Below are 61,102 nucleotides of genomic sequence, written 5' to 3' on the forward strand. Positions count from 1 at the left end.
AAGGGTTGAGACCATTGAAGGCTTGGGACATCTTCATTCAACTGCAATGTGAACAAATAGAGAGGTCCAGGCCAAACCTGGGCCACAGGGCCTTCTATGTATCTCCAGCTTTGGGTCTATGCAGCTGGATACAAGAGCATTCCTGACACCGCCCCCATATATGTGGTTAGCTGCACTGCGTTGGCAGGCAGTGACAGAAAACAGCACCCAGAATAGCCTCTAAGGCTGCCTGCAGTGTGGTCCCTCACCCTGACAAGTCACCTGGCTGCTTTGGTTTCCCCTTTCGACAAGTATGACAAAAATCCTTCACCAATATCAATGTAATGTGTGAAGACATCAATGTTTGCAGCTATCTGCTTTGCTCCACAGCCAGAATTTTATTACTCAGCTGCAAGAATGACAGACCCAGACAGGCACCTGCGTCTCATCTGTTCTTGTGCAAAATGATATATTACCTCCTTGGTGGAAAAGAGAGCACAGCAGTGTGATCTGAATGAACAGCTGAGGCACAGTTACAGATGGATGAAAAACAAGGAGAGTAACATCTCAAATCATGTCAGTATGCTCCAGTGAATGATGTTTATTAATTGGCGGAATTATCACTTCACTATATATATGAATCCATATTTATCTGGGATAAATATGAAATATAAAATTACAATTTTAACATTACATCAGCATGTCCTTAACACATCCATCCTCCAAAGGAACTTTTATGATTTTTTTTCCCAACATTTAAAACACCATTATTGCACAGTTTTCAATAACTAATGAAAACTGCATATGACATCATGGCCACTGTCCTTCATTCTATGTGATGTCTACACAACTAGTTACAGGAATACTAAGACTGGAAATGAGTTTCACACCCACATTGCCATCTGCAAAGCTGAAAAGATATGTTCATTCATTCATGATAGTAATAAATTATATATAAAACAGTCTAAAATTAAGTTCAGTTATAATAATTCAAGAACATACCAGGTCCAGGGGTATAGAGAAATCCAGCTAATCTAGAGCAAGCAATCTTCGTTGAATCAGAAGGTGTACAAAAAGTCGTGATGAAGAACAGGCAGCTTCTTCATTTATGGTACATCTTTAGCAGGTGATACGCTCCTGTCTTTCAGTCACCACAATAAGCCTTCCTTCCACCCACACAGGTAGGAAGACTAGGAAAGACACTGACCCACATTCTGGAAGTGAGAGACTAGTTACTTAGGGAACCACCCCTTGGCAAGATCTTGGTTCTTTTTTTTCTTTCTTTTTTTTTTTTTTTCCCCCTACACTTCAATATTTTTTTAAGCTCTTAGAAATCTGAGTTCTAAAGAAACAGTTCTTCTTTTATTTTACACTGCTAAATTTTGGTAGGGAACAAACTAATCTGAGAGAACATTTACTAGCAAAAAGAGTAAGACTGGTTCCCTTTACTCAAAGATTATTAAGATATTTTGGCATAATTATTTTGAGCCAACTGAAAGTGTTTTGTTTCTCACTATCCCACTATTTCAAAAGGCAATAAATTAATTTTCCAAGTCTGTTTTTGCCCATGACAGTGACTAGTTAAGTGACTTCTGTGTCTTCATCTTGACCCATTATCTTTTCCATCCTGTTTTCCCCCCTGGCCTACTAAGGACAAGCAGTAAGAAAGCAGCTGGGTTGGCTTCTGACATTTGGCCACAGTCTACTCACCCCAAGATACAGTAGAAACAACAGTGGGCAGGAGAAAAACTTCCTGCCCTCTTGACTAAGGGCATATTATCTGCTTCCCTTGGGCAATACAAGGAGATTGTCACTGTACTTGCTCCTACAATCATCACCACCTGCTGAGACATTCTACCAGCAGTGACCAATATCCAATACTCAAACTTCCTCTTGTATCTTAGGTTATTTTCTCTGTTGTTTTTTTTTCCCTATAGCTTATGTTGAAAGTATTATGAAGCTCTCTAATTTCCAGACGCTCCCCAATTCAGCTGATACATGTTTGCAAATTAATTATCTACCAGGCTCCCAGAAGAAAGAGAGGAATGAATTAATTAATCGAGTCTTCCCTTCGCAGATGGAATGACTTAATTTCCTCTGTGGTCTACATACAAATACTACTCTTAGAGTGTTTCCATTATATTCTGTTTCACTGCAAATCATTTATGGGTTTCCACATAGTTTGTGAAAGAAGCCATTTTACAAGTAGAGAAACCAGTACAGCAAGGCAGTACCCATAGCATGAACAGGAGTCAGAACTGTTCTGACTCAGACTGTAGTTCCATCTCTGCTTTCCCCTCCAACAAGAGATCATTGCTGAGTTTTGACATGAAATGCTTTAAATATCTTATGGCTTCAATACTTTTATGTCTCAGCTCGGTTTTTCTCTTGTTTTAACCTTCTTGACTTCTCATAGATAAATCATTTTTTTTCTCAAGTTGTGCTATAGGTTTTGGGTGTTTTTGTTTTGTTTTGTTTTTGAGGAAAAAAAAATCAGAAACTGTCAATAAAGTTTCATTTATTTATGTTTTTGTTGGTTTTTTTTTTTCAGCTGTGCTCTTTGCCACCCTCCCCTCTTCATTATTTTGTACTCTGTAGAGAATGAGCTGGCACTCACAGAAGTCTTTGCAAACACTTCTGATAACTTCAATGAGCTCCAGGGTAAGTCACGAAGGCTCACACCTTCCAGACACAGTTAATGTTCTTGCTGGAACTGTTCCTGAAGCAGGCGTGTTTTAACAAGTGTACCTGTGATTAAGCTCAACTGCGAAAACAGAAGAACACAGAACTGAGAGGCCCTTGGCAGCTTTCTAACTTTATTTGGCAAAGTAGGCAAACACAGGCAGGTGCAAAATCCTGCTAGAAGTTCTTGAGGCCTAGCCCTGCTGAAATCAGGGTCTTGTTCCCCTCCATGGCTGCTGGGCAGCATAAAATACAGCTGCAAGGGTTTCCCCTGCCCCCTGTGGCCTTGTACAGCTGTCCTTCAGTTCTCATATATCATCACCAGTGAACAACATCTATTTTAAACTTTGGTGAATCTAGAGAAGAGTCATAGGAAAGCTGTCTTCTCCAAACCAAGTCCCTTGTAATGTCCTTTGTTCTAGCTATCAGTTTCATGACTATTACATCAGTTTTCAAGGAAGACTCATTCTTCAAAGAGGGGATTAATTAAGTCCAGTTATCTCTTCTGCCAACTTATTTTTGCACAGTGCCTGTCTAACGCATTTTTGTGCAGATCAAATGCCAGCATTCCTCAAGGTTTTGAAAAACATCTGGGGAAAATACTACAGCAGAGGAGTCACTTTTCCTAGTACCACACCAGTCTCCTTTTTGTCTTCCAAGTCAGGACTGAATGATTAAGAAGGAATAGCTTCAGAGAGCATTTAACTTACTTCACTGGCTTCAAAGCAAAAATGTAGCATCCAGAAATGATGAATATAAACTATTACTGGTTTAGTTAAATAGCTGATTTTAACCATCTTTCCTCTTAATCTCTGTCCTATGAGATGGACAAAGATTAAAAAAAAAAAAAATAGAATTTTTCTCGTGTGGCAAATATAACTTTGCTAAATTGTATCTTTTTGTTCTTTATCTAGTAACAGAACATGTACAGTCTTAAAAACACATTTCTAACAAAAGAATAAAAATACTATTTTACCTTTTTTCACCATTTTACCATTTTCTGTCCCATAATATTTAGCAATTCCCACCACATTCAGATGGATCAGTGAGAGGTTGTAGTCTCTTTATTAATTAATTGCAAAAGAATTAATCACACTGAGCTCTATCAGGCTTCTGGAAGCAGTGAGATGACCATGAACACGTTCAGACTTATACTGTACAGTACCACTATCTTTTTTCCCATTTTTTGCACAACCTTCAAAACTACTCCAAAGATACCTGGCAAAGGAGGAAGTCTAAGAAAATTACATTATTTCCATCTGCACTGGCACATTTAATCATACTTAGTATGATAATATTTCAGTTTCTTATTGAATTAGTTATTTATAAATCCTTCTCATTTCTCTCTGTTTTGATAGTCTTTCTTTGCCAAAAATATTTAATCTGAAGGCAGCTTGTTCTGGTCTTTGTAATAGCTAGAGTAATAATCTTGACAACGTCACCTCAGACCTTAATAATGAACATTATTAAAAAAATGAAAGTTAATAACAAGTAGAATTATTATTATTATTGCTAACCATAAGTATCCTTTTAATATGTCGTTTGATTATCCTTTTCTGCGATGACTTTTTAGGTTACACATGTCATACAGTAGGAGGCTTATAAAAATCATAAATATCAACCCAGGAAAAGCTGAAGCAGCATTAAATAAATCCATAGCTATTCTGTCTGAGGAACTGACAGAGCTGGACCTTTGGGATCATCAAATCTGCTGTTTGTTGTGAGCTGCATGATCATATGGATTCCATAGGTCAGGATCCACAGTAAAATTATAGATGTTACCAAGCCCATCCAGATCGCAGGACTGAAGAAACCTGTACAGTCGCTGGCATAGGAAAACTGGCCATTTTCCACATTGAATCCTTGAATCTGAGAATGAAGAAAGACAGCTGAGTGAAATTAAATGTAAAATACAGACGTTACTTTCAGAATGTATGCCACTCTCGCTCAGCCCATTAAAAAAGAGTGAGAACAAATTATTTTGCATAACAATTTTCCAGGTCTTCTTTCCACTTAAAAATGTAAGATGCAGAAGTTATATGTTTGGCAAGAGAGAGTTGTGTTTCCACTTCACAAATCTGTATTAGTTTTGAAAGTAAAACCCCATGTGTGATCAGCCTAGCTCAATGACCACTTCTGAATCAGGAAATTCAAGGGCATGTGAGGCAAGGCTCCCCAAATGATATGATTTGTCAAAATATCTGGAGATTTTTAGATAATATCTCCTTGATGAGTAGAACTTCTAGAGCCTACTTTAAAATGCATTTAATGATACGTAATATTTTACCTGAGTTTTAGTAAAAGTTTAAGAAAATAGTTGGTAAGGTTTTTTATCCTCCATTGAGGTGTGGACTCCATGCTGTGTATTCACATACAAAAGCCCATATATGGAACTGGACTTCATGAAGGGTGTGAAAAAATAACAAGAAGGGATTCTACAGGTGCACTGGGCAGAAGAGACAGGCAAAGGACAGTGTACCTCCTCTGACTATTGAGAACTGAAAGTTACCTTCAACAGGCATGAGAGGTAGTCAAAGACTATCTATTCTGATCCATCTCCAAATTTTGCAAAAAGTATGAACAAACTGAATGCCTTTGAGACTGATACTATACTTAAACTTTTGTTAAAACCAGTTAAGATTTTGAAAGACATAAAGGGAAGACAATTTGCTGTGTAGAAACAGGCACATAATGACATAAGCACCCGCTCCTTCAGAAGGAAGGGAAACCAGTGGAAGAAAATGGGAAAAGAAGATCATGGATTTTTAATTTCTGTGTTCCCATTCTATGATTACTCTGTGCTTTAAGATAAATTAACATAAAAATGTTGTGTTAATAATTGATTTTGCACTTCCTATGAAAGATGCTGCACAAACTAAAGCAATTTGTCTGCAGCTTGTAGACAATGCTACTTCAGTAAGCACTCGGAGTTTGAGTTAACTTATGGTTCAGGCAACTGAAGTTAATGTGCATATAATATGTGTTAAAGGCAATGCCTGAACCTTGTGGAATGCTGATTAATAAAGCTACTGTCACATGCAGGAGTAAGGTACCATGGTTGTAAAGATAATTTTAACATCATGAGATTTTTTGGACCTTGCAGAAGAACCTTTCCGAGTGAGATCTCTGCCGCTACTTGCAAATCCTAAATGCTTTCGCTATGGGCAGTCAGAGTTCTGATTAAAGCAGGATTACTGGCAATAAGCTTTTGGGTTGGGTAACTGTGCAGTTTCAAAGAATACAGGTGCCTACCAAAGCTGTTTCTTATTAAGCCACTGCTTTGACAACAGATGAAAATGTAAAATAGTCATGAAATATAATCTGAAAAATTTATTTACAATAAAAAGCAGTTGATGATTTATGTTATTTCAGTAGAAAAAAAGGCTGAAATTCTGAAAAACAACGCAATCTCATTACCACATTTACAGGAAATCTGAAGCACTTAGCACCTATATTTTTTTTAGCAAGATATTACCACTTCTTTAGAGCCAGAAATACTGTATTTTATTTTGTCGATCCTATTGGTGGTGGTTTTTTGTGTATTTTCTTTAGTGCTTTTTTTTTTTTAAATGATTATGCTTATTGAACCTCTGAGATGAAAGCTTTAATTGTACATTCTTAAAATGTGATATCTACTTTCAAGAAGAATTATATGCAGGATTCTTTTTTAGCTTTTCTGAAGCTTTATCGTTCCTGTGGGGGTGTCACAACGCAGCTAAGCGATAAAAATGTCATTTCTAGCAGCATTTCTACCAAGAGGAAATTAAAAATACTTCAAAATTTCTCTAATTTTTATGAATGCAAAATACAGCATACAGGAGCCAAAGCTCACTTTCTGTGGAAGTTTTGGTTTTACTGTTTGGACTAGCATTATTTGTCTTGTCCATACTAGCAAGCATTTGCTGAACATGTTTTAAATTATTTGTCGTGAATTGAGTCTCCTCACCGACTGGCTTCTGACAAAGCCTTCAAGTAAGATCTCTTGTTTTCACTGATCTTAAACATACACTGGACTTCTAATTTTTGAACATAGTAATATTTCAGCCATAAAGAATCTTGCCACAAAAAGCCATAACAGAGTGATATTAGTACAGTTACATCTGTGAGTGGTGACACTGTAGGCAAAGGCTTTGTCTAAACAATATCGTACTGAGGCTCTTTATAGCTCCAGAATAAAGCAATACCTGCATCATTTCAGCCTGGTTCTGGAACATACTATGGAAGCCTTCACTGTGCAGATGCTACAACCTCTTTAGCATGGTGATACTATTTTGACCATCCAAAGTAGTAAACTGCAATTGTACCAGCTAGACTGACACTGGGTCCTGATTTCTGATTCACTGCATAACACTGACAATGAAAATGATGTTCACCAGTGTCAGCAAGCAGATTCTATGCCGTCTGCAATCACTAAGCACATCCCATGTGCTTTCGTCATCTTGCAACACAGCTTGGGAGTTAGCAAATCTCATTCTTGGACAAAGACCAACAGTGATACCATTCAGATTTCTTCACGTATCAGTAGACGAAAACTGGGAAGGTATGATCTAGCTTAGAGAGAACTTAGAAAGTGGTAAAAAATGGTGACATTCTGGCTTGACACAGAATCATATAACAAAAATGTTCAGAATAAGACTTTCCAGGCTGTTTTTAACACCAAAGACTTGATTAGAGAAGAAGGCCTTGTTCCAAAGGAAAGTTCTGTTATCTGAACAGTGGAAGTGGAAGCAGCTGTTGCTCCCCAGGAATAAAGAAGAAGGTAGGTAAACCTACTTCCTCTCCTCTTATTAAAACTAGACTGAAAGGATTCCTGCTAAAGGAGGAAGAAGACCTCTCGTTACACTTTGAGAAGGTGGAAGTTCTAGGAAAAGACAGGTTGTTGTAAGTGGACCCTTTGTATTTTCACAACCCATGAATTTTCAAAGATCACAGACTAATGATGTCAAAATCTGTGCTCTGCATTTCAAAGATTTGACTAAACAAGGTCCAGTTGCATGGACTCAGACATTTTCAAGCCCTTCCTTAAAACACCACCATCAGGAGGAACCTTCACAACAATGGTATGTACTGCTGTACTGCTTCTCAAAAACTGTGGGACTTAACCTTAGCGCCTGCAAAGAGGAAGATAAAAACAGTGATTCAAAAGGAAGGCTGCCAGAGATACTTAGGTCTAGTGTTTTTGTGTGGCTGAATAATGACTAAACATATTAAACTTGCATTTCATCTTCTTTTAGAATCCAAATCTGCAACAGACCTAAGCAGCTCTGGGTAGTAGGAGGAAAGTAAATCTTACTACCAATGCTATTCTTTTGAGATTTCAGTGTTTAAACTGAAATGTCAAACATGAATTCAGATCACTGAGATTTTTTGATAAATTATTAAGGACTATATGACTATACCAGCACTTGTATTTAGTTATGAGATCAGCTCATCTTTGACAAGGTGAGTCCGGTTTGCTAATGTGCCTCTCCCTAAGTGAAAATCAGTGCCCACCTGCATCTACACAAAAGATAGGGAAGATCTGTATTTCATTAAAAAAAAACAAAACAGCAAAACATTTTCCTTCTGGGCCATGTGGTACCTAGTATTTCTCCTGATTGAAATCCATGGCAAACCTTCCAACCTTCCATTACATTTAATTCTACTGGGCATTGTTTCTGTCTGTAGGAGTTTAGACTATCTATGTCATTGAAGGCTGTAACCACACTAAGCTGTACTTTTCTAGGTAAACAAAGAGCAAAGAAATCAAATAAAAACAAAGTAAGCAGCATAAAGCTACCCACCTAAGAGGTCCACATTTCCAGCAGCAGCCCAATTCATTAAACAGGCGTGGAGACTTAGTCATTCTTTGCCTGATTAAGCGCATTTGGTTTTATTGGTTTTTCTTTTCTGAGGGCAACTTTGGAGGTTTTGTTTTTCACAGCTGCACTTCCATGTTCTTACTGTTCAGCAACTGCCATCTCTTTTACCCCTTTTTTGAATAGCTCACCTAGGGGGAACAGATTTTCTTTTACATTTTTCCTCAGGTCAAATTGAAAGTAAGGGCATTATGAATTTGTGTCGTTCAGCACCTACAATGGCAAGTAATAATTCTTGGAATTATCTCTGAAATAGCAATGTGTACTCACTTGGAACCTGGAAATGAAAACATCCCAGTTGATTGCTTCCATGTTGGATGGAATCAGCCTTGCCGGATAGAGACTACTTGTTCCCACCAGCTGACAATGAAATGAGTACTCTGCAGGAGCAGAGATGACAGATACATTATACTTAGCAAGTTTTTCTTCATCTTGTACAATCTCAACTGAATCCAAAGTGAACCAATTTCTAGCTGAGCCTCCATAGAACATATTTGTCATTAAAAACCTAGAAAGACAACAGAATAAATAATAAGTCCAAATGCCAGAAGGAAAAAATTAACATTCATTTGATAAAGCACTGGTGGCAAATAATAAAGGTACATCACAGCTGGCGTCTCACATCATCAGGACTGTTCATAAATGAATAGCCTTTGTGAACATTTCTACTGCTTCTTGGGGTTTCATCTCACATCTCATCTTTGGCAGGCAAGGAGCAAGAAAATGTGATTTCATTCTTCAAAGGCCTATACCAATGCAGTATCTCATCACTTACCAGCACTTTATCATGAGTGGACCAGAACTTAAGACACTGTCAATAGGCCTGTAGTGGCTCTCAATAAACAATTTATGGGGTTTTTTGAAAAAAATTGCTTTTATGATAGTTACAGTCCTGATAACCATTTTGATTTGTTATAATTCTTCCTTGATTCAGATGCTTAACTTGCAATCTGTCTTTGCAAATGTCTGAATTTACAGTAAAAGACAGTTTTCTCTCACTAGATGGGAGGAAGGGTTGTCAGCCACACGCTCCTATGTGTAGCTGTTTAGCCACAAATGAATATTTTCTCATTTTGCAAAAAGTGGTTTCCAGTAGTTTACAACTGTGGCATTTAAATAAGTGTTACTACCACTGCAGTATGAACAAATGTTCTGAAAGAAAAATAACTGAGAACATACAGAAGTAAATTCTTATCTATAGATACCAGGACCAAATCTTTACCATTTTTACCCAGTAGCTTTTAGGTAATCAAATTATTTCTTCAGGAAATGATAAACTTTTCTCATTATTTTTTGCTTCTTACTTAGTCCCCACTTGTTTTGCATATTGATATCTCTCCTGGATATGTGGAGTCATATAACCACAAGGAGTTTATAAGAGTAATCTGTTTATCAATAAGTCAGACTTGATTCAAAATGAAATATTCTAATGTTTATCCACACCACTATGGGCACCACTATGTGTGGATTTTAAAATCTAGGGTAATAATTAGATGCAATTATGACAGGTTTGAAAAATACGCAGTCACCTATAAATGAGGCACAATACACAGTAATAGTGTTCTCCATTGATTGTTTAAATCAGTTGCTTTCAGTAGCATATCATCCATTCAATTGAAAGTCTACACTCAATACTATCAATGTTCCTTAGGGGTAAAATAAAAAATTACTACATTGAGCTATTTTCTTGGTTGTTCTTTTTTTTCTTTTTTTTTTAAATGATCAGTGGGTTTTGATTCATATAATTTCATAAAATCATAGAACTCAAAGTGTCATTCAGGTGAAAAAAGGATGTTCTGTCTTTTGTCATTTCTGTCTTGAACTTAAACCGCTCCTTCCACACTATATTCAGCCATAAACATCAGTGAAAAAAGAACACACCCTTTGAACTGCATCTAGTATACAAGTACATATGGAAAATTACCCCATTGTTGTAATGATAACAACTTATAAATGTATTAGCAGAGATACTAGTTGTGAGAATCTTTTCCTGATATATAGCACAATTTGAACTGAATTTTCATCTGCAGGCACTAAAAGAACTTCTTCAACTTAAAGACATGGCCTTTTATAAATATACATAAATATACAATATATACATAAACATACTTAAATCTTGTGCCAGCCACAAATGATGAGTGTGCTCTGTGCTTTTGCTTAGAAGGCAAGGAAGTGAAAATAAGGAAGTTCTTTGGAAACACACTCCATGAACAAACAAGTTTTACAAGGCTATGTATCTTGCCCTTTACAAGAAATGCTGTGCTCACATTGAACATTACAGCCAATGCAGGAAGCAAACTTTCACAAAGCCATTATACTCTTTAAGTATTGTGGCACAAACAGTTCTTGGCTGCGTGCTAGACTCCCTTTGTGGCAGATAACCCTGTGAACTCTAACTGTCACTACTTGTTACTGATCACCATCTCACGTGGCTATTCATTGCAAGGAGAAATGTTTCTGAAAAGGAAGTTATATGGAATTACTGTTGTTCCAAAGATTGCAACAGAAGCACAATTGATATGTACCAGACTTTACACCACAGCTTCTGAAGCAATTCTATTTAATACATGCTGTACAACAACAGTCACATTCTTAGAAATTTAAGTAGAGAAAAGAGAAACGAAGCTCTATCCAGCTAATGCCAGACAGAGCATTAGCACTTCTGTCCAATTTGGTACCTTTCTCCAGAGAAGTAGCACAGCCAGAAAACAGTTCATCCTTCTACGGCAAATGCAGGGGGCTGACTACTGCTCTTGCTAGAGGGAAGAATGAGGCATGTTTCCATAAGAAGAGACAGCTATTGCAGCTGCTTATAGGAGGTGGAATATGCCTAGCTGCTCAGCATAACGTGGTAGGCTTGGGGTGGTAAGGACACGCTCGGATTGAGTTTACACTGCTGAGGTTAGAGTTTATTGAGCTTAGAGAGAAACAAATTAAGCTATTTAACCATGGTCCTGTCAGGTATCATTTTATTTTATTAAATGACCTTTATAGAGAAAAAATAATGCAGTTATGGCTCTGTCTTCTGTTCCTTCTCACCTCTTTGCCCTGCTCATGTCCTGTCTACTGAGGCAGAATGTAATCTTCCCAAGAAGTCATCTTCAACAGCAAATGTAATTGAAATGAACCAGAAGGGGAAAACAGAAGTTATAATGTATCTCTGTGGGCTTTAGTTCTTGAGAACAGACATGCTGGGATGAACAAAGTAAATAAAGTCTTCCCGAATCATGAAAAGATCAATGGACTGTTCTGGTTCTGTTAAGTTCATATTATATACCATGCAATACTGTATTACGGGAGCTAGTAGAGGCCTAAAATGACATGACTGTCTCTTTAAGCAGGAGATAAAGTGAAATGAAAAGAGCAGGCCACATTGCCTCTGACAGAAAACATTTAACTGCTGTTCCTGCTGCTGAGGAAAGAACTGAGGTTAGTGGACCAGTAGCTGTATGGCAATTCTCACAGCAGTACAGATGCTATCCTGGAGTCCCCCAGCAAAAGTAAAAGCAGCATGTTTTCTCTTTGAGTTTTCATCCCAAGTCTTCCTGTTTCCTTATTTTCTCTTCCCTATTATACATTCTCTTCCCTTCTTACAGTGGAAGAAGCTTCCTCTTGCCATCATCCACAGAGCAGAAAAATTATCAGTTTTTGCAGCCCTCATTAGCCACAGGCTAACTCTGACAGAGTACACTGGTAATCCATATCAGGTTGAAACACAAGCCTGGCAAGGGAAGCAGACTTCAGCTCCTAGAACTATTTCTAAATTAAAGTTTGATTTCCCTAAGAAGGGAAATCCTGTTCTGACCCTACCATCAAAATACGATGTTTCGTGTGCCGCTGTCTTACAGAATGATTGATTGTTTACACTATTTTTCAGAACTTTACCTGAGCATGCTTAGATACTCCTTAGTATATGATAACTCCTCAGCAATAAAAAACAAAACCGTGATTTTAATAACCTTTTCACCACTTTTTTTCTTTGTCTTAACTTAGAAATGGGCTTCGTACATCACAAAGATTTATTTAAAATAAATCATAAGTTACCTTATCTCTAGGCTGTTGATTCCATTCACTGGCTTTGTGTATTTTAATGACAGTCTAAGAGTAAGAAAACGATTTTTAATGTTAGAGTAGTCAGCCTTAATTAAATCACTGTGACATTTCAATCAGAAGGAATATTCTAAATCAATAGGCAATTACAAAAGTCATGTAGAAAAGGTTCACAGTACAGAAAGCACACAGAAAAATATGACAAAATATTTCTATAGCCTTTTTTTTTTTTTTTTTTAACCAAGAGCAGGTGCTTCAAAACAAATGAAAGCAGAGATCATGTTTCATTAATGTATTTCCAACTGAAGTACCACCTACCAAATGGCAATACTGCACTTCAAGGGAATTTTACAATGAAACAATAATCTCGTTAATGCTAGTGGAGATCTCTGTGATGGCAAGATTGGGCACAGAGAAACCCATTTGGACGAAACATAAACAAGCAAGCAACTAAATAATGCAGAAGGAAAAAAGAGCAAATGTAGAGGAGGCATCTGAAAAATTGTTGTGGTCTTGACTCAATCTTCTTTGTACAAGAATATTAAATTTAATATTTGTTTATTTTGTATGCTTTAGTAGAAGAAAATTAAGTTTTTATTCTTTCCATTGCTCTATTAACTTCCAGAACAATATGTATATGAAATTTAAAATCTCTTGTTCTACTCACGTTGTGTTGGCGTCTGAGCACGTAGAGGAAGAAATATCCACACTCCGGGTAACAAACGTCGCTTTTGTCAATTCTATTAAAACTGAACCATTGACAACAAGGCTAAAATTACTAGCATAGAAAAGGATGCATGTATTATTTCCAGTGGTCACATTCAGAGGTGGATATGAGGAATCGTCTTCTTCTTCAGTAGCCATTAACTGTCGTCTTAATTTCCACATCACATCAGGTTTTCTAGAAATCTGGAATAACAGCACATTAACACTTCATAACCTTTGAGAGAGAACTCACAGAATCACACAGAATCACAGAATGGCCAGGGTTAGAAGGAACCTCGAGGATTATGAATCTCCAACCCCCCTGCCACATGCAGGGCCACCAACCTCCCCATTTAATGCTAGACCAGGCTGCCCAGGGCCCCATCCAATCTGAACTGAACACAGTGAACCTCTATCCTTCTTAAATTTGCATTTAAACTTAATATTTACAATTGTCTGCCTTTTTAATGGGCAGCATGGTGGCTAACTGGGTGGTATTGGCTTTGGTTCCCATGTCAGGTGAGTAAAATGAGTACCCCTTATATGAGACAAATGAATATAAAACTATGCTAGTGCTGCCTTAAGACGGTAGCATCCATTTCTGTTAACATATAAATAACTAGATTACAAACAATATAGTGAAATAATTTCATCTCTTCTGTGATCACAAGAAAATTTTAACTTAACAGTTCAGTGACCATGCTCCTTGATAACAGGAACAGTTTTACACTGTTCATTCTAATAAGCAAGCCAGTAAACCACTGCAGTTCTGTATTTAGGCTCTTCTGATGGCTTCTGGAAGAAAATGTATACTCAGTTGGATGAGAAGGCGAACTTTTATAAGAGACTTCACTACAGATACATTTGCTTTAAGGAAGCTTCAAGGAATTCCTTTAATTGGTGCCTTCTTGCAAATGTGCCTAGGGCATCTTCGCTAAAAAGAGCCCCTCTGATACCAACAGTAAAAGCTATCTGGTTGTACTGGATAAAAACTTTATCTTTTTGTCCGTGTCTTCACTTTTTACTCATACCTGTACTATGCCATTTATTTTTAACACGTGCATCAACTTGATATCCTACTAGTGGCCTTTGCCCCCGGATAACTTTAGAATATAAGAAATGAGAAGTGTCACAGGAGTTAGCAGAAGTGTAAGTGTGTTGATCTACTGTCTCAAACCATATCTAACAAGTTCAAAGATAGGTAAGGACTTTTTTTCCAGTTTGAAAGAGAAGCTATCATATGACTTTATAATCCCACTGTAGAGAGAAGCCCCCCCCAAAATTTGTTACATTAACTGCTGCCCTCTAAACACTGTGGGACATCTGTTATTTACAATGTGTCTTTGCAGATAGCTATCTCATTCTAGGAACAAAGCAGAATGGGTTGAGTAGAAATCCTTTAACTAAACACTCAAATGAAGATTGCAATCTTCCTCTCCCATACATGCATACTTTATGAATTTCTTTTTAATGCAGAGCAGTGCCTTTTCAAATACATCAGAACACGCATTATTTTAAATGAATACCATTTCCTTTAAAAGAAGAGTGCACAACAAAAGAAAATATTCAACTTTTGATATAAAACTTTTAATCTTCCCTTAGGCTCTCCTGAAATGTAATCATTTTATTTCAAACTGAGAGGAAGAGCTGAAGTCTAAATTATATCCTGTCTAACAATTGACTTCACTATGTGGGCCCTGCATATCATCTAAGGAGGGCTTTAAAAACCACCTGGTAATAGCTGAAAACAATGCTGCATTGGAGACTGTGATTGGGCTGAGTTTGGGGATTAGTCTAAAGTATCTTAAAATAAAAAGAAAGCCATTAGGATATCATCATGAGACTGCAGCTTTATTTCTATTGCTCTGCTGCCAGTACTTTGACATGAAGCTTTCACATGAAGATTCCCTTTGGTCTCAGAAAAAGCATATAAACCAGAAGAGCATTTACCTGTAAAGTAGGGGTGTCAGGGACTAAGAAATCCATTTGTTTTCCCCGACTACACCTGTTTTAACCAATTTGCTCATGCTGAAGAAGGGAGGCAACACAGCTTGCCAGGCACATTTCTAAAAGTGGGCTTTGTGTCAGTCATATTTGTGACTGAAAACAGAGAAAGTTTCAGACGAACAGCAGTCCTTATGTACACTGCTATTGGTAGGAAGCACAACACCACCAAACGGGAGCCTGAAAGTGTCCCCTCTCTGGAGGAACGTCCCCCAGGTATATTCATCCTGTCAGCCTGCAGGTGTACGAGGTACCCATGGCTGAGGCAATTTAGCACGTTCAAAATCAGAAAGTAGCAATTCAAGAAAAGCTCAGTCCTGAGGCTGGAAGGAGAGGGTCTGAGATAGATACACAGCCTAGGAGCTGCTGGAAGGCTGAGGACAGCAATGGCTCCTTGCAGCATCCTGCAGCTTGGGGCGGGCAGCTCTCCCCAAACGTCCCCATCTCTCTGTTTAAGAGTAAGTTTCCTTTTGTGGCTGCACAAGCACGAGTTTACTGAATTAAAACTGTTCTCCCCATAACGTATATCCCATGCTGAACTATAAATGAACAGATACTTCCTTGAGACATTGATTATATTTACACTGAATTTTTGTAAATCAGTCAGATTTTTTAGAAACAATTCATAGTAGCAGTGCTCTCAACCATTACACTGTATTTTGTTTGGTGCCCCCTTCAGCTTCACCTAATCTGAACTGTACGTACTGCAAGTCACTGTCGTGTGCCTGGATTTATCAATGGCATTTCTGACCTCAGATTTACAATGAACAATCACAAGACAAGATCAAACAAGATATGGGGGAAAGAAAGGGTGCAACTGACACTGTCTTAGATCTCAATTGAACACTATAGTTCCTAATTGAACCTACAGTAGAAGCTTGGACAAGATTTTTCCCTTTGATCTATTTTGTAATCATTTCTCTTGGAAAGGAGAAAGGTAGCCGAACTGGCTACATTTTGATGCACAGACATGCTGATTTTTTTTCAAAGCAAACAGATCCAAAATTATTCATTTGTTTTGTTGGCTGGCTTACTGTTGGCTGTTCTGAAACAGAATGGCTAGGGACAAGAAAAAAGATTTGGGGCCATGTTATATATCTGAAAATACAAACATATAGAAATTGAATGCTTGCAAATACACACACAAAAAAAAAACAAACATAAAATACTGGGAAATAAAATTTAATTGGCTGAAATTATGAATGATAATGAACTGCAGAATACAGGCTACATTTTGCATTAGTTCAGAAGTAAGATTTTTGGATAACAGTTCAACAGATGGTTATGCTTTTTTTCAGTCTTGCACTTCTTGACTTGTACATGGCTATATTTAAGTGTGAACTTAACTATCACTTAATTGTGTAACTATCAGTAAGAATACAAAGTGTCCTGACGGTGTCCATTGCTCCTTTTCATCTCTAACATTAGAGTTCTGTAACCACAGCTCTGTGCAGTTGTTGCTCTTGTTGGAACAGCAACAGGAAACAAAAGGTCATTCCATACTTTCAGAGAAGGGGGGGAATGAGGAAGAAGGTTACGCTTCCTTCCACTTTTTGGGTTGTATCCCAGTCCTTGACTCCATACTGGTACTATGATCTGTGATGTAGGAATCACAAAACTACATAAAATCTCAGCTTCCATTAAAAGCAAAACAAAATAAAATACAGAATATACAGTATAAGAACCAGATAATAACTTCTTATCTTATTAATAGCTTATTCTGATACACAAAGAAAAGAGCCCAAAAATATTTAGGGGCTGTATTTCAAAGACAAAACTCAAAGTGAGAGGGGATACAAAAAACACTTCTGGGTCCCTTACAAATTTAAGCCTGAATCATGAGCCCAGTGTAACATCAGAGGAGGGGAAGGCACTGTAGCCATGTGATCGGAGCACTCCAAAGACAAATACTTGGTATCTGGAATAGAATTTGCCTCAACAGCTTGAACTGCATCTACATTTAATGTACCATCAGCAGAGCTCTTGACAGGACCCCAAGCTGAATGCACAATTGCAATTTTTTAATATGAGAGACCATTACAATGTTTTCTCACAAGGCATCTTTCTAAAAATGATGCTAGAAAGCTGCTGTATGCTGAGTGCTGTGGTGCTGGTCCCAGGACAACAGCAGATAATGCTGCTTGCTGGGGTTTTGTTGTAGCATATCAGAGATCACTCAGTATTCACGTCTCAGCCAAGAATAAGCACATTTCCATTCCTTTTACTGAAATTTCCATTTTCCTTTTGTTCCTGTGAAAAAGGTCAGTTTCTTATGTTTTTTAAAATTGATATAACATCACAGCTTCAACACAGACAGCAACATCACCACTAGTCCAGCCCCAGCCCTGACAGCCCCTGCCAGTACATCAGTTCAGCTAAAACATACTGCATCAAAAATCTGAGCTGCAGGCTCATGGTAATGATAAGTATCAGAATTCAAGATCGGTGAACAAATATGTTATTTCCAGAATCAGGCTTAGAAAAATCACGAACAAGCAGAAGGAATGTCTTTGCTCAAACTTATTTTGAGCAAACTATAAACCATTGGCACAAATCTATAGCCTATCAATATTTTGACCTCTAAAAAAGTAGAATGTCAAGCAGTTACCAGTTATCTCTGGTTCTGAGTTTGAACTTTTCAAGGTTTTTAGGATTTCCATTTTGTTATTGTCTTTGTTGCTTTTTTTGCCCCTCTCTGTACTATTTTAAAATATTATCTCGCTTTTGGTGTTGCATTTGGCTAACTCTGTGTTCCATTTAAATCTCAAGCTATCTCTCCTTTTTTTGCTGAGCAGACTGGATGTACCTTGGATTAATTCCCTGGTACACCAGTGGATTGTGCTGCCCTCCAGAGGAAATTTGACAGGCTGGAGAAATAGTCTAAACCTGACTAAAGTCTGACTAAAACCTCAGCAAGTTCATCACAGTGAAGTACAAATTCTGCACCAGACAAAGAACAGCCCCAGATGCCAGGTCACACTGGGAGTTGCCCATCTGGAAGGCAAAAAAGAAGCTGAGAGTCAAGGTGGATACCAAGCTGAACACTGACAGCAATGGACCCTTGCCACAAAGAAGGCCAATCCTGGGCTGCATTATGCAAAGTATCCCCAGAAGGTCAAGAGAGGGGATCTTTCCCTTCTTCTCAGCACTACTAAGGCCATGCCTGGAGTGCTACATCCAGTTCTGCCCCCTCCCTAGTAGATGTAAGACATGGAGTTACTGGAAAGAGATGCTGAAGGGTCTGGAACTCCTGTAAAGAAAGACTGAGAGCACTGGGCCTGTCCATAAAAATCTTGTGGTAATCTCATCAATGTGTATACATACCTTTAGGGGGCACGCAAAGAGGACATTCTCTTTTCTGTGGTGTGCAGTGCCAGGACAAGAGGCAATGGGCACAAACAAAGACTGGAGGTTCTAACTGCATTTCTGTACCATGTGAGTGATGGAGCACTGGCGCAGGCTGCCCAAAGGCTGTGCAGTCTCCCCACTGGAGATCTTCAAAAGCCACCTGGGCAATCTGGTCTGTGTGTCCCTGATGGAGCAGTGGTTGGTGCAGATGGACCCAGACATCCCTACCAGCCACAACCATTCTGTGCTTCTGTATGATTCTGTCCTAAGTCATCTAAAGATGTAGACATCATAAATACTAGACCAGGAGGCATGATGTGAAAGGCTTCCTCCAAAATGTTCAAAGCCTGGGTTCCTGTACTTCAAAAGATAGAGGCCCCACATTGTTAGCACATAATTTCCTACCTACTAAACAAACTGCATATTTTTTTTAACTGCTTTTTGTTATTCCTACCGTTTGAATTGGCCAAGAAGGCCAATGGCATCCTGGGGTGCATTAAAAAGGAGTGTGGCTAGCAGGAAGTGATCCTCCCCTTATACTCTGTCCTGGTGAGGCATCCAGAGTACTGCATCCAGTTCTGGGCTATTAGGTTCAAGAAAGACAGGGAAATGATAACAAGAGCCTAGCAGAGGGCAACAAAGATGACAAAAGGATTTGAAGCATCTCCGGTATGAGAGGAGGTTGAGAGACGTGGGGCTGTTCAGCCTGGAGAACAGAATACCAAGAGTGGATCTGATAAATGTTTATAAATATCTAAAGTGCAAGAGGCAATTGGATGAGGCAAGAACAAGGAGCAATGGCCAAAAACTGCAACATGGAAAGTTCCAACAAATATACGGAAGAACTTCTTTGCAATGACAGTGACAGAGCACTGTAACGGGCTACCCAGAGAAGTTGTGGAGTCTCCATTTATGGAGATATTTTGGACACTTTCCTGTGCAATCCACTGCAGGGAACCTGCTTTAGCAGAGCAGGGAGGTAGGACTCAACCATCTCTAGACATCCCTTCCAATCCCTGAAATTCTGTGACTCAGTATGAATTAACCTACCAATACAATGCGCGAACTCTCAGATCCATGTTTGTCCATCACCTATACAGACATTAAATCAGAAATAGTACCAAACAAAAAAAGAACTTGGTTCAAAGTAGCAAAAGATTTTGAGTAAGTTCAAATTCAAATGCAAACTTTGATGGAGTAACTACACTCTTTCATACTCAGTTGCAAATTATCTCACCTACCTGCAACTAATTTTGACATTCATTCCTTATTACTAAAAGTGACAGAGATAACATTTCTGTGCTGCTGCAGCTGAACTGATGTTTAAACTGCATTTTTACCAGGAATGTTTGTTGGGTGACATGTCTGTTTTCAGAATCTTCTGAACATTTCCAGTAGAGATGTCTAGCTTATCAGGAATTACCAGAAGCTCATTTGAATGAACCTTTCTTGCTCCTTTAACTATCTCTTTTGAAGGCAGCAGGGTATCACAACTTCAAGGTGGTTTTTCTAATTTGAAGTTTCTATCCATACTTAGATCACCTGATATTTTACAACTTGCATATTAATTCAGTAAAGCTTACATATCTTAAAACTGCAGAAATCCCAAGTAATTGCATGTGCTGGTGTTATCAGAAACAAAACTAAATTTTCAAATTGTTCTTTCCTTCCACATTACATCTTTTCAGTGCCAACAGCATGAGGTAAAGACAAAATAGTTACCAACAGAATAAAACAGGTAAAAATGTGCACTGCGTAGATTTGTAAACATTTAGAAACTTGGTTCAGAAAAATCCATTTCCATCCATCCATATATAAACTAGAGTAAGCACTTTGGATTGAGAGATCCAAGTCCTTACATTTTTTACTCAGGCACACTTCCTGTCAACAATTTTTTTCCTAAATAAAAGCTTCAAACTGACCAGAATCACCAAAACACACAGAACAAGCTAGCAGGCTGGTAACATGCTTCTCTTCAGGGAAACACTTTACAGAAAAGTTGTTCTAAGTAACAAGTAACAGGAGAAACAAACTTTAAAAGAAATATCATCTAATGCAAAATCTAAGCATATTATTCTCTTACAATCAGTGTCTCAAAGCTTGCTGGGGACACAGATGAACAAGTCCTGGGCAAGGGTTGAGAAATCCTTTGTCTGGAGAACACTGATGGACAAGTCCTGGGCAATGGCTGCAAGATCCTTTGTCTGAGGGACACAGATGGACAAGGCCAGGGGCAACGAGAGAGAGATGAGCTGCAGCTTAATGGCCGTGAAGTGGTCTTTTGTGTGGACTTATCTCAAGGATCATGGCCATCTCAGCTCATCCCTGCTCAAGCACCCAGGGATGTAATGTAGGCAGAAAAATGGATAAAATGGATAAAATGGGGACCTACAATCACGAGGTTTAGATTTTCTGGCAACAGATTTCTCATGAAGAAGAGGTTTCTGCCATGAGAAGCCTCACGACCTGCCTCTCTCCCTCCTGGACTTGCTCTGCGCTCTACCACGATGCTGAAGAACAAAGGTATCTGCCATCAGATTCCTCACTACAGAATTCCTGCATGCTGACGGACTCTCCTGGGCCTGCTATCGGAGTGCTGCTGCTTCCTCCAGGATTGGCTCTGCGACTTCTTCTTGCTATTTGCTTGCTGCCCAAGGCCAGCCACACTGCTGCTCTCCCCCCCTGCTGTGTCTGCTTCAGACCTTCAAACGCTGTGCAACAGGACCACTGCTGTTTCCTGGTGGTGACTATCCCACTTCACGCGATTCTTGCTTCTTTCCTACCTTTTCTATCGCCCTCCTTCCCTTCCCTGTCTCCCTGATTAGGATTTAGAATAAACTGGTCGGACCAACATTTGAACCGTTGTTTCTTAATCTCATGCTGGGTATACAGATACTAAAAGAACCTCATCTCCCTCCTTTAAATTGGAGCGAGACAGTGAACTATAACAATACGTGGGGTAAGTATGGACTTGGTTGCCTGTAATGTTCACATATGTATGTATGCAGAAAGAATTACACAAAGTATGAAGATCCAAGTGCACTGTGTAGAAGGCTGGCTCATGGAAGAATGGGATTCAGCAGATCAAAAACATGCTTTGAAGCAGACAACTCCTTACTCAGAAATCTCATTCTTATCCCAGCTGGCTGCAAGGATCTTCAGTTGGATCTAGATGTAGAACACAGAGCTAGTGTAGAACACAGATCTAGTGGTGTTTGCAGAAGGACCAGAAGGAGCTTTAAGTGGTCGCTGGAATCCTGTTTCCAAAGCAAGTTTAATTAGCATTGCTGAAAATGGAATGGGCTCCTCACCAAAAAAGAGAGAAGTGAAAATTCTAAGATATAATCCTACTTTCTCCTTTTCCTTTCCAGTTCAGCAGTTGGTAGGAATTCATTACACCACTGAAGCTAGCACTCTGAAGTGAACTGCATGCCATTTCACACCTTTGTAAAGCAGCTGTAAGCCTAATCAAGACATGTGAATAAAACTGAGTAGCGCGTCCTTTTGCTCAGTGGAGTTCTTAGCTTCTTTTTCACATTTTTATTAATATTCTCACAGAGCAGGGGAAAAAAAAGAATGCACAGAAATGAGGTTATTATATCAATGGCAATCATTTATTAACAATGATTACTAACACTTTAGTGCCTTGCGGGATATATGACCAAGCTTACTGGTTCACATTATCACCTGATGCCTCCTTCACCAACCATGAATGCTTCTATTAGCAACGCAAACAGCTCAGGGACTACGATCTGCTATTCTGCATCTCATCTCCCAGAATTCTTCACAAAAGTGAGGCTGGGACATAGGAAAAGTGAAAGTATAAACCTGACTCTAAGAGATAAGGCTCTATAATTGATAGCATTGTTGTGACGTTTTGATATCTCTGGTTAGAAGGGACAATAGAACTGCAATATAACTGCTCAGCTCAGTGGCCTGTACAAACATAATGTGCAGTGTTATTCCGTATGTTTATGGCTAGATGTGTTTCTTCATAGGTCTGTCCTTTTGCAGCACTGGGCTGTACAAGATTTCTTACTTATGTTTACCAAGTGCATGGCCAGCCTGTGCAGTTTAATATGGTGCAGAGGTGAATGAGCTAGTCCACCAGAACCATAGTTAGCCATGGTTCTGGCCAGCCATGCACTTACCAGAACCCAGAGCAGGGAAATGCGCTGAGATGCAGCACTTGAGATGATCATTCCATTTAAAAGTCCTTAAAATGAGGCATGGAACGTTTTGTGTACATAGGCTAACAAGCATATCCACAAACACCAGAGTAGTCTCAATTTTTCTGAAGGAAACTGCAGTATTTCCTGTTATTTTATTGCTACAACTTTTAAATGATCTCTATACTACACTTTTTCAGCTAACTTCTGAAAGAACAGGAACTGGTCCATAAAAAAACTCTTGATTTTAGAAAGTAAAACATAGCATGTATGAAACAGTACAACGAAATATGTGTAAAACAGAGTATGTAGCACTGGAAAGAACGGCAACACTTAAATTCACCACTTATATTTCACTTATGACAACCACCCCAAATGCAATTATTCCAATGAAAACAATGTCCTGGTCATCTATCAAATTGTTAAAACTCACTTGAATCATTTTAGCTAACCAAATTTTTTAAACTTGAATACAAAATAGGGGGGGAAAGTACAGAGAATTTCTATATAACCTAGATTTAATCCTGCAAAGAATCTACCAGATTTATTGTTCAAGCAATATGCTGATGCCAACATCTCCAGCCTGATCTCAGGCAATTCTGCTATATCGATAAAAGAAGCTGCAAATTTTACATTAGTCTTAGACTGCTACGGGGAATACCCATTCCATCTAACTATTTTCCCCACTTTCTTATATCTGTATATAGAATCCAAGTTGCCATGGGAGATGTGAAAAAGGATGAAGAGTCTCTGCTGCAGGAAGAAGAAAGATATGTAATGAAGGTTGGACTGAGATTAGACAGGGGTCTGGTGGGCTACATCACTGAAATATGCAGACAGGGTAAAATGCATCACTACTAGGGCTGGAAGAGTTGCCAACACTTCTTTTTTTCTCCAGTGTAAAGTAATCACAGGAGAATTAGAAACATGAACATCCATAAGTGCTTCTTTTCCTCCACTTAAAATTTTGAGCCCATAGCACTTTGGATGACTAATCTGCAAAACAGGAAAGCCTATCTCCTAACTGAAGAAAGAGATGTGGACAGTATGATAGTATTATATGCAACACTTACATTTTTACTTACACTTCAATGAAATTATTTTTTTGCTTTAAAATTTACATATTATTCTTACTACTCCTTGGGTTTGTCTGTAATGAATGAAAGTCCAAATACTGGTATGTTTTTCAGATGGTCCCTATAAAAATACTGTGTTCAATGTGACAATGACACTCTTTGCTTCCAGCATCTCCATCTGCTTGTCACAACTCTTTCGGAGAAACTCAGAACTTGCAGTGAAGGAACTTGTGAGGGGAATCTGGCACTGTCTGTCTAGTTTTGATGAATCAAAAGGCAAAGGCCAATAATTCAAGCAAACTGCATATTTTTTTGAACATGGAAGCTGAAACAAGCATTTTTTTTTACAGAAAATCAATTAAAAAGTGTTTACTTTCTACTCTGTTTTCTTATACTCAGTGATCCACTTAATTTTTTCTGACAGTTGCGTGTAGCTGGAAGGTATATATATAAATGAAATCCACATCAGAAAGTCTAGAAAAAGCTTATCTTAGAACTAAGAGCCATGCATGTTAGAAGATTAGCACACTTCCTTTTTTTCTTGATAAACTTAAATGAATCATTACAGGTTTGCCTCAAAAAGCTGTATTTCCATCAAAACTTAGTCAATTCACCCAGTTAACACAACTAAGCCTGCATTATCCATCTCACCTTCATAATTTCCTTCATCTCCTGCCACTTTCCAGCCCATACAAGCACTGCCAGCAGTTGGTTGTAACTGCCCCCTCTGGGGCTGTTAGTTACTGACCTTCAACACACCTTGATAAACTTTGAAAAACTGAACTTTGCACGGTGAGGTGTATCAGAAAACAAAAGACCAATGCCCTTCCAGCACTACAGAGAGGTCGCTTTAGTAACCCCACTCCTAGCACTGTTCTTACCCCCTACCCAGACAATTCCAAGCCTGTCTGGGGATTTGGTCCAATCACCAATTGCTCCTGATGGCAGTTCACACCCTGAGAAGAACTGTGGAGCAGTCAAAAGGAAGATAATTAGGTTCATAAAGAACGCATATACTGAGAAGAAGGTAAGAGTTTGCAACAGTGAAGAGGCAAAGTAGGATATGAATATTATATCCTACTTTGCCTCTTCACTGTTGCAAACTCAGGACTTGCAATAGTCCTGCTCAACGTAAGGCAAGAAATTCTCCTTATTCTGTTCCAGGATTTTGTCAGTGTTTCATCTGAAAGCCCCAGAGGCAGAGCTATCTTGCTGTTAGAATATCAGGGGTTTAGCTTATATGCTGTACCACACTAAAACAGAGGATGCTGCTGCTTATGAATCATTAAATATCTATCTGTGAAATGACTCAATCATTTGAGTTAAAACAGAAATCCCATCAGAGAAGAACAGCTGCAAAGTGGCTAAAATTGTAAACATTGAGGTTTTAGAAAAATGACAAGGACAGAACAAAACATGCCATGTAATATTAAATCTGATGTCAGGTACCACTTTACAATAATGCCTCCATTAACAAATTAAACAAGATGCCTATGGCATTTTGGCAGGAAAAGTATGGGTTCCTTGTCTTTTTTTTGTTTGTTTTCCAAGTTTGACAACTTTCTAAGCCGAAACGGTAGCAAGAAAGATACCATTTATTATCTGACTGAAATTCTACTGAATCCAATGCTGTCAGCTACAAGGCACAAGTAAGCATGGTCCTCGGAAAGGAAAAACTTCCACTACACAGGCATTTCTGTAACAGGCAGTATTTTATTACTGACCTGATCTAATTTGTAGCTTTGTCTGCTAACGCTCTAATGTACAATCTTTGTGAATAAAGGTTTGCATGCAGTTCCAGGTGAATAGATTTTTATGGAAAAGCCTGTAGTATTTAATAAAACTAACTTTCAGAGAGAGCATTTCAGTAGAGCTACCCATCAAGCAAGGACATACTTCTCTGCTAAAGTCATAAAAATGCTTCATTATTAATTATCATCTCCTCTAATTTTAGAGGTGTGCATGCTGAACTTAAGAAGTAATAGCTGTGTATGTACAATGGTTATGCTTGAGTAATGATGGCCTATCCTTCTGCCTGCTTCTAAGGGCAGAAGGGCATTAGGTGATGGCTTTGGATCAAATCTAATACTTCAGTAGATCTCAGACAGGGTAAGAGAGAAAACACAACTAGTACATGCACAAATATCTAGAACTGCTCCACAAAATGTCTCCCTACCAAAAAACACTGAATTTTTAAAATTGTAACATTCTGTTGCACTATATAAAGTGAATAAATTAACTTCTAAAATGAAGGGAACGATGAAATACAATATGCCAGAAGAAATGAAAATGAAACAATTCAAATTTCTTCTAATTAGTTTTAACTGTGTTACAGATTGGATGCACTAAGATTTAGAGGTTTGTTAAACTGCCTCTAACCATTAGATCACAAAAACTTCCAGGGATATCAGGGATATATGCATCTTACTGACTGTTGGCAAATTTTTCTCACGTGCTGGTGAAGGGTGTCGTTGTCTTTCTAATAGCTCTCTTTAGCACAGACAACACCAGAAATCAAATGATGCAGGATACAAAAGCTTCTGCTTTAACTTCCTACAGAGGAAAGGAACATGGGAAGTGCTGGTTGGTGCTTCAACCACAGGCATGAGCATTCTTGTCCTACAGCACAGAACTCCTTGCTCTTCAGACACAGGAATATACTGTGAGGAGACACCAACACTGTGATTCTCATGGTGGATGGGATTGGTTTCCCATTTCTAATCTCTCACTTCTTCAAAATAGGAATGCACGTTTACCTCTGAAGATTGTGCATGTGAACCTCAATGTCCACAGGCAAGCGTGAGAAGGAAAGTCCGTAAACTTCCTTTTGCAGAGCTTTTTTTAGTCTGTTGGCTGCCTCTTCTGGCTAGTTAAATATGTTACATATTACCTTTTACATCCTTGTTACAGAGAAATGCTATGTGAATATCCCAACCTGCCATCACCAGGTAACGACACAAAACCAGCCACAGTCTGTGTGATCAAAGGTCCATCAACCTCCCTTCCAGTGCTACTGATCATAATTGGATGATGAAGAATAAGAAAAAATTACATAAAAACAATTATCCCAGTATACCCTCCTTGATTCCTGACATCTTGCAATAGAGACTTTCAGAGTTGAAGGCTACATTTTAAATGAACATGGGCTCTTCCTTCCATCCTTCCTTCCTTCCTGACTTTCTTCTGTTAGTTTACCAAATCACAGAGAGCAATGTTCAAGTGCTGCTTTGAAAGCAATGCCTCATCTTTTATTATGTTGGTCAACAAAGTCAGAGGTGGACGTTGGTGGTACGGTAGTAGAGGCTGAACCTTTCTGCCAGTACTCCATTACATGTTGTTGCTGTGTGACAGATGGCAGCAGAGGGGCAGTCTGACAAAATGGTGTCTGACATGGAAGCGCCAATGGAGCAGAGTTGTCATTGCATTCCTTCATGCCATTAATTGACGCTTGCTGAATTTTTTTTGAGACCATACAGTGGATGTGAGCACAGTGAGGCAGTGGATGGTGCATTTCAGCAGCAGTGACAGTGGGTCACCTCCACTGGTGCAGATTTTTACGAGCGCAGAATGCAGGCTCTTGTTCATTGCTGGCCAAAAAAATAGTGTTTTGTAGCTGAGAATTTGCTTGATCAAATTCTGTTACTGGGTTACTGTGCTCTTCTTATCTGTTGTAATTTCCACGGAAATAAATAGGAGGCATTACTTTCAGAGCAACCTACATACTCTTGTCATCCAAAGATAAGTAATGTGAAAATCAGTTTATTTTGTTTGTTTTAAGGAACTTGATGCTCCTGAATTCCTGATTGCAGTCTGTAAGTTCTGATCATCATCAACAGTAGACAGAGAGAGTTAATAATTATTTCCTGTTTAACTTCTCCATGCTACTGGTGTTTTTATTTATTATTTCTCCTTGAACAGTTGCTTTTTCTAGATGAAATATTTATGTCTGGTACAGACTTCTAATATATCCCTTTGGAGATGGGGTGGCCAGAATTTCATGTGCTATGTCACTCACAGACTTGCACTCACCAAGGACTTACATAGTAAAATAAATGACGCTTACTGCTTTACTTTCTTCCTTTCCAAACAATTCCTAACTTTCTGCTTGCTATTATTCTCAGTGTTGAGCACTGTGATGCTCCAAGAGATGCGCCCACAGTCACACCATAATCTCTCTTCTGAGAAATAGCAGCCTCTCACCACAGTGAAATGTGCACATTTAAGGCTTTCCTCGTGTGTTACTTTCCAGTACACTGGATTTCATCTGTCATTTTATCATACAGTAACACAATGCTGTGAGTTGTTTCTCTAACTCATCAGTACATCGACAAACTGCAGTGCCTTTAGATTTTGGCCCCCTTCCATACTGATAGTGTCTCTGAGGAACAGCACATCTCTATGTAATTCCACTGATAATTACTCCCCATTATAAACACCGATCCTTTATTTTTATCCATGATTCCTACCTTCAATTATTTTCTTTTTATTTCTGCTCTCAAGTAACCCCATTTTTTACTGCAGCAACAGGATTACTCCTCCTATGTATATCATGCATCTCAAAGAATGCTGAATCCATTCTATATTGTCCTCTTGTAGCCACATAATTACTACTATATTTTAGCCAGCTTGACCATTACAGGAGATAGGCTTCCTGGTTGTATTCTCCAGAAATATGGAACCTCTTTTAAAAAAACATGTAATACCAGGCAGCTCCTGTAGCATGTAAGTACATATATGTGTTATATAAATTATAATGAATAATTTAGTCATTAGAAATCATAGTTCGGCAGTCCCTTATTTTATTTTTCTTAGAACCCAGGTGAAAATTACCTTACTTTTCTGATACAAAACTATTTTATTTATTTATTCTGAAATCTATTCTACCAGCTCAGTAACTACAGAAGAGACTGGATGATTATTGAAAAAGTCTTCGAAGTGAGAACCTCTCTGTGTTCCATCACCAAGATTATCAACACAGAGATTCACTTGGCTTTGTACTGTCACTTACTTTTCAGATTTCTTCATTCTGATTAGAACCAATACTCTCTGAAAGCATTCCTGCCTACAGTACTTCCATGTATTTTATATCTTTTGTACATTATTTCTAAGAACATCTGCCTTATAACTTCACACTTATCATGCAAGAATTTACATTCCTTCCCATTTTCTGTACGCATACAAGATGTTCACTTTTTGAAGAACAGTTTTATTACTTTCAACAGTCTTCCACTCTATGGTTAATCATGATGAAATTTGGGACAGTTTTATTTGAGGAGAAGTGCAAGGGGAAAGAGGTGATCTTTCAAAAACAATTTTATACATTTAGTTTGAACTTTTAATATGTTATGTTTGAACAGTTTGCATTCTAACTAAGAATCAGTCAACATAATTAGAGGATAACTGGGCAACTGACTGCATCACAGATACATGAACTGTTTCAGTTTTAGGATTAAAAAACTTTACATTCAAATCACATCAGCTGGATGCTATGTACAACCTGTCTTCTAAAACACTACAGGAAATCCTAGAATACTTATCTGTCTCTCCTGATTTCAAACTTTAAAAAGCTGTCCTTTGCCAATCTGTCATTCCAAAAACATCTCTATCTTGATATTTTCCTTCTACAAAGTTTTTAACATGCTGCCAACATGCTATATCAGTATGCTTGCTTGTTATTATGTATTCCACTTATCCTATTTTATTTTAGTATTAGACTTAATTTTTATTTGATTATCATTTTGATGACCTCTAACTGTAGATTAATGTATTTTTACGAGTTTTCTTGGCAGTTCTTCAATCTACATTTTACAAATTTCTGGCTTTTTCTTTTCAGACATCCCAGTTTTCTTGGTCCTTAATTTCAGATGCCCTGAAGATTTCTAATATTGTTTCCATGGAATCCGCCTGTATCTTAAAAGTTAGAAACTGAAAAGATAAAAGACTATAATCGTCAGATAAGAGTAATAGTTTAGTTCTGTGCTGCCTTTCATTTCTCAGTGAAGTCAATGTACTTATATATATAAACATAAAAATAAAATGGAAGCAAAGCTTGCAAAATATGTTTAAATTAAGTTATTAACACTGATGTCTACACAACAGTAGCAGAGTCTAGAGTTAAAGGTAAAACACTACCTTGCAGTTCCCCACTAACAAATGGAACAAATTATACAGAATTTCTGGCTAGAATTTTTCACATCCCTAGCACTGAATTTCCACACTAATTTGGCTAAATGTTTTGTTCTTTTTTTTTGGTCTAAAGCAACACATAACTGGCTTCAACCAGCTTTAAGCAGATCTTCTGTAATTATTTAAAAAGACTCTACCTCATCTAAGTTGAAAAAAAATGAGTTAGCTGGAAATAATTAAGCACATATTCATCTATAAGTTAAAGTTTATTTTTTATTATAATGGAATTATAAAGAGAGAGAAGGCTTAAGGATGAAGAATTCATGTGTTTCTTCTTTTATGTTGGAAGCCTTAATGCTTTATTATACTAAGTCAATCTATAATTGCTTTTCCGAATGTGAAAAACACAAAAGTAAATGATTAAGATTCTTCCCCTATTTAATGATGCATGAGGGCATCTACCCTACAACCCCAACTTCAGTAAGTGGTATTATAAGCACTTTTCCAACATTTGGTTCACAGAAAAGCTCCCATTATAATGTTTCATTATATTTAACAATTTAAAGCACCTCATTAATCAGAAGCTGTGAAGTCAGTGGGGTTGCAGTGTTTAGTCTCCTCAGCATGGTGAAAGAAGGAGAGCAGCTGCATGCCAGTAGAAGATGCAGCACTGCAAAATGCACTTGAAAAAAAATGCAGTAGGTAAAAAGCAGAAACAAAGAAAATACAACCACAGATGCTTGCCAAAAAAGATAAAACCTTTTCCAACTCTTTTTAAACCAAGGCTCGTTTCTGTATCACCTGAGAATCTACACCTTCAAGAAACTTTCTGAAGAGTCAAGCATTTGTGCTGCCCATGTTACTTATGGTTGCTTTTGTAGTTCAGACTGCTTGTCTCTTCGTGGGACCAAAGACGCAAGAAGCTTAGATGCTATCTACAGCTGACAGCTCATACGGTGAAGCAGTCAAAAGCCCACGGTAGATGCAACTCTCTGAAAATGTGGAGGCAGTAGAGGAGGTTTGAGCAGCACCTCACAATGCATCCGTAAAAAGTGGCGTCACAAAATGAACATCAGCTGGGAAGTAGCCATAAACCTCCCGTTGGCAATATTCATCTCTTCAGAATTCAATCCAACTAGGAAACTATAAAACTGTCTTGCAGAAGTTTCAGAAGCAAACTTGTTAAAACCTGACATGGACAACACAAAGACCTGAAGGATGGGAAACATCATGAGATTCAAAATTTGAGGGCTACCTTTCAGTCACCACAGTCTTCTAACCATTCCAGTTACAACAGAACAAGCAATGTCATGCTTACAAACATAAGCCGAAAAAATTAGCTGGAAGTCAGCACAAGGAGGGGTGACTTTGACCACAGCTCCCAAAACCACTAAAATTAATACATTCAAGACTCAAAGTAAGCTAAACCTGATTGTAGTCCCTTTATGACACTGGCATGAGAATTCTGTAAGCTTTCATGAGAAAACACGGAAGTAATTTCCTTGGTGAACAAGATTTGGTGGTGACACACCAACAGAGATATGTAGCACAGTCTATCAGTAGATAGAGTGAATCCCAGCTCTTCCCATCCTCCTCCGCTACAATTCTAAGGGAGTTCAGAAACAAGAAAGAACTCCCTGCTCCAACTGGAGACACCAGTGCACAGCACTTTAGGCCAGCACATCTCCTTGTCCTGATTCTCCAGATGAGAGCATCCACCATTCCCAGCATCTCAGTCTTCACAGGAACTGAGGAAGAAAGGAAATGATCCCTCTGGAGGGAAGATGACTTCCTGATTCAAGAATGGAACTGGGACTGTGGAGGGGGATTCTGATGATTCTCCCAGAGAAACTAAGCTACCAAATGAGTTTTAAGGATGAGAAAGGTCTTGGAAAGAGACCCCCCAGATCTTGAAACAAACTTCTGTTTTTTAATGGAAAACAATACTAAAGCTATTACTCAACAAGTGCTGCCCGACTAAACACCTATGTTGAAACTTGACCTAAGCACGTCGATTGTCATTATGCTTGTCAGAGACAAAGGGTGCATTTCCTCTCATCCTATAGCAATCATCTGTAAGAGGCAAAAGAAATACACCATAAAAAGGACCATTTCAGTCAGTCCTTTGACTGTGAATAGAGCCTTGGTTGATGACATTTACATTTCACTTGCCCAGAATTAGATGACACAAACCAGTCTCTCAGTGCCAGCCCAACTCAGCCAGGCCTCAAGGGCAAAGCATCTGAGAGGGGTCACAAGATACGCAGCCTTGTTGCAGGAAGGCAGCTCAGTTATACTGCAGCAACTGAACAGTGAAACCATTCCATGTTTCAAACAGACTCTATTTCAAGGTCTTAATTCTGTCTCCCAGCTTCAAGCTCTGAAACTGGAACAGAACAGGAACCAGGTGGAATAAATCTCTTTCATGCATTGGGGTTATTAACTGATAGCTAAGATAGCCCAAAGGGATCTGTGGCTACTGACTAAACTGAACAGCTCTTCCTCATCAGATCAGAATAGGGACTTAGTCATCGGAGAGTTTTGCTTCCTTTCTCACTAATTCACTTTCTGCAAAGCCAATACCAGTCTGGAATCTTTTCCAATATATGCGTTTTTCACATTTATTTTTCTTTGCTTTAGGCAAGGGAAGAAGGAATGGACGAAACAAGAAGATGCTATGAAGCCAGTAACTGTCCAGCAGCAGAGGTATAGTTGTCAAGACAGAAATATCTCACAACCTCAGAGTTTGGAAGCTTCATTGCATAAAATTAATTTAACCCATCAGAATGAGATCTTTTTTTTTTTCCTTCATTCTTGAGAATGTCATGCTTAAAGCTCATTTTCCTCATCAGCAGGAAAAAAAAAGCCCAGTTAGCAATTGCAAATCTTTCATAGGAAATGATTGGTATTGATTTTCAAAAGTACTGAGTAATGTGAAATCTTTTCCCACACAATGAAAGCCTTTTACTTCTCATATTGAGTTTTCGGTTATCACTTGGGAGTGACCCTGTAATTGGTAGATCACTGAATATGGTGCCTACAGTTTAAGCAGAGGGAATCAGTCCTCTAAAATATGGGTGCAAAACAGTTCACATCTTCCACAGTTCAAGCACACCAAAGATATGTAATACATACTAAGAAGAGGTTACATGCAAATCAGACAGATGAACCCTGAAAGGCACTTTCCATTTTGACTGCCCTAGCCCTGAACAGAAGTTGATAACTGTGAATGCACTGCAATAACTTAAAGTAATTGTATAAAAAATGCTTCCAAAAGTTTTATATGATATTAAGTTCACAGAATTAAGAAAAGTTTAAATTGCTTACTTTTAAAATGCAGAACATCTAAAATACATTGCTTTAATTATTTAAAAGTGCTTCAGTTGCTCAAACTAAGTCATTTTAATTTAGAAAGTCTTTTGAAATCTGCATAGTTTTAAAATTCAACAAACTTATAAAATTACTCTAAAAATTCCTTCTCTAGATACCAATTCTTTCATTAATTAAAAGTATTTTTCATTCTAATTGTTCTAAATGCAGTTTTCAGCTAAGAATGCCCATTGCCATGCCTCTTTTGATTTCAAGAGTAAAAAGACATAATAACTGAATAATTTTTGTCATATCTTCATTAAAAGAAAAAATGCAGTATTTGAAAAATAAAAAAGAAAGCAAGGAGTTTGGAAGTCCAGAACTCTTACCCTCTCCTATCCACAAGAAATGCACATCACAAGAGTATCAGTGTGAGCTTCCCCATGCTGCTTGGTCTGCTGTCTATGTGTTCTAACCCTGGTCTTGAAAACTAAGCCTCTGGAAGTAGCCTTAGTTTACAGGATGGATGATTGAGGAAAGTTCTGTTTTTCTTCAATAGCATTAGCTTTTGCCCTAGTCTGAAGGGACTATTCTGACTCTTAGCTAGAGGTTTAACATGCTATTTCCTTGCAAAAACACAAGTTATTTCTGATCAAACCCAGGACACCTTTGAGAAATATAACAAATTTTGGCTTTACAAAAAAGGATCATTTATGAAGTGCAGTCTTACTCTTCTTTCGGGTGAGCTAAACAGACCTCAGAACCATTTAAAGCAGGTTTTCTAGGTATTCTTGAGCTACAAACAATTCATAGTGTTTGTAGCATTCCCTCCTGAAAACCCTCCATCTTCTCAAGATCCTGCCTGCAGGGCTCACTGGAGATCTAGACAATCTCAGTAATTACTTTCCTGTTCCCAAACCCAAGAAAATCATAACTTCTGTATTTTCAACTGGCATTATCCTGAGCTTGAATTAAAAAACTAAACTAAGCGTTGTATTAGCAGCTCAGTTGTATTATCCACTGGATGAGACAATTTTCATTCAAAGTGGCTACTTTATGGGATACAACACATCCCTCCTACACCTCTCTTGAGAGTGAACTGCATTTTGTTTTCCTCAAGTCATTTAATTACATTAAAATGTGAATACTGCATATTCATACAAAACAGATAATGCAAGTAACTATTCTGCACTGCTACTTACTGTTAACATGATACGATGATCTATACATGATGTACTGACTATCAGCAATGGTGGTGGAAACTTTGTGTTCCAGTTGTAAATATAAATACTGACTAAAGAAACCAGTTTCTTTAAAAATGACTAAATTAGCAGCCTTCAGTTAATTAAATACGTTCTATCTTTACTGACCTGAAAAAGCCTAATAATGCTTCACATAAAACTTACTATAAAACTATTAAAAAACTGTTAAACATTATAGACACTAAAAATAAGTTGTAAGGACAACTAAAGACATTGCAAACATATAGTCTCCTAGATCTTTTTTTTGCTCAGGGACACGATTTAGCAGAGGGTTGTTAGAGTTAGGGTAGTATGGTTAGGTCCTGATTGGACTCAATGATCTTTTAGGTCTTTTCCAACCTGAGTGACTCTATGATTCTATGATTTTAGTAGTTTTGTAATACAGCTATTGCACATGAAGACTCACGGAGTCGTTTCTGGTCAAAACCAATATAATACAGATTGCTTGCATGTGTAATCTTGAAAATCAGCTACATCATTCTTCTGTAAACATTCAGTTGTTAGATGACAACCACTTGACAGTTCTAGGCACTGAAGATTACTCACCCTTGAAGGTCTCACTGCAGTATAAATTACTGAAAAATGAATCCCTCGTTCCTGCAGATCCCTGGTCAGTCTTCCAATTATTTTATCTATAAATAGAAACATGTATAATTTAATAAATCCTGTATGCTGAGGAAGCTATAATCCTACAGTAGTCGGCAAAGTAATGAGCTAGATGTTTAAGCTTATTTAGTTTATGTAATTTAGTTGCTAGTACCATTCATATGTCAATAGGTACAAATGGGATAAGACGTGTTCAGTGTCCTGATAAATGAACAATCCAGTGAGACAATACAAAAACAAATACGTTAAAGACATTCAGAAAAAAAGTAGATGTTCAGAAAATGTAGTTTTGAAGCTGACAAGTAAATACAAGAAAAATAATACCTGAAACACAGAAGTTTGAGAAATTCAATGCAAGAGAAGAATAAATCCATCAAGAGATGAGAGCACAATGCATATCCTGTCAGTCAAATGACCAGTTAATAAATAAATAACTAATAAAGCTGAACTAGTACCAAGCTGTGAATTACAAAGCACACAGAACAACAGATCACTGAGAAGCAATCCTCAAAATAGCAGCAGTACTTAGCCTGGAACATGATATGTATAATATTTTTGCTTCAATGGATTTAAAGCCTGATTCTGTACTCTCAACAGAGTACAGAATGGAAAATTTTGCTGTTGACTACAGTGGATAGCAAGATAGAAATCACTGACATATTTCTGAAACAGGAAGGAAAATCAAATAAGGAAGAGAGGATCCTTCAGTGTGGTCCAAGAAACTGTGCAGAAAATTCACTTTTAGCTCTGAAATGACAGGTAGTTGTGACAAATACTTAGAATTAGTAAATGTTTTCAACTTGTATGCTGAAATATTAACATCTACTTATGATGAGGAACATAACAATTGTGATTCAAAAACTGATATTACAATTGCCATTAGGATTCAGAAAGAAATAAGCCAACAGACTGACACAGACTGTTTCTGTGCCATTCCACTACTCATCCATGTAATATTCTAGTGAATGGCTATTACACAGTCTGTACAAGCAGGTTTCTCAGATTACGACATTACACTTTACAGAAATTATATTTTATTTTCACATATTGGAAGTGAAGCTTATATTATTAGCCTTTTAAACCTCTTTAACTTATAGAATCACATAGACTCACAGAATCGATAACTGCAGGGTTTGGAAGAGTTTTTTGGAGATCATCTAGTCCAACAAGCCACTAAAGTAGGTTTCCTAGAATAGGTCACACAGAAAAGCATCCAGGTAGGTTTTGAGTATCTCCAGAGAAACAGACTCCACAATCTTCCTGGACAGCTTGTTCCAGTGCTCTACCAGCCTCAAAGTGAAGAAGTTTTTCTCATGCTCAGATGTGCCCTTTGCGTCTTGTATTGTCTCTGAGCACCACTGCTGGCCCCATGCACTTGAATTCTGCTCTTCAGATATTTGTAATGTTGACAAGGTCCTCTCTGAGCTTTCTCTTTTTTAAACTAAACAGCTCCCCGTCACAAGTCACTCAGCTTCTCCTCATATGGGAGATGCTCCAGGCCCAACATCATCTTTGTCGCCCTCTGCTGGATTCACTCTAGTAGTTCCCCTTCTTTCTTGACCCAAGGAGACCAGAACTGGACACAGTACTCCAGATCTGGCCTCGTCAAGACAGAGGAGAGGGGAGAATCACATTCGCTGACCTGCTGGCCACGCTTTATTAATGCACTCCAAGATACCACTGGCCTTCTTGGCCATAAGAGCATTCTGCTGGCTCATGGAAAACCTGTTGTCCCCCAGCACACTCAGGCCGTACTCCGCTGAGCTACTTTCCAGTAGGTCAGCCCCTAAACTGTACTGATGCATGGTGGTTATTCCTCCCCAGGTGTAGGACTCTACACTTGCCCATGTTGAACCTTATCAGGCTCCTCTCAACCGAACTCTCCAGCCTGTTCAAGAATCACTGACTGGTTGCATAGCCTTCTTGTGTGTTAACCACTCATCCTGGATTTGTGTCATCAGTAAACCTTCTAAGGGTGCACTCTATCCCTTCATTCAGCCATCAGTGAAGAAACTGAACAAGATGGGACCCAGTACTGACTCCTGGGGAACACCTCCAGCTACAAGCCTCTAACTGGAAATCACAACCATCTGACTTGTGAATATGGCTTCCTGACTGAGTAAAATGCGTAGCTTTTGTGAAAATATAAGTATCACTTTTTATGTAAGGTTGCATAACAGCTTGTTTGCAAGCTGATTTCCTCATGTCAGTCAAGAATCATAGCTGTGAAAAGTTTACTTCTAAAAAATTATCATTAAAAACATCTACTATTAAATAAGAAACAGAGTTGGTCAGAAAATCAAATGCCTATACACTACTAGTGAAATTATACTGGGTGTAGTTGTCCAAGGAATTACGTAATGTAGATTAGTATGCAAATCTACATGCACTGACAGTAGCTCATCAGAAATTCTCAGCAGCCTCAGCCAGAACTTACAGGAAGAAAAATACTGCATTGAAAGATTGTGGGTTTTTTTTCTTCCATTAAAACAACTGATTGCCTTATGAAATAACACACTATTTACATTTTGCTTCACTAAGGAGCTACATGTAACTATAGTTACTGCTAAAATCTACAGCTTTGGCCTTTGGGAAGATTCTAGAGGAAATTTCTTCATTCATTCATAGTAAAATTGAAATAGGTCTTTCTTTGTATGTGATAAGATTCTCCCGAGCCAGATACCTTGCTAATGAAGTGTTTGCAGATCTCCCAGAAAAATGGTCAAGATTTGTCCATTCTATCTTGAAGTACTGAAACTGCTTGCCTACACAGGAACATTAGTTAATCCAGCCTCCTTCTGTAGTGGAAAAAGAGGCATCTCCAGATGGTGATATTAATGTTAGAGGGATTTTAGAGTGGCATTACTGCAGGTATTTTAGTCAGTATGAATGAAAGAAACACTGTGTAGGTCTATGAATGTGAAACAGTTTGTCCAGAATAACTCTCTGCAGTTAGCTTAATTGCATGCTATGCTCTGGTGGAAGGATTAAAACTTTCCGTCTCATTGAAGGCATGTCCCCTGAATTTCACCAGGGACTGCAGGATTAGTGCTGTTATTAATTTCTAATCTACTTTACTTTTGTTGCATGCTTTTATACATGGATGGAAAAGATAGAGGAACTGAGAAGCAATGTTCTGGAAGGAGAAAAGGAACAAGAAATAAAGAATATACACTACAGGTAAGAGAGAAAGAAAAGAATAGAGCAAGATGGACGGGGAATGGGAGAGGAGAGAGTGGAAAAAGGGATAAACTGAGAATCAGAGCAGAAAGAAGAATACACACAAAAGAATTAAAGAGCTTCATCTTACACACAGAGTCACAAGCAGCTTTGACATTAATTCTGAGGTACACTGCACACAACAGGTAAGACTGATAAGGCATAGTCCAACCTTCTCCTGTGCAGAGAAATATTTAGGAGAACTGGCAAAACCTGAGTAACAATCTCAAACTATTTCATGCAAATGAAAGAAAGAAATACTGGAAAGCAGCACACGCGCACACACACACACACACACAAAAAGCAAAAAGCGAGAAGAAATGTACAGCCTGGCTGACAAAGGAGGATCCATTCTCTAAAAACCTTGTTACAATGAAAAAAAAAAAAAAAAAAAAAAAAAAGAGAGGAAGAAATAGTATTTCTAGCAACTGTTTTATAGAAATTACCCAATATCTGTCTATCTATGCATGTATGAAGGGAGAGACTGGAAATAATTCTGAATCTGCAAAAGTTTAAGCAGGTTTGAATTCTGAATTCCAGTTTGGATTTTGTAATGAGTCTCATTTTAATGACGTGCTAAAACTCCTGCTTATTCTAGCTTCTAGAGTGCTCAGGACCGCACACTTCCTTTGGGCAGAATCTGAACCCATTTGCTCTGTCTGACAGAGATTTCTGTCTGCAGTGAGTAAAACAGCAGGAGAGATTTCTCTGATGTCTTATTACAGCAGATTTTAAAACCCTCTACAGCAGAAAGGAATTAAATTGATGTGACAAACATAAGAGTCTTTGTGAACTTCTAGGCAGCATAATAGAGATCTGCCCTCATTTACTATGGGTTTACAGTTAATACTGTTCAAAAATTACAAGCAGCATTGTACTGGTTAACAATTCTCTTGTCACCTTACAGGTATGTGACACACAGTATTTTTGGTTGCTTATCCAGACAGTGCTAGCAGCACTCACTCCATGACAAACACCAATAACTCACGGCCTTGCAAGCCCTTACGACCTTGACACATGTCCTGGCAACAGTATTCTGCAAATGGCTATGCTCATGCTGCAGCAAGTGCTTGGACACCCACGCCTGCCTGACCACATGATTTGGGACCCTCCTCTGGCAGTTTTGCAGTGACCCACTCGAGTCTGTCCTTTCCACTGCATAGACTTCAAGTAGGATAACTTTAAGGAACTGCAGCTCAGCTTGCATGTGATTTAAAACTTACAGCTGATGATATCTGCAGGTTCTACTCAGCAAGTGTTCAATGGCCAATTTGGCAGATGTGCCAGAACATGAGAATTCAGCCCACACTATCACTTTTCTAGAGCATAACTGCAACTGAACACAGTGTGAAGATTTTTCACTTGGTCATATGAAGCAGCACATCTTCCACAATCCACACACCTTCTTCCTGATAGCAGGTAATTGAAACTAACCACAAAGCTGGTATAGCCTGTTCCTGAGTCATTCCAAAGCTCTCCCATTAACTTTACTGTTCCAAAACAAAAGCAGCCTGAAGCAGGATCTGGGAGGCCTGTTCTTGTGCTTGTGCAGCTGATGAAAAAAATGTACCATAAAAAAGAAGGTAATGTTTAGCCAAGGCTGACATTAAGCCAAAGTTTTTGGAGACAAGAAGGAAGAACTGAACAGTAATGGTTTTAAACTGAAAGAGGGTAGATTTAAAATATTTTAAAGACATTCTTTACTCAGAGGCTGGTGATGCACAGAAATAGGTTGTCCAGAGAAGCTGTGCGTGCCTCATCCCTGGCATGTGTTCAGTGCTGGGCTGGATGGGCCCCTGAGCAGCCTGATCTGGTGGGAGGTGCCATGCCCATTGCAGGGATTTGGGATGCCTACGGCAGAGGTGAATCATCACCACATTTCAGGGCACGGAGATATATCCATTTCAGTGGATTCTGAATTACTCAGTACTTCAACAGGATGATAACTGGCTGCTTATAGGTACGTAGATGGCAGAAAAAGCTTTAAACAGTATTACAACAAAATCTGGAAAAAACAGGAAATACAATCTGTTCAAGCAAAAACAGGCTTAAGTGGTGAAATGTTTGCTACGTCCTGGCTATATTGCTTACCATTTTCAGCAATTGCTTCCAGGGTGGAAATCTCATTTAAATCACTACAAAGAAGTGGGAGAAAGATAATTAAATTTTTTTGCTATACAACAGTGTGAATCAGAAATGTATACAGGTACATACTAATCAGCATGTCACTTTCAGCAGACTACAATATTTTTTCATCTTTTTCTCATCTCCTCCTTATGAACTTCTCCTTCTGCAAAGCAGTTCATATGAGGACCACATCTTTAGCTGATTCCTCCAAAACCTCAGAGTTCCTTATCTGCAGTGAAGACAGATTACTGATCTTCTTTTGACCACTCTCTCCCCAGATTTCCTTGCATTTGATGGTTGTTAATCTAGATCAGCTCCATGACCCACACCCTGTGACCAGGAGTGCTCTATACCAGTCAACCCCCAGCAGTGTAATAGCCCTGCAGGTAACAGTCAGGCACTAGCATTCACCTGAAGGGACAGACTGCCTCCATTAGGCAGCAGTTGTTACAGGTCAGGAAACAGGAAGCTCTATAGGCTTCCTATTCCTTTAAGATTGATGAAAACTAGTCTCATTATTCATATTAAATTCTAGGATGCTTGGATGTTTATTTGTTTATCTTTCCTGCCAGTTCTTTGACCCCTGAAATGTCTTCTAGCAATTAATTCAGCAGGTTAATCACATGTTGCATAAAATAATACAGCTTTTCTGCTTAAAGTATGCTGCCATTTAGTTTATTAGTTGTCCCTTTGTTCTCATATAATGAAGCAGACAAAACAGTAATGCCTGACTGACTTTCTCAATGTAATTCAGTTATTATACCTCATCAGAGGACATTAAAAAACACCGAATTCACATTTGCTGGAAAAATAACTTTGTTAACTCTGTAAACTACTCTTTGGATTTTTACATTTCCTGAATACAACAGATATTTTCAAAAAGCAGTAAAAATCTTGCATACATTTGGGTGAATGTGTTTGTGACAAGGTCCTACCTGGTAAGTGGTTGTAGCTGAATTACAAGTAAGTTTGGTTTAGATGTGTTCACTTCCAGCTGAGAGATATCAAGATTTGTCAAGTTTTGCAAATTCCAATCTCCTGATGCCTGAAGAAAGCTCAAGAGATCCCTGGTAGCCTTGCAGTCAACAGCAGGCAAAACTAAAGATGAAGGAGAAGACTGAAGAATTTCCTGTAACAAATTTACGGACAGTTTATTTAATAAGTTAATACTAATCACAAACTATTTCTTTTCTCTATCCTTCATTTAACACTCAAGGTGAGAAAACAGTGTGGTAACACTAGATGAGCTCTCACCAGCCTGATGCTGGTTGCAGGCTGCTCCTGGAAAGGTGTAGTGAACTGACATCTCCATCACTCTTATTCCTGCACTGTTTTGGAGCAAGCTTAAGACACACTGTGACCTCAAAATCTTACTGTCCTTTCCATGAGTGTAATAGAAAAGGAGAGGCAGCTGGTGTAGAAGTTCTCAAGCTGAAGAAGAAGGTGGAGAGTGTACTGGAGAATACAAGGCAAAAAGATGAGGCATCAGAGGGCCATCACACAGGAACTAAATGGCCTCTTAGGTGAAAAACATCAATGTTGGAAACTTCACATTCCATCAGCTCTAGTTAGTAGGGAGTCATACTTCACCTACCAAATTACCTTTCTTTGTGTACATGCTAGTGGTGTAGCACGCAGTACAGATAAATATCTAATCTGTAACTATTAATTAGATAAATCTGCATATTTTAGAATCTACACAAGAATTGTCACCATGAACTCTAAGAGAGCAAACCTTAAGCATCCAAGGAGCTAGTTCACATTGTGCCTGGGGGATCTGCTTGAGAGGGTTTATGGATCCAGGACAGCTGGCTGCTTTTCAAGAACCACTTCTTAAAAGCCCACAAGCATGTAATCTCATTGTATCACAAGTCAAGAAAGCAGAGCGGAAGACTGGCTTAGCTAAACAAGGAACTCTGCCTGAAACGACTTTGAGTACTGTGTCCAGGCCTGGGCCCCAAGCACAAGAAAGGTGCAGAGCTCTTGGAACAGGCTCAGAGGAGGGCCACTAAGATGATCAGAAGGCTGGAACACCTCTCCTATGCAGAAAGGTTGAGAGAGCTGGGCTTGTTTAGCTTGCAGAAGAGAAGGCTCCAGGGTGACCTCACTGTGGCCTTCCAGTACTTGAAGGGAACAGATAAACAGGAAGGGGAATGGCTGTTTACGAGGGTGAATAGTGATAGGTCAATGGGAGAATGGTTTAAAGCTGAGACAGGGGAGGTTTAGGTTAGATATTAAGAGGAAGCTTTTCACACATTGGTGACGCACTGGAACAGGCTGCCCAAGGAGGTTGTGGATGCCCCATCCCTGGAGGCATTCAAGGCCAGGCTGGATGTGGCTCTGGGCAGCCTGGTCTGCTGGTTGGTGACCATGCCCACAGCCAGGGGGCTGAAACTAGATGATCACTGAGGTCCATTTCAACCTAGGCCATCCTGTATTTCTATGATTCTACAAACTAGGTCTGAACAAGAAAATGTATGACCTCTGAAAGTAAGGTCAGCTTCACAGAGAGAGTACAGCTCACATTTGCAGGGGGAAAACAAGAAAAAACAAAGCTCAGCTTCAGTTGACACTGCCACTGTGGAGGCAGACAAATTAGGCTTTTTCAAGTGTCCCAACAGAAACTGGAGGTCAAAGGAAAACACTGGACTGATTCTTGGACCTGATGGTCACCTAAGAACGAGAAGGAGAACAAGGAGGCATTTAATGCCTTTTTCCGCTTCAGTATTTAACAGTAACAACAAATCTTGGGCTGCCCAGACCTCAGAGTTGGAACGCTGTGACATGGGGAGAAGTGACTTTGTAAAGGATCGGTTGTAACAGTTCAATGTTTACACGTCCACGGGGTCTGACAGGATTCACCTACAGTGATGAAGGAATTAGCAGATCATATAACTGAACTCCTCTCAGTTTACCAGGGGTTGTAGGAATTTGGTGAGGTCCTCACTGACTGGAAGCTAGTCAATACCAATGCCATACCCATCTACAGAAGGAGTATAAGAGAAGACCCAGGAAGTCAAAGACCTGTTAATCTTATCTCAGTGAGATATATAATTTGATATAATATAAAGAGATAATAAGCCTGGAAAAGTTATGGGGAAAATTAACCTGCGGGTTAAAGAAAGGCAACTACAGAACAAAGCTGTTACCTGCATGGTAACAGCTTTGGAACAGGAAAGGAAAGTCCTGCCCTCTATGGTAAAGTTATCTGTCTGGTGATGATGTTCATGCACACAATACTTCTGGATTTTAGGAAAGCCTTTGATACTATCCTTCATGGCATTCTTCTGCCTATTGCCCAACTGTGAGATAAGAAGGTTTGCACTATGCTGGTGATGAACTGTTCCAATGGCAATGCTCAGTGTGCTGTAGTGAATGGGCTGGCAGGTGGTCACTAGTGGTATACCCCAGGTCTCAATTCCAGGGCCAGTTCTGTTCAGTATTTTTATCAGTGGTGTGGACGCAGGATTAGAATGCATTCTCAGTATGTTTTCTGATGGCACTGAACTAGGAGGTGCTGTCGGCTCCCTGGAGGGACAAGAGGCCTTGTAGAGGGATCTGACAGATTGAAGCACTGGGCGATCAGCAGTGATATGAAGTTATTTCATCAAAGGAAAAATATCAGGTTCTGCACGTGGGACAGAGCAGGACTCAGCAGGAAGGGATCTAGGGATGCTGATGACAGCAGATTCAGCAAGAGCCTGCAGTGTGCAAACAGCCAAGAGGACAAAACACATTTTGGGAAGCATTAAACGGCACATCCAGATGGTCCAATGAGACTATTCTCCCACTATATTTAGTGTTGGTGTTACTTCACCTTAAATACTGTGTGCAGTTCTGGGCTGCACAATCTAGAAAAGACATTAAGGTCCTTGAAATTATCTAGAGGTGTGCAACAAAGCCAGTGACAGGGCTGGAAGGCATGTCCAACGAGAACAGAGGCTGAGGACAACTGGGCTGTCTAGACAGGAGAAGAGGAGGCCAACAAGCGACCTCACTGCTCTCTGCAGCTCCCTGAGGAAGGGAACCGGAGAGGGTGGTGCCAAGTTCTGCTTCTGGGATCCAATGATAGGATGCACGGGAACAGAACAAAGATGCACCAGGGGAGATTCAGACACAACAGTATGAAAAATTTCCTCACGTTAGAAACTGGAACAGACTTCCTATAGTGGCAGATGATGCCTGTGAGTGTTAAAGGTATATCTGGACAATACCTCACTTTAACTCCTGACTGGCCCTGAAGAAGTCAGGCAGTTGGACTTTTGAAAGTCTCTCCCAACTGAACTGAACTATTCTTGGTATGGAGGCACACACAGACTTCATATTGTGTACTCTGTCTATTCATTCAAAACAAATTATAAGGCTCAGGCTGAGCTGGCTCAGATAAAGAAATGTCAGGATATCTATTACTTATAATTCTCATAGTTGAGTTTCTGATGAAAACACTTGAGTGAAATGCATTTTAGTCATTCTCATTCTATAAATTTCAAGCCTGCATTGCTGAAAAATACCTTCCCAAAGATTTTTCTGAATGATAAAAAACACTTGGAAAATTCTGGATAAGAACATAAATGATAGAGAGTTGAGAAGGATCAAAATTGATGTAAACAAAATTTCATACGAAGATTTGAAGGTTTCTTTTCCTGAGTTCTAGTTTACAACTTGTTAACTTTGCTTTCTCATTTTTTATATTTAACTCCTAGATCAAGTCTGTCACTTGATCCAACATTCAAATATCTGAGTTGTTTGAGATTCTTCTTCTCCCACTTAGTGACAGAAGTGTTGTGGTGTTGCTAACACTTTTCTCCTCCTACTCTTTTTTCTTTTTGTCTGTTCTCTGACTGCCTACCACTTTTCTGGCCTCCTCAGTTCCTTTCTAAACGCTTGCACGTTTTCCTTCTTAAGTAAAGGTTAGTTTTTTCCATATTTCTATAGATGCTCATACAGGAGGATTATGTGGTATTGTCTGATTTGCCATACTGATAGAAAAACCAGAACAGAAACTAAAATAGAACAGAAAACACTGATCTCATTTACAAATCTTTGAACAGGGTGCTTAGCACCTCCTAGAAGGAAAGAATGATATATTCCCTTTTAGTTTGTTTTGCATGTACAAATTCAGAGCTAAAATCCTGAGCAACAGTCCAATTGTCAATTATTTATTTTTATGATTATTATTTAAAATATTTTAATCCTCCACTGCTTAGCAGCAGCCAGAATGGCAGCAGCCAGTTCTATCAAGGATATATATTAAGCAGTTTACTCATTTATTATAGAATAAGAGATAAAACGCATAATTACTGAGTAATGTCTGAACTGTGCCTCTGCTCCTAACCAATCCTGCAGTGCCATCTGTCTCAGCTTCCAGCTACTTGTATTCAACCACTTTCCATTCAAAGAGCACACACAGCTGGATATTTCCTCATTAGCATCAGACAGACATTTTGATCACATGCGTTTTGACATTTGACCACTGCACACTTGCTCTTAAAATACCAGTATGTTGCTTCAGGCATTCTGGCATTTCAAGTACCACGAGCATTCAAAATACCAAACCTCCAGAAGAGGACAGAGAATGAAGAGGACAACTGAGAAACACCTGGCACTGCATTCTGCAAAACGTCTAAACAAAAAGGTGTAACCACATAGCAGCTGGGAAGGGAAAAGGGAAAAAAAAATCCTCCGATTGACCTGAGGACTGATGGCACAAATTCCTACACTGACAAGAGAATTTTTAATGTACCTATGGCTAAATCGCTCGGATTAATTTGTCTTCTGTAATGTCCCTTGAAGGACCTCTTGTGAGTGAAATACTGCAAGAAGCACCACGACTTGTTTACAAATCTCACTGTTCAGGTTTTTTTGAAGGTAGGTGTGAGAATTGAGAACTGAGTGTCGTTCTTCACACAGGAAACTTAATATCACATCAGTGGCTGACAGTCATCAAAACAAAATAAAATACTAGGAGGTTTTGATGGAAAGTACTGAGGACTGAACAAAACAAATCATCATAAGACTGAATAAATTATGACACACTTATCTCTTGATGCATATGCAGTTCTGCATGATCCTTTGTCAACAGAAATAACCCAAAAAATGAACAAAACCATAAAGCTAAAAGAGGTGCATGGAATGGCAACAAAGACAATCAAAACTACAGGTAGGGCCTCTATGCTGAATGTGACTGAATAGTACTCCACAGTCTAGAAAAATGACTACTGAATGATGATATGACGGAGATCCAGAACCACAGTAGGCAGTGACTTACAATAATAATTATGCAGCCACCCAGCTGGCAACTAATTGTAGTTTGCTACTGTACACTGCAGTTCTAAGATGTTCAGTTATTGCCTGGGGAAAGCCAATGCTAATATTAAAGAAAAACAGTTTGTAGAATAGGTGACTTAACACACACAAAAAAAATGCCCAAATGATAATCTTCGTACTTTATTATTTAATTAAGAAGTTATTGAATGTTTAAGATAAATGATCTATCTACAAAATTCCTTTCTATATTAACTGGAAATAGAATTCTTTTATTGCGTACAAAACCACTGATTTTGAAAGTTCAAAACAGCATTAATGTAGCTGAACAAATCTAATATCTGCACATGTGGTTTACGTGTCTATAACTCTTACAAATACTGCATTCTTTTTGTAGTGCACATGCTGCTACATGCACATACACTCTCTAAATGAGATCTCTGGTTTAAGTTTGTGAATAAATTTGAATTGCTGAAGTTTAACAGCAAGATGCTGGAGTATATAGCTTAGATTGTGAAGGTATAAAACTTTCAGATTATGCAACATGAAAGATTCTAATTTCCCCAGTGAAAAAAATCCAGATCTGACCTTTTCTTTGTCCACTGTTCTGTGAATATTACGGTCTTTTATAGCATGATTAAGAAGGGATTTCTTTCCCAAAGTAACTCAACTGGAGCACAACCAATGTGATAGCTACTGAGCATATTTTTGTAGTCTTTGTTGCACTCAGCATGGAAGTGGATGATTAGATGATCTTTAAGCTTGCTGAGAATGTGAATTCAAAACTTCCTTCTGCCAGATACAGACCAAAGATTTACTTAAATGTGATGACTGGATGTAGACCATTACATCATTAGGGACTTGCAGCAGTCATGTACACATAGCTTCTTAATTATAAGATCAAACCAGCTTTACGGCTATGTAAACACAAAACTGGTTCCAACACCATTGCACACAGATTTGAAACCCAGAGAAAGTACAGCACTTCAGAGAAGTACCAATACATCTGCCTGAGGATGGAGTCACTAATCCTTATGCTACATATAAGTGTTACCCCCATTCATTCCTCAAAAAAGCCACGTACACACACTGAATAGTTGTTTTTGTTCCAGCATCGTTGTTAAAATGCTGTCATATGGCAAAGAGATGAAGGTTAGTATTAGGGATACAATGAAGATGTGAGGTTCCTACACAGGATAGGTAAAGAGACGGGTAATATGTGAATATTTATGTATTTGATTGTACATGCAGCTTGCTGTGTGGTGCCTAGGAATTAATATTTTGTGTGCTTTGATATAAGTTATATTACTAATAGCTCTGCTCCTCCTGCACTGCCCACAGGAATGCCTTAATGATTTTCAGGTGAGAACACTTCCCTTTTCCAATTACAATTCAATAAACTGTCAAGCAAGTACAACTAGAGATACTGAGCAAAAAATCTATAAACCTCTTCACTGGGAACAGAAGTTTACACTCATGACCAGCTCAGATTCTGTGCCTAGAGTTTATTTTGGATTACTGAAGTAGCACAAATATTAAAGCAATCCAGTATCTAGGCAGATATTTACACTATTCAAACAGGGAATGACATGGAGCTGCGACAGGGGAAATTCAAGCTAGCAATCAGTACAAAATTCTTCATCAAGAGGGTGCTCAGAAACTTCTCCTCAGAATTGGTCATGGCACTGAGCTTTTCAGAGTTCAAGAAGCATTTGGACAATGCTCTCACGCATCTTTTCCTGTGATCCTGTGTGAAGCCAGGAGCTGGACTTGATGATTCTTATGGGCTCCTTCCAGCTCAGTATATTCTATGATTCTTGGAATAAATTAGCTGTCTGGATAAGTCAGCTTCACTTTGCATGAAAATAAAATAAGTATTCAGTTTTGAAAATCTGGAGTACATCCTTGATTCCTTACTACTTTTCTTTGTGTGGCTTCAAAACACTATTTTGGGGTGTCAGTCTGGGACTTATGCCTATGTCTAGACATAGTTTTTCATTATTCAAAATTGCAACATGCTTAGAAACAATTTTTTTCAGTTAAGATAATTCTGAAAACCTGTGTTTTGAAATAAAATAGCCACAAAAGACATTTCTGCATACTTGATTGTTTTTCTTTAGCCCATATGCTGAAACTGAAATAATCTCAATAAATAAATTGGCAAACTGCTGCAGTTTGGTTTAATATTGCCAGATATTGTCTGTTTGCATCCTTCTTACATAATTTTCAATTTAAAAAACATGCATACAAGGAAGTAAAAGAGAGAAATGCTTGCCTGAACATTTTGAAATGGATTCTTGTTACCATAGGATTCACTGTAGTAGGTGAAATCGTCTATGCTAAGCTGAAAAACAGAGAGCAGATTGGTGAGAAGGAGCCACATTATCTCATTCAGATACAGATTTACACTTGGCACTGCTAAAGGAAAAGGAATTAATGCTACATACCCTCTCTTGAAGGAACAAAACAAGGTTGCTGGGATTTGGAGTAAAAACAGGTTGCAGAAGTACAGCCAGCTCCTGAGCTGAGACAATGTGTCCTTCATGCAAAGCAGGGTCTGGATTCCACTGAGATCTGCAAAGAAAATAATTTTTTAAACATTAAATTTGCTGCCAGTGATGACACAGCTTCTTTCTTCAAACATACACAACTAGTTCATGATATCATCACCTTTGAATTAAGATCAGGTTTACGGTTCAGTTTACTTTTATTCCACTTAAAAGAATTTGCCCATTTACATCCCTATCATGTTAACTGGATTACAGCATTTGTCCAGACAAGATACAATTATTCTCTACTAACTTTTCTTGTTTGCATACAACATCACACCTACATCTTTCAAAAAATTAGCTATCAAATAGAATGAAGGATATGTTGAAAACCATTGGGAGAGGTCCCAAAGGGAATCCCAACTCCCAGTATTATTTCCAGGGCCATCAGTCACCTTGATGGCTAAAGAGCAACACAGGTCAGGCCAGACCAGAAGTTATCACATTTTTTTCAAAAACCTTCTATTAAGTTAATGATTATCATTCAAAATATGCCTCTCTCGTAAGACTTTCATGGCAAAACAACCATCTCTGGAGAGGCAGCTCAGAGTAAAACACCCTCCCAGAAGCAGGAGCTCTTCTGAACAGAATGGCAAATGATACTGAGAAAAGCCTACAGATCTTTTGCTAATCTGTCTTTAGGAGGACTGGACAGAGAAATAACCTGGCCACCTAGTTTTATTACAAAAAAAAAGAGCAGTTATGGGCAAAACTGGAGCTGGCACTATTCTTTCAGTACCTGACTGGGATTTAGCAGTACGCACTCTGGGTGTACAGGGATAAAATTTAATATGAAAAATGTTGTCCCGGGTGACTTGACCAAGGCAGCATCGTTGTGCTGCAGAAAACTCAGACCGAGAAGCTTTAGCTCCCCTCTTCCACAAGCACATATGATTTGCTAAGGCCTGAAAATCCGGTACGTTGGTCCCTCTGAATGGAGCTATTTGCAAACAGAATATAACATCAGCTATACGATGGTCACAACTTAGTGAATTGACATGACGAATTGACAGTATTTTCTAACCCAAAAGCGACTCCGAAATGACCCTTTCAGTTCATTTATGAATGAAAACAATCTTTGTTTTCATCATGTTTTCTGCTTTCATCTAGAGATGGAGGCAGAGTGGGGGCAATGAACATAGAGGGGCATTGTGTGTCATTTCTCAGATAGGGAAAACCCATATTGCACTTCAAGGCTTGCTGATGGTTCGAATGAAGACCGCAGGGAGGGAATCAAAAGCCGCCAACTGCACCTACAGCAGAGATAAAAAAGACTTAATTGTAGAGCAGAAGATATCTAACTCTCTTCAGATTTGGGAAAGTACTAAAGCCCACACTATTTCTGGGGGACTTTTCCAAGACAAGGTGCTGCAGGTGTTCAAACTGGATTCTAGAATGCCTCTTGCCTGTTTTTCAGCTTTAGATGTAAAACTTGCTATGCAGGAAGGAAATTTCTTCTTGTTCAACAGAAACTGCCATTCAACATTTTCTTAGTTTTCCTCAGCTCCTTCATTTCTATGTTCATTTGTGCTTGGCAATCCACATTAATTTATACTTCTGAAGACCATGAGCTTAGAAACTGCAATAGACATGTTAACTTCTCAAGAAAGCTGACCTCAGGGTGTCAGAGATTTAAATACAAACTTTAAGAATAAAGTATTTGAAGAAAAAAGAAAAACTCTTGAAGATTCTGAATTCAATAACTGAGCAACGTTTTAGAGTGACATTAAAGGAGTGCGTGGCCACACTGAAATACTAGTAATACTGAAGGAAAAAAAGATAGATTCAAAGGGAAATGTGAAAGAATGGTTTGTATGAAAGGAAATTATAGTGAATACCTTGTTATACTTATTTTTGCAAATCAGATAACTGATCTTTTACATGCCTAGCATAAAAAAACTTGAAGACTTTGAGAACCCTCTGGATTTGCAATTAAGTAAAAAAAGTAACAGAGAGAACATGAAACAAAACTAATTCATTTGCAGCACCACAACAGCAAACGCTTTTGTCTTAAAACCCTCCGAAATTTAATGATCCTGTTTTAAAACATTCTTTGCTTCTAAGGCTTCCTTGTTCCTTAGAGCAGCCCTTGCTGGCTATATAACCTGGAAAAGCACCTTTTGTGAGACCTTTTAGCTTTCAGACATCAACTTTAAGAGCTCTGGTGGCATCATTAGAAAAATAAATCTCCATCAGCTGGCCAATAATTCTATTATAATACAGTGTTTGCCTAACCCTCCTATTCCCCATATGATACACTTATTTTGTTTCTCTTCACTATCCTGCCAGGTGCTCCGGTGTGCCTCACCTAAGGAGCCCATACTGTGGTGCAACAGAACTCTCACCACGGGTCAGATGGAAAATGTCAGGTGTGTTTTGCTGGCTGCTTACCGTTAAGTGCAGAATGAAACGGAGATATGGGCCCACATGGTGGATATCCTGAGGGTGTGCATTACTGCCTGCCATGAACCCAACTATTCCTTTGAACTCTTCACCTCTAGCAGCGTCTGAGTGAGGGATGGCAGAGGATGAGGTAGGCAGCGGGCCAACACATGTATCGATTGCTGCTATTAATTGATGGCTCACACAAAATGTGATGCCCAGAGCAGCACAGCTGTCTGCAGCCCCAGCAAGCCCTGCCTCCTGCAGTACAGTCATGCCTCAGCCACGGGGACCTCTGCTAATGCTCGCGCTCTCCTCGGGCTAGAAATGCAGAAGCTCAACGCTCAGCTGCACTCTAGCCAGACAATGTGGTAAACAAAGGAGGTAGCTACGCTTTGCTTCCTCCAAAACGACACTTTGGAGCTTCCTTCTTGCTCTTAACTACTTGGACAGAAAAAGAAGTCTAAGCATGCAGACAACAACCAAGCTGGGATACATTTTCTGATCTGTCTTCCTCCTAGGTAGAAGGGGGAGCAAAGATTTCAAGAATTCTTCTATCTGGACTTTTGAGAGGACAGACAGTAAACAAGCAGGGCTTCCACACTCAGTCCCGTTGTCAGCAGTACGCATTTACTCAGCAGCTGTATTCTGAACTCCTGCCTACAAGTTACTCCTGTCACTATTACCACATTAGATCACCACATAAGAAATAACGTTTTCCCCTGCACAGAAGAAGCCAGTAAGCTCATTAATAAAATTCTGGAGATGATTTTCTATACAAAAAGCTCACCACTCCTAGCAGCACCAGTACAGTGACAACTGGTGACTGCAAGAAAAAATTAATCCAAAGGGCTCCTCAAGCAAACAAATAGGCTCAGAGCATCTGCAGAGAAGTCCAGAAAACTTACAGCTGAAATCATTCTCTGTTTTCACGTCTCCTTTCTAAACTACACCTCCTCCCAGCAAGATTTTTCAGTAAATTCCTTACAGCTTTAGGAAGCATGGCATATGTCTCATTTGGCACTAACACTTTCTCAAAATCACTTGTAATCTGGATTCACCAGAAAAAGATTCACAGCACAGCATAAATGAAGGTAGTAATAAATTCTCAGCGACTACAAGCAAAAAACAGTCTAAGAGAGACACATGAAGGGCAATCACAGGAGCTACTTTTAATGAGTTTATTTCCTCAGGCTCTCTCTAATCTGTGGAGAGAAAGAAATTCTTTTGAATATTGTTACAAAATGGCTAAATCATGTTTCCGTTCTGAATCACATGTAAGAGGAACCTCCCCCCATTCCTCCTGCTCTGGAAAGCAGCAGCATTAACGGCTTCAGCTTGAAGTCTGATTTAAGATAACGCTAATTTTCCCAGGGCAAAGTTACTTCGGAAAATGTCCACTGATAATTTGGTATCTCTTTGTGAAAAGCAGGACACTGTGACCTACTGTCTTATTCCCTTCATCTTCCTGGGTGCAATGGGGGAAGATTGCTGTTTGGTACAAAAAAAAACGAACAAAAAAACCTCTGCATCTGTTATCTAATATTAACTTTGAGTAGCATGATCACAGTACAATAACACATGAGAGATTTTAAAACGTCACATTCTCCTAATGCAGCTCTTCAAAGATACCATTTTACAAACACTGTATTATTCCTCAAGGATTCAATATGGTATCCTGACAGTTAACCCAGGAGATGGCGATGGAACAGATGGGTGCATCTCAACTCCTGTCTGGCAACGAATGAAACCGAAGTTTTAAATTGGAGGTGTTTTTTTACAAAGTGAAAAGAAATCCACTGATAATTACTGTACTTCTACACAGTCACCTCTCCTGAAACTCTCAACAATAGCTCCCACATTGCAGGGGGCTGTAGAACACCCACTGAAAACCACACATTGCCACAAAACACCAAGGTGCAAACAGAAGTTCCTGTTGCTGTCTCTTTGTTTTATAAACTAACATAAATCTCCTTTCCTTTAGCTTCAGAGGATTTCACAAGAACGATTTTTTCCCTCACAAAAATTTCCCCTTTGAAAACACAAAGGTCATAGGAGGAGGAACGCTTCTTCTATTGATGGAAACACAAAACTGGTTTAAACAGTCCACCATCCTGATTTTCTTGCTCTATATTTGTATAGACCTGAACAATCTGCAGTAGAGCAAGTTGCTAATTGCATCTTGGTGGAAAATTTGTTTTACGACCTCCCTGGGACACTGCTTATACTGACAACACGTGTATTATTTATATAAACTAGGCCAAAGGCAGCACTGCTCTTTTCTCAAACTCTCAAGATCACTTTTATCGTAAGAACAACTCCAACACTTACTTTGCTTTTAAATATAGAGGTAGCTCGTGTTACTCAGTTATATCAAGGTGAACAAATTAAGTATTTTGAATACAAAAGACCTTAATGGAAATATCTGTTTATTTCTTTTGAGGGTGTGGGGTATGGGACAGGTCAGTTACCTAATTAAACTCACTGAAAAGGTAATGTTTTTGGGTTCTGGTATGCTGTGGCTGCCTTTGGCCAGAGGAACTGCTTAAGAACACTCTGGAAACTTTTAAGAGATGGGCAGACATACATCAAAGTTGGTATTCATTACCGCTGAGAAAAGAATACAATGCCCAGGACACATATAAAAGAAACCCAACAAGCACCTCCTACCTATATGTCTTCAAATGCAATTTATCAGCGTCTCTCAGCATGAAAAAACAAGAGTATCATGCTTGTCTGTAGGGCACTATACATGGAGAAGAATTCCCTGAAGAACTTAAACAGCACAACTGCTAATAGTCATAAGATTTCTCTTTTTGCTGCCTTAAAACTACTGCATTAAGAACTAGAAAACAACGGCAGCAAGAAAACCACAACAAGACAGCAGGATTTAGCTCTGAGACCTTAATAATCTTGCCCAAAGACATGAGATGTACGCTGAGATGAATGACGGCAGCATTCAGCCCATCTGCCTGGTGGCACTTAGATAGATCACCGCGCTTCAACACCTTCATCAGCTCAAAGTCTCCTGAAAGGCAGTGAGCGCGGCCCTAGCAGCTGAAAGGGCGCTTATCACCAATAAACCATTGATGGATTCCCTTCTTGCTCCAACCCCTGGCTGGAGTGTGCCAAATTCTGACTGTGCATATTAGAGAAGTGAGTAAGAACCCAGCTGTGAGAAAGCCTGCTGCTGAACTGGTATAACACACGTTGTGCAGAGCGCAGGAGCTCTCCATTGGAGGGGCTGCAAATTAGATAACACTCAGTTATTCCTAATACGTGAAGCCTATGCACAGAGAAGTTCTTATTAAAAGAAAGAACTGTATTTAAAATTTAAAAAAAAAAAAAAGAAAGAAAGAAAGAAAGAAAGAAAAGAAAGAAAGAAAGAAAGGAAAAGAAAGAAGAAGGAGAACAACAATGAAGAGAAAAACCACGGTGGAGGAGCCGGAGCAGTGAGCCCGGCCCGCAGCTCCTGGCCAGCTCCTCCGCGACGCTGCCCCGCGCTACGCCTTTAAGCCAGCAGAGCTGCAGCAGCGCGCTCGGGGTGCCTCGGGGTGAACAGAGCCCAGCCACTCCGGAGCTGAGTAACGTGGGTCCTACCGCCCGGTTCAGAACACCAACACCACAGACAAAAACGGGCAAACCGTCCCGTTAGGTAGCGTGCCAGGAGGCAAACTGATTCCCTCGGCTCAGCTCCCTCGGCTCGGTTCGCTGCCGGTGGTTCTCAGCCGCAGGCGGTCACGCAGAAACGCTTCCCCCACGGCCGCACGCACGCAGAGCGGCAGGGTCCCTCCGCTCGCTCTCCTACCTGCCCGTGGACCACAGCAGCGCGGGGACGTGCTCCGCGGGCAGGCCGGGCAGCAGCAGCGCGCCCAGCAGCAGCAGCAGAGCGGCGGGCCCGAGCCCGGCCATGCTGCCGCGCCCGGCGGAACTGGCCTGCCCGGGGGAGGCAGGGCGCGCGGCGGCACCGGCACGCAGCACTTCCTGCTCGGAGGCCGCTCCGGGCCGCCCGTCACGCGGCGAGCGTCTGCTGCGCGCGGGCTGCCCCGGCGCGAGGCTGTCACGGCTGCGCTGGGCCGCGCTGTGCGCGCTGGCCCCTCTCGTCCTCTGACACCTCATGGCTTCGCGGCAGGCTCGTGAAGTCCGAATCTCTGTCGCCTTGTTTTCTAGCTCCTTGCTAACAGCTTTGCTCAACTTCAGAGTGGAGTTTACACAAAAGTTTTCTGTGCTGCAGCAAATGTATTCTGCAGCACTTCTCTCCCTGCCGTGTGTTACCGTGCCCCTCAGCTCCTGCGCATGGGCTGAGAGCTGGTGTCACACATTCGGGTGTTGACAGGTTTGAAATCTGCAGCAAACCTCTGCTGCAGTTTCAGCAAAGGAAGGAAGAGTGAGAAAATCGAATCATAAGAATGGTTTGGGTTGGAAAGGACCCTTAAGATCACCCTCCCTGTGGACCAGGTTGCTCAAAGCCTGGTCTTGAGTGCTTCAAGGGAGGGGGCATCCACAGCCTCACTGGGCAACCTGTTCCAGTGTCTGACCATCCTCACAGTAAAGAATTTCTTCCTGATATCTAATCTAAATCTACCATCTTCCAGTTTAGAGCCATTTCCCCTCATGCTGTCACTACGTGCCCTTATAAAAAGTCCCTTCCCAGCTTTCCTGTAGGCCCCCTCATGTGCTGGAAGTCTGCTATAAGGTCTCTTGGTACTTTCTCTTCTCCAAGCTGAAGAGCTCAAGCTCTTTCAGCCTGTCCCTATAATGGAGGTGCTGCAATGCTTGGAACACTTGGAGTGTATCCATTAAAAACATGGGACTGTTCAGCTGCCTTCTGTAGTGATACTGTCCCAAAAATACTAAATTGCAAAAGTCAGGAGCAAACTGTGCTCGCTGCAGAACTTGGCTAGACTATTTCCCAAGTTTCATGCATGAAGAAAATTGTCCTAGAGGTACTCTTGCTGCCAGGAAGTGCGTCCCTCTGCAGTTCTCCTTCATCCCTGGTGCTGCTGAGCTGTCTCTGCCATCACCTGACAGCATGAGGCGGCAGGAGTCATGCAGCACATGGTGAGCACATGGGTGCCTCATCCAGCAAAATAGTAAGGATGTTACACAAAAGGAACGGTTAGCTGTGCTAAAACAAGTTAGAACAAGGGAGAAATAAGGAAGCACAATGAAAATTGTAAGGGAGGTTGTAAACACTGGCTGAAGACATGCATTTCTGAATCAGAGCACACATAGCTTGACTCATCCATTTGCCTTAATTCACAGTGTATTATTCCAGCACTGTTGTCTGACAAGAGACAATTTGTTCAATTTAAATCTCAAATCAGATTTCAATTACAAAAATAATGTTAATGAGGAAAGTAATGAAGCCGATCTTCTATACGTACCTTTCCATAGCACTGAAGTTAACCCTTTCATTGCACTTTCCCCTCCTCAGAAATATTTAATAAATCCTTCATCTCCCTTTTCACTGCATGTCTGAGGGAGCACACTTGTAAGGACAATCAGATCACAGAGGATAGATGTAGGATAGGAGCGCCCTTGAGAGAATTTAGTATAGATTGGAATCATTCAGTCATCGTAAGCAAAATTATTTGTAGTTCTAGAGGTGGTTGACTTATCCATGGTATCTTCCAGAATGTGAGATACCTGTTTTCTCACATAACCATCTGGAACAGCACTGCTGCCTACAAAGTCATGAGCTGTAACTCCTTCTGTCCGCTTCTTCCCTTTAATCTTCATATCAAAATCAAGATTAATTGAGTGTCAGCATTATATAAATCAAGAGTGCACAGTGTGGTTGCCCACAGAAAGGAGTCACAGAATTTATAGCAAATCTTATCATTTTGCAGAACAAACTAGACCTGCAACTGCAGTTGGCAGTCTAGAGAAATAGCATGATACTGCTCCTACCCCACGCCTTCTGAGTTTGACTCCAGTCATTCTGCAGCTCTCACAATGCAGAGATTCTTGTTTTGTGAAGCAGTAAAGCAGCCTATTTCACTATTTTTCAAACAGCCAATGAAAAGTAGGCTCTACTGGCTCTCTTCCATTCCTAATACAGTTGATAACGTGACCAACGCTGCCAGGACCTTCATGTCTGAGTAAGACTTAACAGTCTGACCTGAATGTATGGAATTCAGGGCTAACAAATAGATAGATAATGTGTTATAACCTGACAGGAACCTAACCGCAAGAGCAAATGATTCATTAGTACTTGAAGATTCCATACTTTTTTCTTTTTTTCCCTTCCCTTCCCTTCCCTTCCCTTCCCTTCCCTTCCCTTCCCTTCCCTTCCCTTCCCTTCCCTTCCCTTCCCTTCCCTTCCCTTCCCTTCCCTTCCCTTCCCTTCCCTTCCCTTCCCTTCCCTTCCCTTCCCTTCCCTTCCCTTCCCTTCCCTTCCCTTCCCTTCCTTTCCCTTCCCTTCCCTTCCCTTCCCACTGCGTTATCATAGGGCTAAAAAATTACAGAATCATAGAAAATCCTGAGTTGTAAGAGACCCACAAGGATCATTAAATCCAACTACTGCCTCCACACAGCACTTGCACCGTTTCAAAACTTCACTGCTGACATGTGAAACTTCTTTTGCAAGTCCACACTCAAATGCTGCCAGCATGAATTAAGAGCCCAAGTCATGCGATTCCTGGCTTCTTGTTCCTGAAACGGTTGACGTAAAGTAGACTGTTGAAGACCAAAGAGAAGCTGATATAGGGGAGAGAATTGTAAAATAAAGGCATAATGTCCTTGTTTCTGGCTGATATCTTAAGAACGGTTCATCTCTTGGTTTGAGTGGGATCTTTCAGAAGGCATTTGCACACTGTACCCCGATCACACACAAGTGAAATGAAGCACAGGTGGTGGATATACTCTCCATATTCTGACTTACAGAAACAATCTTAAATTTTTTTGAAACAAAAGCAGATTGTTTTCTCTAAGATTACCACATCACTTATGATCAAGCTTCCAACTAAAAACAAACTGCATTTTCTTTTTTAATAACTCCCCGCAAACCACAGTCTGGGAATGACTGAAGTGAAGAAAGCTCTAAAAAAAGGAATGAGAAGAACCCATTGAGTTGGATCTTCATCTGCCTCCCCCAGAAAATTTGGCTCTTGAATATTTCTGCATATATTTACTCCTCTTTTTTTTTTTTTTCACTTCTAAAAATAAAAATTTCTTGCCGAATGATAAAAAAGAAACTTAGCTCCTGCAAAGAGAGATTTTTCAAAAGATTCCTTTCTTTGAATTAATTAAAATGAGACGAGATCGCAGAAGTTCTTTTATCCATGAGCAGGAACCTAAATACAATACAGACTGATATCTCAATATACACAAAAGCACACTTGATTTACTCATGCATTTTCCATACCAGTTTCTCCTTGAAAATCCACAAGTGTTCTTGAATACAAGTTTAAAACTGCTTGTACATGAAGTTGTTTTTTTCAGTCTAGCACAACTCCAAAAATCTGAAACGCAAAAATGCTCTGAAATAGTTATAAAACTGCAATAAAGAAAAAAATAATTTCATCACTATTTATCTCAATTAAAATAATTTTATTAAAAGAAGCTGCAATACTGACATACCTTGTGTTTGCCTTCTACTCATACCAATTCTTAAGAATTCATGTATTCTTTTATTTACAACTGTATTCATATCTCATATCCCAGATATTTCTCATCCTGTCAGCAATGAAATATGGAACTCAAAAATAATGGAAAGAAATGGGATGAACAAAATGAAGTAGGCTTAATTATAATAGAATCATAGAATGGCCTGGGTTGAAAAGGACCTCAGTGATCATCTAGTTTCAACCCCCATGCTATGTGCAGGGTCACCGACCAGGCTACCCAGAGCCACATCCAGCCTGGCCTTGAATGCCTCCAGGGATGGGGCATCCACAACCTCCTTGGGCAACCTGTTCCAGTGCATCACCACCCTCTGTGTGAAAAACTTCCTTCTAATATCTAACCTAAACCTCCCCTGTCTCAGTTTAAAACCATTCCCCCTTGTCCTATCACTGTCCACACTTGTAAAAAGCTGTTCCCCTCCTGCTTATACTCTCCCTTCAAGTACTGGAAGGCCACAATGAGGTCACTCTGTAGCCTTCTCTTCTCCAAGCTAAACAAGCCCAGCTCCCTCAGCATTTCTTCATAGGTGCTCCAGCCTCTGATCATCTTAGTGGCCCTCCTCTGGACCTCTTCCAAGAGTTCCTGAAAGCTTTTCTTTAGAAAAAAAAACTAATTCTCTCAACTTCATTATTCAACATTCCTGATGTAAGAACTGCTGAATATAAAGAATCATGAATGCCAGATCTCTGCGGGATGACGGTAAAGTTAGGACTGTAAATCAGACTAGAATCACTCCTGTAACAAGGACGATTTACAGTGCAAGATAAGCTAAAAAAATTGTGTACAGACCAGTGATAAAAATAAATGCCAGTCATTTCATATACAAATACGATTCTGTAGCCATAGGTTTGGGAGCTAAGACGGTACTGAATCTTTTCACCTAGCTCAGAAAGTAAGCCTATTCAAATTTAGGCTTTAAATAAATCAAGATTTAGATTATGTATATATTATATATATTATATACATTTTCAGTAAGAAACAATACTATGCCAAATACTGGCTAGCAAGTGCTTTGCTACTCTCACTTATTTTGTCTATAATACCATTTTATCAGTGTTTGCAATCACATTATAATACAAGAAGGGAATTAATGCTTTCTTAATTGGGAGACCTTTTGGAGTCAAGAAGGTGGAAAGAATGATTACTTTGAGTTCCTCTTCCTTTGGGAAATAAATAGGGAAATTTACATCATGAAAAAAGCAGCGTTTTCTCTTGGGAGTGGGTAGGAAAAATGCCTGTTCTTTGCCAAACTCACATCTTACCCACTTCTGTATGTGGGAGAAGGCTGGAACTTTTTCTTCTGGAAATGCTTCTAGTGGGTAGTGAGAAGGCAAATTTTCCTTCATTTTTGAAAAGCCCTGCTCACAACAGAGTCCTGCAAAGTAAACTTCAGGTGTTAACTGTCCAGGTGTCTTTGCTAGTGCAGAACAAGAAATGCAAGCCATATGGGGCAATCCCCTTTCTTGTTAGTATCTACAGGTGGGAAAGAACTGAGGCAAAGCCAGTATTTCTCACCACCATTTCTGGAGTCCTTGTGGACTCAACCTTTAAGGTAGAATTTAAGATTTCATAAGCCACATTCCCAAAGCAAAAGGAGGTCAGAATTTCATCTTAGTCTGTTATCCTTTGAAGAGGCACTGATGTTTTACAATAATTTGTTCGCATTATCCAGGAAAAATCTAAGCTCCAAAGCAGGGACTATTACACAAATAGATTCCAAAATCATCTTTTGTGTAAGTCTGAAATTCAAGAAATGAT

General features: G+C 39.4%; 1 protein-coding gene across 1 annotated transcript; it reads right to left on the minus strand.

The window, feature by feature from the left end:
- Positions 1 to 4,320: 4,320 nt before the first annotated feature.
- LOC306949129 (V-type proton ATPase subunit S1-like) lies at positions 4,321 to 55,627 on the minus strand (the record flags this gene model as incomplete). The annotated part of the gene is made up of 10 exons (XM_079538899.1): positions 4,321 to 4,530; positions 8,790 to 9,027; positions 12,564 to 12,617; positions 13,237 to 13,478; positions 35,115 to 35,200; positions 40,485 to 40,528; positions 41,456 to 41,649; positions 49,060 to 49,128; positions 49,232 to 49,358; positions 55,524 to 55,627. 10 exons carry the CDS (start codon positions 55,625 to 55,627, stop codon positions 4,321 to 4,323), a joined length of 1,368 nt encoding a protein of 455 aa, XP_079395025.1.
- Positions 55,628 to 61,102: the final 5,475 nt, after the last annotated feature.

This window comes from Tetrao urogallus (genome assembly GCF_951394365.1).
Source record: "Tetrao urogallus genome assembly, chromosome: 1".
NCBI lineage: Eukaryota > Metazoa > Chordata > Aves > Galliformes > Phasianidae > Tetrao > Tetrao urogallus.